The sequence below is a fragment of the Lolium perenne genome, chromosome 6, assembly GCF_019359855.2.
Source record: "Lolium perenne isolate Kyuss_39 chromosome 6, Kyuss_2.0, whole genome shotgun sequence".
In the NCBI taxonomy this organism is placed as follows: Eukaryota; Viridiplantae; Streptophyta; class Magnoliopsida; order Poales; family Poaceae; genus Lolium; species Lolium perenne.
In genome coordinates, this window is record NC_067249.2 from 99433288 (window position 1) to 99505376 (window position 72089).

Here is a 72089-nt window from a genome sequence, read left to right on the forward strand (position 1 = left end):
TCTTGTAAATAAATAAATTCAAGAAGCACAAAGTGACAAGCATAAGAAGGTAAAACAAGAGTAACTTCAAAATTTTCAGCGTATAGAGAGGTGTTTTAGTACCATGCAAATTTCTACAACCATATTTTCCTCTCTCATAATAATTTTCAGTAGCTTCATGAACAAACTCAACAATATAACTATCACATGCAGCATACTTTTCATGATCCATAGACATATAATTTTTATCAAGTTCAAAAATAGTGGGATTAAAACTTTCAAACTCACTTTTATCAATAATATAACAAGATGATTGATCAATCTCAAGAGATATGGGACTCCTAAATAAAGTCAATACTTGTCCAATCCCATTTTCATTAGTAGTACAATTAATATTATCAAGTAACATAGGACCATCATCTAGAGCTTTATCATAAACATTTGCTAAGCAAAATTCTTTAGTACCATGCATTTCGACATCAGGCACAAACAAAGCATTATCATAAGATTTATCAAAGTAGCATGGATTATCATAAATAACAGTAGCATAATTATTCTCACAAGTTTTACTCATAGGGAATATTTCAAGAGAATCCACAGGAACATAACATTCAACCTCTTTCGGTAAGCATGGAGGACAATCAAATAGTGTAAGAGATAAAGAGTTACTCTCATTAGAAGGTTGGCATGGGTAGCTAATCCATTCTTCCTCCTTTTGTTCGTCACTCTCCTCTTCTTTTTCATCCAATGAGCTTTCAGGTTCGTTAATTTCCTCCTCTTTTTCATCCAATGAGCTTTCAGGTTCATCAATTTCTTCTTCCACAGGTTCCTGCAAATTGTGAGTGCATTCTTGTGCATTAATGAGTCTCTCTTTATAATCAATGATATAAGGATTATCAGTGTAACTTTCATTGCAAAAATTAAGGATAGAAGAGACAAAATCTTTAAGGTCCTTACAAACAACACAAGTTTCATAATTCTCAACCATGAAGGATTCTATCTCAGAGGCTCCCATAAATATGACAAATTGTTCTACCTCTTCAAACCCAAAATGAATATAGCTATTCCGATTATAGTTCTTAATTAAAAATTCCTCACTAAAGCCACATTGAAATTTAAGATGTTTAGGGTCCTGTTGAGAGCAACAGTTTATATCATGGCGTTTAAGCAAGATTTTAGCAATTGTATTCAATTTTTCTATCACAGCACTCATTACTTTACCAGTTCTTGATTCTCTATAATTATTATAATATTCTATAAGCTCCAAGTAGGTTATGGGTTCTCCCATAACAGCAGTTTTTTAATTTTTAGGTTTTTCAAATTTTTATGGATTTTTGGGTATAAAATAAAACAAGACAAAAACAAACTAAGCAAAGTAATACTAGACAGAAATAAACTAAGCACAAATAAACTAAACAAAAGTAAACTAAGCAAAACAAAATAAAACAAAATAAAAACAGAAAGAGAGGTAGAGTGTACTCCCCAGGTGAACTTATGAGTAGAGCTATGCCTCCCCGGCAACGGCGCCAGAAAATAGTCTTGATAACCCACAAGTATAGGGGATCGCAGCAGTCTTCGCGGGTAGTAAAACCCAAATTTATTGATTCGACACAAGGGGAGGTAAAGAATACTTATAAGCCTAAACAACTGAGTTGTCAATTCAGCTGCACCTGGAAAAGCACTAGTAACAGGGGTGATGTGAAAGTAGCAGTAATATGAGAGCAATAGTAACAGTAACACAGCAGCAGTAACACAGGAGCAATGGCACCGGAAAATAGTTGATACTACTTCCAATGACATATAGAACGAGTATATAATGATGAGAGATGGACCGGGGTTCCCAGCGATCTACACTAGTGGTAACTCTCCAATAACAAGTGACAAGTGTTGGGTGAACAAATTACAGTTGGGCAATTGATAGGATTGATAAAGCATTAAGACAGAACATCAATTCATTAATCATGTAGGCATGTTTTCCATATATAGTCGTACGTGCTCGCAATGAGAAACTTGCACAACATCTTTTGTCCTACCAGCCGGTGGCAGCCGGGCCTCAAGGGAATCTACTGGATATTAAGGTACTCCTTTTAATAGAGCACCGGAGCAAAGCATTAACACTCCGTGAAAACATGTGATCCTCACATCACTACCATCCCCTCCGGTTGTCCCGATTTCTGTCACTTCGGGGCCTTTGGTTCCGGACAGCGACATGTGCATACAACTCGTAGATACAATCTAAGCAATAAGTATAGAGCTTAAATCTAAGATCATGCCACTCGGGCCCTAGTGACAAGCATTAAGCATATCCAGATTGCAGCAACAATAACTTCACTAACTTTATAGATAGACTAATAATAATGTATCATCCATCGGATCCCAACAAACACAACACCGATTGCATCAGATGGATCTCAATCATGTAAGGCAGCTCATGAGATCATTGTATTGAAGTACATGGGATAGAGAGTACCAACTATCTACTGCTAGAACCCGTAGTCCATGGGGGAACTACTCACGGAGCATGATGGAGGCGGTGGCGTTGATGGAGATGGCTTCCGGGGGCACTTCCCCGTCCGGCAGGAGTGCCGGAACAGAGACTTCGTCCCCGAATTGGAGTTTCGCGATGGCGGCGGCGCCCCTGGAGTCTTTCTGGAGTTTCGTCAATCGGTATCGCGTTTTTAGGTCGAAAGGGCTTATATAGGCGAAGAGGCGGCGCAGGAGGGCGCCTGGGTCCTCCTCCCCATAGGCCGGCGCGGCCAGGGTGGAGCCCGCGCGGCCTTGGCGTGTGGTGGCCCCCTGGCCCGCCTCCGACTCTTCTTCGGTGTTCTGGAGCCTCCCGGGAAAAATAAGATCTATGGCGTTGATTTCGTCCAATTCCGAGAATATTGCCCGAACAGCCTTTCTGGAACCAAAAACAGCAGAAAACAGGAACTGGCACTGTGGCATCTTGTTAATAGGTTAGTTCTGGAAAACGCATAAAAACATTATAAAGTGCGAGCAAAACATGTAAGTATTGTCATAAAACAAGCATGGAACATCAGAAATTATGGATACGTTGGAGACGTATCAGCATCCCCAAGCTTAGTTCCTACTCGTCCTCGAGTAGGTAAACGATAAAAAGAATAATTTCTGTAGTGACATGCTACTTACATAACCTTGATCATACTATTATAAAGCATATGAGATGAATGAAGTGACTCAAGGCAATGATTTATAGTTGCTAACAAATAGATAAAATATAGCAAAACTTTTCATGAAGAGTACTTTCAAGACAAGCATCAAAAGTCTTGCACAAGAGTTAACTCATAAAGTAATAGATTCAAAGTAAAGGCATCAAAGCAACACAAAGGAAGATATAAGTTTCAGCAGTTGCTTTCAACTTTCAACATACATATCTCATGGATAATTGTCAACATAAAGTAATATGATGAATGCAAATAAGCAAGTATGTAAGAATCAATGCACAGTTGACACAAGTGTTTGCTTCTATGATGGAAGGAAGTCGGTAAACTGACTCAACATAAAGGTAAAAGAATGGCCCTTCGCAGAGGGAAGCATTGATTGCTATATTTGTGCTAGAGCTTTGGTTTTGAAAACATAAAGAGAGCATAAAAGTAAAGTTTTGAGAGGTGTTTGTTGTTGTCAACGAATGGTAGTGGGCACTCTAACCCCCTTGCCAGACAAACCTTCAAAGAGCGGCTCCCATTTTATTTTATTTTTGGGTGGCACTCCTTCCAACCTTTCTTTCACAAACCATGGCTAACCGAATCCTCGGGTGCCTGCCAACAATCTCATACCATGAAGGAGTGCCTTTTTATTTTATTTTTATTATGATGACACTCCTCCCCACCTTTGCTTTCTCAAGCCATGGCTAACCGAATCCTTCGGGTGCCGTCCAACAATCACATACCATGGAGGAGTGTCTATTTTTTGTTAATTAATTTGGGACTGGGAATCCCATTGCCAGCTCTTTTTGCAAACTTATTGGATAAGCGGATGAAGCCACTAGTCCGTTGGTGAAAGTTGCCCAACAAGATTGAAAGATAAACACCACATACTTCCTCATGAGCTATAAAACATTGACACAAATCAGAGGTAATAAATTTTGAATTGTTTAAAGGTAGCACTCAAGCAATTTACTTTGGAATGGCGGAGAAATACCATGTAGTAGGTAGGTATGGTGGACACAAATGGCATAGTGGTTGGCTCAAGGATTTTGGATGCATGAGAAGTATTCCCTCTCAGTACAAGGCTTAGGCTAGCAAGGTTGTTTGAAGCAAACACAAGTATGAACCGGTACAGCAAAACTTACATAAGGACATATTGCAAACATTATAATACTCTACACTGTCTTCCTTGTTGCTCAAACACTTTTACCAGAATATATCTAGACCTTAAGAGAGACCAATCATGCAAACCAATTTTAACAAGCTCTAAAGTAGTTCTCCACTAATAGGTTTAAACTACATGAAAAAACTTAATCATGATCTACTTGAGAGGTCAAAACAATTGCCAAGTGTCAAATTATCCAAGACATTATGAGGCATTTTGTGTTTCCAACCAAATAACAATAAGTATTGTGGCTTCCAACTTTTATCATTGAACATTAAAAGTAAAACGAAGAACAAGTGTTCATATGAAAAAGAGGAGCGTGTCTCTCTCCCAAACAAGATTGCTAGGATCCATCTTTATTCAAACACAAACAAAACGAAAATAAACACACAGACGCTCCAAGTAAAGCACATATGATGTGACCGAATAAAAATATAGTTTCAATAGAAGTGACCTGATAAGTTGATGAAGAAGGGGATGCCTTGGGCATCCCCAATCTTAGATGCTTGATTCTTCTTGAAATATGCAGGGATGAACCACGGGGGCATCCCCAAGCTTAGACTTTTCACTCTTCTTGATCATATATCATCCTCCTCTCTTGACCCTTGAAAACTTCCTTCACACCAAACTTCTCATAAACTTCATTAGAGGGGTTAGTACTCAAAAAACTTGAATCCACCTTGGTCCTGTAGTGACACATTGCAAAACTCAATAAAACATTAGCTACATCTCTCCACGTCTAGAAAGCCTTGCTTAAAGTCCACAAGAGACAATGCAAAAAACAGAGACAGAATCTGCCAAAACAGAACAACCAGTAAAGACGAATTTTAAAGAGGTACTTCCGTTACTCAAATCAGAAAACTCAAAACTAATGAAAGTTGCGTACATATCTGAGGAACACACACGTAAATTGGCATAATTTTCTGAGTTACATACAGAGAAAACAGCCCAGATTTGTGACAGATAGAAATCTGTTTCTGCGCAGAAATCCAAATCTGGTATCAACCTTCGATTAGAGGCTTCACTTGGCACAACATTGCAATAAAATAAAGATAAGGAGAGGTTGCTACAGTAGTAACAACTTCCAAAACACAACAAAACAGTAGCAAAATAAACACATGGGTTATCTCCCAAGAAGTTCTTTCTTTATAGCCATTAAGATGGGCTCAGCAGTTTTAATGATGCACTCGCAAGAAATAAGAGTTGAAGCAAAAGAGAGCATCAAAAAGCAAATTCAAAACACATTTAAGCCTAACATGCTTCCTATGCATAGGAATCTTGTAAATAAATAAATTCAAGAAGCACAAAGTGACAAGCATAAGAAGGTAAAACAAGAGTAACTTCAAAATTTTCAGCGTATAGAGAGGTGTTTTAGTACCATGCAAATTTCTACAACCATATTTTCCTCTCTCATAATAATTTTCAGTAGCTTCATGAACAAACTCAACAATATAACTATCACATGCAGCATACTTTTCATGATCCATAGACATATAATTTTTATCAAGTTCAGAAATAGTGGGATTAAAACTTTCAAACTCACTTTTATCAATAATATAACAAGATGATTGATCAATCTCAAGAGATATGGGACTCCTAAATAAAGTCAATACTTGTCCAATCCCATTTTCATTAGTAGTACAATTAATATTATCAAGTAACATAGGACCATCATCTAGAGCTTTATCATAAACATTTGCTAAGCAAAATTCTTTAGTACCATGCATTTCGACATCAGGCACAAACAAAGCATTATCATAAGATTTATCAAAGTAGCATGGATTATCATAAATAACAGTAGCATAATTATTCTCACAAGTTTTACTCATAGGGAATATTTCAAGAGAATCCACAGGAACATAACATTCAACCTCTTTCGGTAAGCATGGAGGATAATCAAATAGTGTAAGAGATAAAGAGTTACTCTCATTAGAAGGTTGGCATGGGTAGCTAATCCATTCTTCCTCCTTTTGTTCGTCACTCTCCTCTTCTTTTTCATCCAATGAGCTTTCAGGTTCGTCAATTTCCTCCTCTTTTTCATCCAATGAGCTTTCAGGTTCATCAATTTTTTCTTCCACAGGTTCCTGCAAATTGTGAGTGCATTCTTGTGCATTAATGAGTCTCTCTTTATAATCAATGATATAAGGATTATCAGTGTAACTTTCATTGCAAAAATTAAGGATAGAAGAGACATAATCTTTAAGGTCCTTACAAACAACACAAGTTTCATAATTCTCAACCATGAAGGATTCTATCTCAGAGGCTCCCATAAATATGACAAATTGTTCTACCTCTTCAAACCCAAAATGAATATAGCTATTCCGATTATAGTTCTTAATTAAAAATTCCTCACTAAAGCCACATTGAAATTTAAGATGTTTAGGGTCCTGTTGAGAGCAACAGTTTATATCATGGCGTTTAAGCAAGATTTTAGCAATTGTATTCATTTTTTCTATCACAGCACTCATTACTTTACCAGTTCTTGATTCTCTATAATTATTATAATATTCTATAAGCTCCAAGTAGGTTATGGGTTCTCCCATAACAGCAGTTTTTTAATTTTTAGGTTTTTCAAATTTTTATGGATTTTTGGGTATAAAATAAAACAAGACAAAAACAAACTAAGCAAAGTAATACTAGACATAAATAAACTAAGCACAAATAAACTAAACAAAAGTAAACTAAGCAAAACAAAATAAAACAAAATAAAATCAGAAAGAGAGGTAGAGTGTACTCCCCAGGTGAACTTATGAGTAGAGCTATGCCTCCCCGGCAACGGCGCCAGAAAATAGTCTTGATAACCCACAAGTATAGGGGATCGCAGCAGTCTTCGCGGGTAGTAAAACCCAAATTTATTGATTCGACACAAGGGGAGGTAAAGAATACTTATAAGCCTTAACAACTGAGTTGTCAATTCAGCTGCACCTGGAAAAGCACTAGTAACAGGGGTGATGTGAAAGTAGAAGTAATATGAGAGCAATAGTAACAGTAACACAGCAGCAGTAACACAGGAGCAATGGCACCGGAAAATAGTTGATACTACTTCCAATGACATATAGAATGAGTATATAATGATGAGAGATGGACCGGGGTTCCCAGCGATCTACACTAGTGGTAACTCTCCAATAACAAGTGACAAGTGTTGGGTGAACAAATTACAGTTGGGCAATTGATAGGATTGATAAAGCATTAAGACAGAACATCAATTCATTAATCATGTAGGCATGTTTTCCATATATAGTCGTACGTGCTCACAATGAGAAACTTGCACAACATCTTTTGTCCTACCAGCCGGTGGCAGCCGGGCCTCAAGGGAATCTACTGGATATTAAGGTACTCCTTTTAATAGAGCACCGGAGCAAAGCATTAACACTCCGTGAAAACATGTGATCCTCACATCACTACCATCCCCTCCGGTTGTCCCGATTTCTGTCACTTCGGGGCCTTTGGTTCCGGACAGCGACATGTGCATACAACTCGTAGATACAATCTAAGCAATAAGTATAGAGCTTAAATCTAAGATCATGCCACTCGGGCCCTAGTGACAAGCATTAAGCATAACAAGATTGCAGCAACAATAACTTCACAAACTTTATAGATAGACTAATCATAATGTATCATCCATCGGATCCCAACAAACACAACACCGATTACATCAGATGGATCTCAATCTTGTAAGGTAGCTCATGAGATCATTGTATTGAAGTACATGGGATAGAGAGTACCAACTAGCTACTGCTAGAACCCGTAGTCCATGGGGGAACTACTCACGGAGCATGATGGAGGCGGTGGCGTTGATGGAGATGGCTTCCGGGGGCACTTCCCCGTCCCGGCAGGGTGCCGGAACAGAGACTTCTGTCCCTCGAATTGGAGTTTCGCGATGGCGGCGGCGCCCCTGGAGTCTTTCTGGAGTTTCGTCAATCGGTATCGCGTTTTTAGGTCGAAAGGGCTTATATAGGCGAAGAGGCGGCGCAGGAGGGCGCCTGGGGCCTCCTCCCCATAGGCCGGCGCGGCCAGGGTGGAGCCCGCGCGGCCCTGGCGTGTGGTGGCCCCCTGGCCCGCCTCCGACTCTTCTTCGGTGTTCTGGAGCCTCCCGGGAAAAATAAGATATTTGTCGTTGATTTCGTCCAATTCCGAGAATATTGCCCGAACAGCCTTTCTGGAACCAAAAACAGCAGAAAACAGGAACTGGCACTGTGGTATCTTGTTAATAGGTTAGTTCCGGAAAACGCATAAAAACATTATAAAGTGCGAGCAAAACATGTAAGTATTGTCATAAAACAAGCATGGAACATCAGAAATTATGGATACGTTGGAGACGTATCACCCACCAACTCCTATGAACTGGAGCATGTACCTGATGTGCCTTCTGTAGAACCTGATGCACCTGTAAGTAGTGGTGATGATTCCGCTGAATCTGATCAAGAAGGATCTGCATCTCGAGGACAAGATGCCAGCTGTCATTCACCTGAACCCGAGCTGGAGTCAGCAACGGTAGCTTATATGGCACGGACTGTCCTTCAAGCTCTAAAGATCCAGTTGGGTGGTTCACAGGACCAGCTACTCCAAGCCATTGTCACTACAAAAGACCAGCCAGCATGCTTCGTCATCTCCTGCATACTGTTTGACAAGCTGAAGCACTGCAACTGGCGCATTGTTCAATCCCATCAGCATGGAGAGAGGAGCTATGTTTATGTCAAGATGATTCATGCTGATTTGGTAAGGTTCCATGATAAGATGTATGGGTGGGGTGAGTCAAGAGCCACATTTTGCAGCATTCACACTATCTTTGCTCTTGAGCCAGACCCCATGGATGCTTACCCAGTGGTGCAGCTGTCCTGACTTGATATATGTTTTATGATCAGTATGCTGCTGTCATGGAACTGTGATGTGGAGCTACCTTTCTTATGGTTTCTAGGCTTTTGGTTTCAACATGTATTATGGAGCTTACCTTAGGACTTTCGCATGCGTTTGGCTATTGACCTGTAATGTTTGTGGTTGGTTGTCTAATCTACTTGGCACAATCACATTGCAAAGGAAAATGTTCCTTTTCTCTTTAATTGTTATTATGATTTATGTGTTATAACCAGGCAAGAATATGCAATCTTGGTTCTCTGACCGATATATATTTACATACAACTTTTGTTCACATAATAACACTTACACGGGAAAAGAGTAGCTTTCTCTGTTGGACAAACACCAAACCACAAAAGGGTAACAACACAATATCCAAACTAGGTACGGCACCTGTTGAGCATACATGACTTTTGGCGTAAAATCACGTTAACCAACACTAGCATCATCATGTTCTTTGCAAGGTGCTATGCTTATCAGTCTAATCCCAATACACCACCTACTTCAGGTGGCACGATGATGTCAAGTGCAGGCTCACCAGTACCAACTCTCTTGCATCAGTCTCCATTGAAGGTACGCCATCGCTGCAAAGAGACACCATTAGCAATGCAAGCTGAAGGTGTTCTTATCCTCATATCAGGATCACATAATACAGGTGTCAAGCTACATGCACTAGCCAACACAATCAAAAGTCCGAACTAGGATCGCTAGGAAAAAAACATGAAGATCTTTTTTTCGAATCCCACGCTGAACATCTTTTTCACTAATTAGGTAAGCTCCTGCTGACAAACATATTACAGCAACTCCAGCAGTGGCTCTATATTTTGGCGTTGTGGGCTGATGCTACGCATGGAGCTGGCAATAGCTTCACCGGAAGCTGCAAACTGTGGCGGCCAAATGCAGGGCTGAAACAGCGTATTTTCAGAGGCGCTATAAATGCAGCGCCAAAAACAGAATATAATGAAAAATAGAGTGCACTAAAACAGAAGATCAAACAAAGACTAGAAATAGAGATAAAATAGGATAAAATTAGCTTGATAGATACTCCGTAGTTCATATTTTTACAAAGTAGTGCGATAAAACTAAACTAAAACTCGACATCTGACGAGTCCGGTGTCGTGCCCGACACCGGATCCGACGAGAAGAGGTCAATCCAACAGGGGTCGTCCTCGCCAATGGTGGTCGGCCCGGCGAGCTGCGCTTCGATGAAGGCCCGCTTCGTCGCCTTCTCCGCCCTCCGTCGTGCGCGGTCCTCCTTCTTCGCCGCCCGCCTCGTCGCCTTCTCCGCCCTCCGTCTGCGGAAGTGCTCGTTCTCGGCGGCAACGTCCTCGGGGAAGCGGGCCGCCCACTCGCGCGCCGCGCGCTCGTCCCGCTCGGCGATGCGCAAACGGCGCTCCATCTCGCGGCGGCGGCGCTGTTCCTCCTGTCTAACGATGTACGGCGGCGACGCGAGATCCTCGGCCTGCTGGCGCGTGCACACGTCATGGAAATTCATCGACGATTGCGGGCGCCCGAGCCGCCACGCCACGGCGTCGTACGCGCGCGCGGCCTCGTGCGCGGTCTCGTAGGTGCCGAGGCCGATGCGCTCGCCGCCGTCACGTATCTCCGCGTAATACGTACCTTTGGGGCGCGCGCGGATGCCGTGGTACCCCGTGCCCGAGACGAGGCAGTACCGCGAGCTCGACGCGAGACAAGGCATGGCGGCGGCGGCGGAAGCCGAGCCGCGGCGGCGATATTAGGCGCAGATGGGCAAATTTCAGCAACCCGTGTCCATCTTTTTTTTTGGCAGGATTACGCCATGTACCACCTTCCAATAAGAAAATAGTACTGTTCAGTCTTCCCCTATTGGGCCCAATATTTCACTTTGGGTTGCCAACGGCCATCTACATGGTAATTGCTATCGGCCTACTTGCTCCGGCTGTCGAAGCCCAATAACTACAAATGGGCCTTTCTGCTCATGCAATTTCGACCCTTTTCTAATGAAACACAGATCCTATGAATGGCAAAAAAAAAACGCAGAGATTATACATAAAAGTTGTTTTTATTTATTTTGAATTATTGAGTTCCAATTTTTGAAACTGCTGATGCCCAATATGAAAATCCTTGATCGCTCCATACCCACATGGATAACGGTATTTTTAATAATTCATAAAGTGGATTTGAAATTTAAAACATATCCTAATAATTCTATGATTTAATCTATCAACTTGCAAGATCTTGGAGAGAAAAAGCTTGTATTAGTCTGCAGAATCCTCAACGTTTCAAAGGAGGCAGTGGATCAAAAAAAAAAGGAAGTAGCCAGAAATTAGGGGTCAAAAATAACTCCAAGAAATGAAACTTTTATTGTTCGTAGAGGATGACATGCGGGACCCATGAGCCAGCAGCTTACTCAAAGTTTCAAAGGCGGCATGAGATCGAAAGAAAAAGGCAAGTGACTAAATATCAGGAGCCAAAAATAATCCAAGAAATGAAACTTATTGTACATAGAGGATGACATGCGGGTCCCATTTTGCAGCAGCGGTTTCAGTGTTTCAAATGCGGTTTGAGATCAAAAGAAAAAGAAAGTAGCCAGAAATTAGGGGGTAAAAAAACTCCAAAAAAGAAAGTTGATTGTACATAGAGGATGACATGCGGGTCCCATGAGTCAGAAGCTTACTCAACGTTTCTAAGGCGGAAGGGGATCAAAAGAAAAAGGAAATAGCCAAAAATCAGAGGGTGAAAAAAAAACAAAGAAAATGAACTTTTATAGTACATAGAGGATGACATGCGGGTCCCATGAGCCAGCAGGTTCCTCAACGTTTCAAACATGGCATGAGATCGAAAGAAAAAGGCAAGTGACCAAATATGAGGAGCCAAAAATAACTCAAGAAAAGAAATTTTATAGTACATAGAGGATGACATGCGGTTCCCATGAGCCAGCAGGTTCCTCAACGTTTTCAAAGGCCGCTGGGGATCAAAAGAAAAAGGCAAATAGCCAGAAATTAGGCGTAAACAATAAATCCAACAAAGGAAAGGTTTATTGTTCATAGATGCTGACATGTGGGACCCATGAGCCAGCAGCGTCAAGGCAAGTGACCAAAAATCAGGTGTAAAAAAATCCAAGAAAAGAAACTTTATTGTACATAAAGGATGACATGTGGGTCCCATGAGCCAGCACCTTACTCAACGTTTCAGAGGCGGCTTGAGATCGAAAGAAAAAGAAAAGTGACCAAATATCAGGAGCTAAAAATAATCCAAGAAATGAAACTTTTATTGTACATAGAGGTTGACATATGGGTCCCACTAATACAAGCTCTTTCGCTCGAAGATCTTGCAAGTTGATTGTACACAGAGGATGACATGCGGCCCCATGTGTCAGCAGCTTACTCAATGTTTCCAAGGCGGCAGTGGATCAAAATAAAAGGAAATAGCCAAAATCAGAGGGTGAAAAATAAATCCAACAAAGGAGAGGTTTATTGTCCATGGAGGCTGACATCTGGGACCCACGAGCCAGCAGCGTCCTCTACGTTTAGAAGGCGACTGGGGATCGAAAGAAAAAAAGGCAAATAGCAGAAATTAGGGGTACAAAATAACTCCAAGAAAGGAAATGTTTATTGTTCATAGAGGCTGACATGTGGGACCCATGATCCAGCAAAGTCTTGAACGTTTCAAAGGCGGCAGGGGATCAAAAGAAAAAGGAAGTAGCCAGAAATTAGGGGTAAAAAATAACTCCAAGAAAGGAAACTTTTATTGTTCATAGAGGATGACATGCGGGACCCATGCTCCAGCAGCTTCCTCAACGTTTCAAAGGCGGCATGAGATCGAAAGAAAAAGGCAAGTGACCAAATATCAGGACCCAAAAATAATCGAAGAAAGAAATTTTATTGTACATAGAGGATGACATGCGGGACCCATTTAGCAGCAGCGGCCTCAATGTTTCCAAGTTGGCAAGGGATCAAAAGAAAAAGGAAGTAGCCAGAAATTAGGGGGTCAAAACAAAATCCAAGAAAAGATATTTTTCAATTGGGCTGCATCTTGCCATCTGGGCCTTCGAACTATCGTGCTGGACGCCTTTTGACTCGTACAATTTCAGCCCACTACAAAACATGAAAGTCCTATGTTTCGCAAAAACAAAAAATAAGGAGATTCAACATATAAGTTTGTTAATGTAAAAATAAAGATTTAATTTATCCGTTTGCAAAGCTCAGAGCGAAATAATCAAGATATCACATGTTTCTTGTACGGGGAGGCTGACATCGGGGACCCATGAGCCAGCAGCGTTGTCAACGTTTTAAAGGCGGTAGGGGATGGAAACAAAAAATAAACCAAAAATCTGTTGTTCAAAAATCCAAGAAAATAAACATTTATCGTTCTGAGAGGATGACATGCGGGACCCATGAGGCAGCAGCATCCTCAACGATTCCAAGGCGGCAGGGGATCAAAAGAAAAAAAGAAATATCCAGAAATTAATTAGGGGTTCAAAATAAATCCATCAAAGGAAAGTTTTATTGTTCATAGAGGATGACATGTGGGACCGACCTGCCAACAGCGTTCTCATCGTTTCAAAGGGGGCAGGAGATCAAAAGAAAAAGGCAAGTAGCCAGAAATTAGGGGTAAAAAATAACTCCAAGAAAGGAAACTTTTATTGTTCGTAGAGGATGACATGCGGGACCCATGAGCCAGCAGCTTACTTAAAGTTTCAAAGGCGGCATGAGATCGAAAGAAAAAGGCAAGTGACAAAATATCAGGAGCCAAAGATAATCCAAGAAAAGAAACTTTATTTACATAGAGGATGACATGCGGGTCCCATTTTGCAGCAGCGGTCCCAACGTTTCAAATGCGGCTTGAGATCAAAACAAAAAGAAAGTAGCCAGAAATTAGGGGGTCAAAAAAATCCAAGAAAATAAAGTTGATGGACATAGAGGATGACATGCGGGTCCCATGAGCTAGCAGCTTACTCAACGTTTCCAAGGCGGCAGGGGATCAAAAGAAAAAGGAAATAGCCAAAAATCAGAGGGTGAAAAAAAACAAAGAAAATGAACTTTTATAGTACATAGAGGATGACATGCGGGTCCCATGAGCCAGCAGGTTCCTCAACGTTTCAAACGTGGCATGAGATCGAAAGAAAAAGGCAAGTGACCAAATATGAGGAGCCAAAAATAATTCAAGAAAAGAAAGTTTTATAGTACATAGAGGATGACATGCGGGTCCCATGATCCTGCAGGTTCCTCAACGTTTCAAACGTGGCATGAGATCGAAAGAAAAAGGCAAGTGACCAAATATCAGGAGCCAAAAATAATTCAAGAAAAGAAACTTGATTGTACATAGAGGATGACATGCGGGTCCCATTTAGCAGCAGCGGTCTCACCGTTTGAGAGGCTGCGCGGGATCGAAAGAAAAAGGCAAGTGACCAAATATCAGGAGCCAAAAATAATTCAAGAAAAGAAATTTTATTGTACGTAGAGGATGACATGCGGGTCCCATTTTGCAGCAGCGGTCTCAACGTTTCCAAGGCGGCACAGAACCAAAAGAAAAATGAAGTAGCCAGAAATCAGGGGGTGAAAAAAATCCAAGAAGAAAGATTTCAATTGGGCTGCATCTGGACATCTGGGCCTTCGAACTATCCTGCTTGGCCTTTTGACTCGTACAATTTCAGCCCACTCCAAAACAGGAAAGTTCCGAATTTTATAAAAAAAACAGGAAAGTCCTATGCTTCGCAAAGACAAAAAAACAAGGAGATTCAACATACAAGTTTTTTTTATGTAAAAATAAAGATTTAATTATCCGTTTGATATAGCTTAGAGCGCAATACACTGTTTATTGTCTGCAAAATAATCAAGATATCATATGTTTCTTGTACGGGGAGGCTGACATCGGGGACCCATGAGCCAACAGCGTCGTCAACGTTTTAAAGGCGGCAGGGGATGGAAAGAAAAAATAAACCAAAAATATGTTGGTACAAAATCAGAGAAAAGAAATATTTTCGTTCTAAGAGGATGACATGTGGTACCCATGAGGCAGCAGCATCCTCAGCGTTTATGGTTCATAGAGGCTGACATGTGGGACCCGTGAGCCAGCAGCGTCCTCAACGTTTTAAAGGCGGCAGGAGATCGAAAGAAAAAATTAGCCAAAAATCATTTGGTAAACAAAATCCAAGAAAAGAAACATTTACCGTTCTGAGAGGATGACATGCGGGACCCATGAGGCAGCAGCATCCTCAACGATTCCAAGGCGGCAGGGGATCAAAGGAAAAAAAAGGGAAATATCCCGAAATTAATTAGGGGTTCAAAATAAATCCATCAAAGGAAACTTTTATTGTTCACAGAGGATGACATGTGGGACCGACCTGCCAACAGCATCCTCATCGTTTTAAAGGGGGCAGGAGATCAAAAGAAAAAGGCAAATAGCCAGAAATTAGGGGTCAAAAATAACTCCAAGAAAGGAAACTTTTATTGTTCGTAGAGGATGACATGCGGGACCCATGAGCCAGCAGCTTACTCGACGTTTCAAAGGAGGCATGAGATCGAAAGAAAAAGGCAAGTGGCAAAATATCAGGAGCCAAAGATAATCCAAGAAAAGAAACTTTATTGTACATAGAGGATGACATGCGGGTCCCAATTTGCAGCAGCGGTCTCAACGTTTCAAATGCGGCTTGAGATCAAAAGAAAAAGAAAGTTGATTGTACATAGAGGATGACATGTGGGCCCCATGAGTCATCAGCTTACTCAACATTTCCAAGGCGGCAGGGGATCAAAAGAAAAAGGAAATAGCCAAAAATCAGAGGGTGAAAAAAAACCCAAGAAAATAAACTTTTATAGCACATAGAGGATGACATGCGGGTCCCATGAGCCAGCAGGTTCCTTAACGTTTCAAACGTGGCATGAGATCGAAAGAAAAATGCAAGTGACAAAATATCAGGAGCCAAAAATAATTCAAGAAAAGAAACTTGAGTGTACATAGAGGATGACATGCGGGTCCCATTTAGCAGCAGCGGTATCACCATTTGAGAGGCTGCACGGGATCGAAAGAAAAAGGCAAGTGACCAAATATCAGGAGCCAAAAAGAATCCAAGAAAAGAAATTTTATTGTACATAGAGGATGACATGCGGGTCCCATGAGCCTGCAGGGTCCTCAACGTGGCATGAGATCGAAAGAAAAATGCAAGTGACCAAATATCAAGAGCCAAAAATAATTCAAGAAAAGAAACTTGATTGTACATAGAGGATGACATGCGGGTCCCATTTAGCGGCAGCGGTATCACCGTTTGAGAGGCTGCACGGGATCGAAAGAAAAAGGCAAGTGACCAAATATGAGGTTCCAAAAAAAATCCTAGAAAAGAAAGTTTTATAGTACATAGAGGATGACATGCGGGTCCCATTTAGCAGCAGCGGTCTCACCGTTTGAGAGGCAGCAGGGGATCGAAAGAAAAAGGTAAGTGACCAAATATGAGGTGCCAAAAAAAATCCAAGAAAATAAAGTTTTATAGTATATAGAGGATGACATGCGGGTCCCATTTAGCAGCAGCGGTATCACCGTTTGAGAGGCGGCAGGGGATCGAAAGAAAAAGGCAAGTGACCAAATTTGAGGTGCCAAAAAAAAACTCCAAGAAAAGAAAGTTGATTGCTCATAGAGGATGACATGCGGGTCCCAATTAGTAGCAGCGGTGTCAACGTTTCCGAGGCGGCAAGGGATCAAAAGAAAAAGGAAGTAGCCAGAAATCAGGGGGTCAAAAAAATCCAAGAATAGAAAGAATTTTGGTTCATAGAGGATGACATGCGGGACCCATGATCCTGCATCGTAAACGGCTCGATCGGAGAGCGTTGAACGAGATGGCGCGATCGAGAAAAAAAACAATGCCAGAGAGGCTGCCATCTGGGCCCTACATCCCTCGGTGGTGCGGATTTGCGTTGACTCGGCCGGCGAACCCGAGAATTCGAGATGCACCACGTCCCGGGCCACCATACTCAACGTTTTGGCTGTTTTCGTCGGGCTAGGTGGCCTCAAAAACGAGAAAAAAAACGTTTTGACATGCACAACGGACAGACCAAAAATCGTCGGCCATGGTACACCAGCAACCACGGCGCGACTTCAACTTCGTCGGCCATGGCAACTTTTCTTGTAGTGTACCCAAGATAGAAGACCTGTTTGATCAGTTGACCGGAGCCAAAGTGTTCTCTAAGATAGATCTTAGGACTGGTTATCATCAGCTGAAGATTCGCGCCACCGATATTCCAAAGACTGCCTTTACCACCAGATATGGGTTGTATGAGTACAACGTCATGTCGTTTGGATTAACCAATGCCCCCGCTTATTTCATGAACCTCATGAATAAGATCTTCATGAACGTTTTGGACAAGTTTGTCGTTGTCTTCATCGACGACATTCTTATATACTCCAAGTCTGAAGAGGAACATGAACAACATTTGGAGACTGTCCTTGAAACCCTTAGACACCACCAGTTGTATGCCAAGTTCAGCAAGTGTGAGTTTTGGTTGGAGGAAGTAGGATTCCTGGGACACATCTTGTCTACAGGAGGAATTGCCGTAGATCCCGCCAAGATCAAAACTGTTACAGAATGGCAAGCCCCAACCACCCAAACCGAGGTCCGCGCTTTTCTTGGATTAGCCGGATATTACCGCAGATTTGTAGAAGGCTTCTCGAGCATCGCTCGACCAATGGCACAACTGTTGAAGAAGGACAAGAAGTTCGAATGGACTGACAAATGTGAAGAGAGTTTCCAACAACTCAAGAGTAGACTGACCTCAGCCCCAATCCTGATCATGCCGGACATCACCAAGCCCTTTGACGTGTATTGCGACGCTTCCAAGATTGGTCTTGGATGTGTACTCATGCAAGAAGGCAAAGTGATATCTTACCTTTCAAGACAATTGAAGCAACATGAGCAGAATTACCCAACCCACGACTTAGAGCTTGCAGCCATCGTCCTAGCCTTAAAAGTTTGGCGTCATTACCTCATGGGTAACCGATGCGAGATCTACTCCGACCACAAGAGCCTGAAATATATCTTCACCCAGAAAGAGTTGAATATGAGACAACGCAGATGGATCTAATTGATCAAGGATTACGACATGGAGATTCACCACCACCCCGGCAAGGCCAATGTGGTAGCAGATTCTTTGAGTCGACTGCCGTGTCAGAACTCCATGATCGCAATCGAGCAACCCAGCCTGTTTCAGGAGTTTGAACAGTTTAGACTGGAACTTGTTAGTGAAGGATTCCTAGCCAGCATAGAGCTTCAACCCACCTTGATTAGTCAAATCAAGGAAGCCCAGAAAGGAAACGCTGGCATCAACGGAATCAAGAACCATATAGCCGCACGAAAGGCACCAGGATTCACCGTAGATGAAGCCGGAGTTCTTTGGTACAAAGGACGCCTTTGTGTGCCATCGGACTCAGAGTTGAAGCAAGTTATCCTGAAAGAAGCCCATGACACCCTTTACTCAATCCACCCCGGAGGTACCAAGATGTATCAAGACCTGCAGGAACAATTCTGGTGGCATGGAATGAAGAGAGAAATCGGCAGCTACATCGCCAAGTGTGACATCTGTCAACGAGTCAAGGCAGAACATCAACGACCCGCAGGACTGCTGCAACCACTGCAGATTCCAGAATGGAAGTGGGACTCCGTAGGAATGGACTTTATCACCGGTTTGCCCAAATCCAGAAAAGGCAATGATTCGATATGGGTAGTTGTCGATAGACTGACCAAAGTAGCCCATTTCATCGCCGTCAAGACCACCTACCAAGGCCCAAAGTTAGCTGAACTTTACATCTCCAGAATAGTCGCCCTGCACGGAACCCCGAAGTCGATAGTGTCAGATAGAGGATCACAATTCACCTCAAGATTCTGGCAGAAAGTGCACGAAGGACTAGGAACCCGTATGAATTTCAGCACCGCCTATCACCCTCAGACCGATGGACAGACCGAAAGAGTCAACCAGATACTGGAGGACATGGTGAGAGCATGTGTACTGGAATATGGATCCAAGTGGGAAGACTGCTTACCTTACGCAGAATTCTCTTACAACAACAGCTACCAAGCCAGCTTACAGATGGCCCCCTTTGAAGCCTTGTACGGAAGGAAATGTCGTACCCCTCTGAACTGGTCGGAAGTCGGAGAAAGCCAAGTCTTTGGACCAGATGTTCTTCGTGAAGCCGAAGAGAAAGTACACAAGATCCGCGAGTACCTCAAGACGGAGCAATCAAGACAGAAGAGCTACGCCGACAAGAGACGCCGAGAGATGACCTTCGAGATCGGAGATTTTGTCTATCTCAAAGTATCCCCCCTGAAAGGAATGCAGAGATTCCAGCTGAAAGGAAAGCTCGCACCCCGATATGTTGGACCCTTCAAAGTTCTGAGTCGCCGAGGCGAAGTATCTTATCAACTGGAGCTACCAGAAGAACTGTCAGCTGTGCACGACGTGTTTCACATCTCACTCATCCGGAAGTGCCTTGAAGTCCCTGAGAAGACTGAAGTGTTCAAAAACATCGATCAAAGATCGCTGGATATCAACAAGGACTTGACGTACCGCGAAGTGCCGATTCGCATCTTGGAGGAAGCTTACAGAACCACCCGTACCCGAAGCATCAAGTTTCTGAAGATACAGTGGAGCAACCATACCGAAGATGAAGCCACTTGGGACCGCGAAGACTTCATGAAGGAGTACCCAGATCTCTTTAGTACCTAATTTTCTTTTAGATCTCGGGACGAGATCTTTTGTAAGGGGGGAGGGTTTGTAACATCCCAATTTTCAATAAAAGAAAGAAGAAGAATTCCAGAGATCCAAAATTTAGAACCAACAAAAACCTTTATTTGCATATAGTGCCATGCATAGGACTTGTGCATTTTGAGTGATATGCCATGATGATTGTTATTATTCTTATGTGATAAACCCTAAAATCCTAAAGTGATCAAGTGAAGATCACAAACCAAATAAATCAAAAGGAGAAAGAAATCAAATAAGAACAAAACCCTAAAACCCTCACATATGGTTTATGCCATTTTTGCAAATCTTTACCCTAGACCATTTTGGTCTTCACCATTAGTTGTATAATGTTACTAAACACTCATTACAACTTTTGGAATCAAAGAAACACAAATCAAATCAAATTCAAACTCAAATTGTGATCACATATGATAATGGTCAAATCTGCCATTTATATTCTGGTCACTACTTTGAGCCCTTGCATTTCAAGTTTTTCAAACTAAACTTTCCCAATTCTTTGTACCTTATCCAAGAGCACATCAAGGTGAACAAATTTGGTAAAGACCACCATGCCAAATCATCTTGGATCAAAAACTATGCTCATGCAAAGTTGAGACTTTTTAATATGTGCAACAATCTCACTTTGTGCAAATTTGCAATTCTTTGATTTTTAAAATTCCAGCACCACACATGGTTGTCTCTGGTCATTTACAACTCAACCAAACCAACCACTCTCAATTTTTGCAACCATTTGAACTCAACAAAATTTGGCAAGAATTTGAATTGGGCAAATATGGAACAAATCAAAATCACTATTTGCATAGTGTTTGGCCTAACCCTATTTTCCCCATTTCACTCCACCCTGTCCCCTGGTCCCCTCTCTCTCTTGCTTGCATAGAAACCCTAGGAGGAACCCTAAGGTGGCAAGGACATGGCCATGTCACACCATGCCGCACACCCTCTCTTCTCCTTCCTCCTCCACACTGGCCCTGTTGCCCAAACCATCCACCTGGCCTCCCTACCACACCCTATGGCCGCCGTTGTCGAGGAAGACGCAGAAGCTCGCCGGAATTCGCGCGCCAGAAACGGCATCGGCATGCCAATGACGTCGCAGCAGTGCACGCGCGGACGCCACTGGCTACACGCCGCCTCGCCAACTCGAGCACGCCCTGGACCCCCCGCGAGCAGGTTGAGCCTCGCCGTGCCACCACAAGCCCGTCGGACACGCGCAAGACAACGACCCGTGCCCGCCGTCGCCGGAGACGACGAGCATATCCCGCGTCTGCCGCGCTACGCCCAGCGACCACCTGACCGCATCAGACGCCGCCCGAGCAAGCTGTCGCCGCCAAACGCACCGCCTGGACACGCAACAAAGTACCCCGCCATCCTCTAGCTTGCTAGCTCGCCGGAACCGCCGCGTCGATGTCGACCTTGCCACTGCCCCGCAGCACCTCCACGATTCTATAAATAGGGAGTTCCCTGGACCAAACCAAGCACACTATCTCACTCCCCACCCTTCACCTCTTCTCCTCGCACCATTAGCTAGCTCGATTGTCGCCGGAGTCGCCGTAATTGGAAGATCGGAGCCGCGGAAGCTCTGTGAACATCGCCTGTCAGTTCAGGCCGCCCCAAGCTCCGCCACTGCTACAGGCTGCCTCAGCGTTGTCAACAACCTCGCCCTGAACCTCGCCGCAGACCGCCGGAGCCCTGGTTAGCCGTCCTACCCCATAGGCTTGCCGGAGAAGCCACGACATCTCGTCGGTGACGACGATGCCTGTGCGCCGTTGATCTCTGTTTTAATCCAACGCCCCACAGCTCGCGTACCGTTTCGCGCGTTTAAGAGACGCTGACGGGTGGCCCCCACCTCGTCAGATGGCCCACGCGCACTGGATGCGTTGCTGTGCCAAGTTTCGCTATTTTAAATCATTTCGGCCCAACTCAGTTTCCCGCCGGCCCTTTAATTCAAATCTGAATTTTCCAAATCCATTTAAGTTCAATACTGGTCCTGACTTTGAAATTCAATAGAATCTGTTTGGCTTGGCCAAATTTAGAAAACTTTATATTGTTGGAAAGCTACTGAAAAGTTCTAACCAATGCCACTGGTCACACTGTGAGATCTGTTGTAGAACTAATGTGAAAAGAAATTAAGTCAGAGACTTTTGCACATTCAAATGAATCTTAAAAATCAACCAAAAATGATATTGAGTTGATTCCAACTCTAATAGCTCACATTTCACTTATACTAATTGTTTCTGCAAAAATATGGTGTGGTCACTTTGGATGATCATGCCTTAGTTTAAATATTGGACTATATGGCTAGTTTAATTAAGTGATATTGTCCAAAACTATTATGCAAATCATATGAAGTGTTTCACTTCATTTAAATCTTGTCCCAAGTACTTTCATATGAAGTTTGGACCCCTGGTCATATACTCTCACATGAAATACTTGGTGAATTTAAATCATGATTAGAATTGTTAAATAGTATGAGATATTCTACCTCATTTAAATCATTTTCTCAAATGATGATGATGAATGGTTGAATTAGGTCAACATGATTTCATGTATGATTGTTTGAGAAACTAAATATTTAGAAGATTCAATGAGAGGAAATTATTTCTCAAGAACCAAATTGAAAATATCATTTACATATGTAATGAGAGGAGATTATTTTTCCTAAGAAAAGAAACCAATGCACCTAATTTTATTAAGTGTGTGACTAGGATAGTTTGTGTGAATGTATGTGATGCTTAGGATGGCTATTGAATTTGTTGAGTGATTATACCTTGTATTCAAATTTAGACGCTAGCACCGGAGAATACCCGGAAGAGGAAGGTTGCTACCAAGAGGAGGAAGAGGAGAACTTTGACCACTACCAAGGCAAGCTAATATTCTTGCAAAGTGCAAAGCCCTTTGGGGCAAGGCACCATTAGTCTTACCTTTCTTACCACAAGCCTATCCCAAGCTTTTACCTTACGAGTTTTTACTTGTTTACTTAAAGTTTTACTTTTATAGTTAACTTTGGTCTAAGTCAAGAAGGTTACTAGAGTAGCAAAGTTAGTCTCAAAGCTAGCCAAGCAAGATAGCACCCCTCATGATTAGTGCTAGTGCTAAATACTAAAACTTGACTACTCTAGATGGGAACATGTGACTTGAAATGAATTTGAAACCTTGGAATGATGAGTCATTCCATTGAATGAATATGACTTGGAGAAGATGGTGATTTTTGATAAAATTTATATTTGTTTGAATGCGATACCTTTCCAATTTTGAGTACCCCCACAATACCTGATTATGGGTAGGGCTTAACTGGAAATTTATGCATCTTAGTACGGGTTCCCTCTGAACACACATCATATGGGTTATGCCGAGGCTGCCTCCGTTGTTGAGAAATGATGTGAATTGAGGTGAATTGTACGGCCAAGCCCTGTGCAGTTCCCAGGTTGACAGTTGGTCTTCACTGGGAGGCCAAGCTCATGGGGAGAGGTGCTCATACTAGGGTTTGTAAGTGAAAGGTTATGGTTGATGATCCGCGTACTGTGTTACGATGATTCGGGGTAATCCTGACGGATGAAATCAAATGTTGTGGTACAAGTGTGCAACCTCTGCAGAGTGTAAACCTATTCGAATAGCCGTGTCCACGGTTACGGACGGTTGGAAAGGCCATACAGTTTCCGGTGTCAGATTCTTGAAAATGTTGGTAAAGTGAATGGTGAATTGGTGACTTGATTTTGAATCACCACTTGAATTGTGGGAATGACACTAATGTTCCCACTTGAGTTAGTTAGCACTTGAATAAGTCTTTCTCAAATACGTGTGAACTAAAACTGGCTTTATGCAAATAAACTAGAGCTTAGCACCCCTTACTAGAATTGTTAGCACTTACACTAGTATTAGTTTGCGAGCACTTAAAGTACTCACGGCTTTGTCCCTGGCTATTCAAATGGCCAGCGTATGAAGATGAACAGAACTACCAAGGTGACGACCAGCAGGACGCCTACGACAACTAGGAGTCTTCCGACGTCAAGCGTTGACCTGTGGACTAGAGAGTCCATTTATCTTTATGCTTCCGCTATGAACTTGTGTTTGTTCGTTGATCAATAGATCAACTATTCGTGTAATATGGATCATGTGATTCAGGTTGTAAGACAATATGGGTTGTAATGAATGATGACTATGATACTTAACTATTATGCCTCGCAACAACAATATTCCTGGGATTGCGATGAATGACATAATAGGCATCTGGACATAAAAATCCGGGTGTTGACATGTTGCATGTCCGACCTTTGTAGCCTCGATACCCTGATCCACTGCTCCTAGCATAACTAGGTTTGGCATGTGTGCGTCGCGAGAGCCTTTATCTCTTATGATTAGCCATGCTTAGTTTGTTACGCTACTACTCCGGTCTTTGGACTGGAGCCTTACAATGAAACGAATCTAGCATGACAGGTTGATGTGGTAAGTGTAGACATATTGATAAACATGATTAAAGCCTTAGACGAGAGGACACATTGGGATGTGGTGGGTTGTTTCGTTTCTGCCGACCCTAGGAACCGAGTTCTCGCCTCTTGAACCAAGACCGAGGGTACAACCACACGAGGCCCTATTATGGTACCCTCTCGACTCACTAACTAGCTTAGTCGATTCCATGAGCAACATAGTTTGCGCGTTACCTGGTCATATGCATTGCATTTTTCTTGGGGGTAAAGGTACATAACAGGCAGGTAAGCATGGTCGTGGTGGCTGGGGGGTTGCGGCTTCTGGGGAAACCCCACCTCGGTACACATCGTCAAGGACCGACTTCGGTACTTGACCCGTTACGACGGAGCAATCCTTAGCGCGTGACTCATGGTCTAGGCGACAACAAGGTAAAGGTCGTGGTCGACCACTGATGCTGTCCAGGACTGGCGCGGGGTTGACGAGGGAGGAAATCCCTGTGGTGTAGCTTTCTGGTCCCCGGCAACGGCGCCAGAAAATAGCTTGATGTCTACTTCCCCCTCCTTTTCCTGTAGACAGTGTTGGGCCTCCAAGAGCAGAGGTTTGTAGAACAGCAGCAAGTTTTCCCTTAAGTGGATACCCAAGGTTTATCGAACTCAGGGAGGAAGAGGTCAAAGATATCCCTCTCATGCAACCCTGCAACCACAAAGCAAGAAGTCTCTTGTGTCCCCAACACACCTAATAGGTGCACTAGTTCGGCGAAGAGATAGTGAAATACAGGTGGTATGAATATATATGAGCAGTAGCAACGGTGCCAGAAAATAGATTGCTGGCGCGTAGTTGATGGTGGTGGTATTGCAGCAGTAGTAACACAGTGAAACAGTAAACAAGCAGTAGTAACGCAGCAGTAGTAAACAAGTAGCGATAGCAGTATTTAGGAACAAGGCCTAGGGATTACACTTTCACTAGTGGACACTCTCAACATTGATCACATAACAGAATAGATAAATGCATACTCTACACTTTTGTTGGATGATGAACGCGTTGCGTAGGATTACACGAACCCTCAATGCCGGAGTTAACAAGCTCCACAATTTGTTCATATTTAAGTAACCTTATAGTGTAAGATAGATCAATACAACTAAACCAAGTACTAACATAGCATGCACACTGTCACCTTCATGCATATGTAGGAGGAATAGATCACATCAATACTATCATAGCAATAGTTAACTTCATAATCTACAAGAGATCATGATCATAGCATAAACCAAGTACTAACACGGTGCACACACTGTCACCTTTACACACGTGCAGGAGGAATAGAACTACTTTAATAACATTGCTAGAGTAGCACATAGATAAATTGTGATACAAACTCATATGAATCTCAATCATGTAAAGCAGCTCATGAGATTATTGTATTGAGGTACATGGAAGAGAGATGAACCACATAGCTACCGGTACAGCCCCGAGCCTCGATGGGGAACTACTCCCTCCTCATGGGAGCAGCAGCGGTGATGAAGATGGCGGTGGAGATGGCAGCGGTGTCGATGGAGAAGCCTTCCGGGGGCACTTCCCCGCTCCGGCAGTGTGCCGGAACAGAGACTTCTGTCCCCCAGATCTTGGCCTCGCGATGGCGGCGGCTCTGGAAGGTTTCTGTGGTTTTCGTCGAACGTATCAGGGTTTTCGATCCAGGGGCATTATATAGGCGAAGAGGCGGCGCAGGAGGGTCGAAGGGGCGACGACACCATAGGGCGGCGCGGCCAGGGCCTGGGCCGCGCCGGCCTATGGTCTGGGGGCCCAGTGCCCCCTCTCGGTCCTTCCCGGGTGTTACGGATGCTTCCGGTGAAAATAGGAACTTGGGCGTTGATTTCGTTCGATTCCGAGAATATTTCGTTACTAGGATTTCTGAAACCAAAAACAGCGAGAAACAGAACCGGCACTTCGGCATCTTGTTAATAGGTTAGTTCCAGAAAATGCACGAATATGACATAAAGTGTGCATAAAACATGTAGATAACATCAATAATGTGGCATGGAAAATAAGAAATTATCGATACGTCGGAGACGTATCAGCATCCCCAAGCTTAGTTCTGCTCGTCCCGAGCAGGTAAAACGATAACAAAGATAATTTCTGGAGTGACATGCCATCATAAACTTGATCATACTATTTGTAAAGCATATGTAGTGAATGCAGCAATCCAAGACAATGGTAATGACATGAGTAAACAACTGAATCATAAAGCAAAGACTTTTCATGAATAGTACTTCGAGACAAGCATCAATAAGTCTTGCATAAAAGTTAACTCATAAAGCAATAATTCATAGTAAAAGCATTGAAGCAACACAAAGGAAGATTAAGTTTCAGCGGTTGCTTTCAACTCATAACATGTGTATCTCATGGATATTGTCAACATAGAGTAGTATAATAAGTGCAATAAGCAAGTATGTAGGAATCAATGCATAGTTCACACAAGTGTTTGCTTCTTGAGGTGGAGAGAAATAGGTGAACTGACTCAACATTGAAAGTAAAAGAATGGTCCTCCATAGAGGAAAAGCATCGATTGCTATATTTGTGCTAGAGCTTTGATTTTGAAAACATGAAACAATTTTGTCAACGGTAGTAATAAAGCATATGTATCATGTAGATTATATCTTACAAGTTGCAAGCCTCATGCATAGTATACTAATAGTGCCCGCACCTTGTCCTAATTAGCTTGGACTACCGGATCATCACAATGCACATGTTTTAACCAAGTGTCACAAAGGGGTACCTCTATGCCGCCTGTACAAAGGTCTAAGGAGAAAGCTCGCATTGGATTTCTCGCTATTGATTATTCTCAACTTAGACATCCATACCGGGACAACATAGACAACAGATAATGGACTCCTCTTTTATGCATAAGCATGTAACAATAATTAATAATTTTCTCATATGAGATTGAGGATATATGTCCAAAACTGAAACTTCCACCATGGATCATGGCTTTAGTTAGCGGCCCAATGTTCTTCTCTAACAATATGCATGCTTAACCATAAGGTGGTAGATCGCTCTTACTTCAGACAAGACGGACATGCATAGCAACTCACATGAAATTCAACAAAAGAGTAGTTGATGGCGTCCCCAGTAAACATGGTTATCGCACAACAAGCAACTTAATAAGAGATAAAGTGCATAATTACATATTCAATACCACAATAGTTTTTAAGCTATTTGTCCCATGAGCTATATATTGCAAAGGTGAATGATGGAATTTTTAAAGGTAGCACTCAAGCAATTTACTTTGGAATGGCGGAAAATACCATGTAGTAGGTAGGTATGGTGGACACAAATGGCATAGTGGTTGGCTCAAGTATTTTGGATGCATGAGAAGTATTCCCTCTCGATACAAGGTTTAGGCTAGCAAGGCTTATTTGAAACAAACACAAGGATGAACCGGTGCAGCAAAACTCACATAAAAGACATATTGAAAACATTATAAGACTCTACACCGTCTTCCTTGTTGTTCAAACTCAATACTAGAAATTATCTAGACCTTAGAGAAACCAAATATGCAAACCAAATTTTAGCATGCTCTATGTATTTCTTCATTAATGGGTGCAAAGTATATGATGCAAGAGCTTAAATATGAGCACAACAATTGCCAAGTATCACATTACCCAAGACATTTATAGCAATTACTACATGTATCATTTTCCAATTCCAACCATATAACAATTTAACGAAGAAGAAACTTCGCCATGAATACTAAAAGCTAAGAACACATGTGTTCATATGAACCAGCGGAGCGTGTCTCTCTCCCACACAAGCATGATGTAATCCAATTTATTCAAACACAAACAAAAATAGAAACAAACAAACAGACGCTCCAAGTAAAGCACATAAGATGTGACTGAATAAAAATATAGTTTCAAGAGAAGGAACCTGATAATGTTGTCGATGAAGAAGGGGATGCCTTGGGCATCCCCAAGCTTAGACGCTTGAGTCTTCTTGATATATGCAGGGGTGAACCACCGGGGCTTCCCCAAGCTTAGAGCTTTCACTCTCCTTGATCATGTTGCATCATACTCCTCTCTTGATCCTTGAAAACTTCCTCCACACCAAACTCGAAACAACTCATTAGAGGGTTAGTGCACAATAAAAATTAACATATTCAGAGGTGACACAATCATTCTTAACACTTCTGGACATTGCATAATGCTACTGGACATTAATGGATCAAAGAAATTCATCCAACATAGCAAAAGAGGCAATGCGAAATAAAAGGCAGAATCTGTCAAAACAGAACAGTTCGTATTGACGAATTTAAAAATGGCACCAGACTTGCTCAAATGAAAATGCTCAAATTGAATGAAAGTTGCGTACATATCTGAGGATCATGCACGTAAATTGGCTTAATTTTCTGAGCTACCTACAGGGAGGTAGACCCAGATTCGTGACAGCAAAGAAATCTGGAACTGCGCAGTAATCCAAATCTAGTACTTACTTTTCTATCAAAGACTTTACTTGGCACAACAAAACACTAAACTAAGATAAGGAGAGGTTGCTACAGTAGTAAACAACTTCCAAGACACAAATATAAAACAAAGTACTGTAGCAAAATAAACACATGGGTTATCTCCCAAGAAGTTCTTTCTTTATAGCCATTAAGATGGGCTCAGCAGTTTTAATGATGCACTCGCAAGAAATAATATTTGAAGCAAAAGAGAGCATCAAGAGGCAAATTCAAAACACATTTAAGTCTAACATGCTTCCTATGCATAGGAATCTTGTAAATAAACAAGTTCATGAAGAGCAAAGTAACAAGCATAGGAAGATAAAACAAGTATAGCTTCAAAAATTTCAGCACATAGAGAGGTATTTTAGTAACATGAAAATTTCTACAACCATATTTTCCTCTCTCATAATAACTTTCAGTAGCATCATGAGCAAACTCAACAATATAACTATCACATAAAGCATTCTTATCATGAGTCTCATGCATAAAATTATTACTCTCCACATAAGCATAATCAATTTTATTAGTAGTTGTAGTGGGAGCAAATTCAACAAAGTAGCTATCATCAAATATAGGAGGCATATTGTAATCATAATCAAATTCACTCTCCATAGTAGGTGGAACCAAAAGACCACTATCATTATAATCATCATAAATAGGAGGCAAAGTATCATCAAAGAAAATTTTCTCCTCAATGCTTGGTGGACTAAAAAAATCATGCTCATCAAAACCAGCTTCCCCAAGCTTAGAATTTTCCATATCATTAGCAACAATGGTATTCAAAGTGTTCATACTAACATGTTCCATGGGTTTTTTAATTTTCGGATCAAACCATCCATGTCTTAACTCAGGAAATAGAATAAAAAGCTCATTGTTGTCCATTATGCCAAACTAGTGTAAACAAGAAACAAAAAGATGCAATTGCAGGATCTAAAGGAAATAGCTTTGAGTACTTACGGCGCCGGAAAATAGCTTAGTAGCCGAGATCTGGAGTGTGAGTACCTTTTACCTTTCCTCCCCGGCAACGGCGCCAGAAAATACTTGATGCTGTCCAGGACTGGCGCGGGGTTGACGAGGGAGGAAATCCCTGTGGTGTAGCTTTCTGGTCCCCGGCAACGGCGCCAGAAAATAGCTTGATGTCTACATCCCCCTCCTTTTCCTGTAGACAGTGTTGGGCCTCCAAGAGCAGAGGTTTGTAGAACAGCAGCAAGTTTTCCCTTAAGTGGATACCCAAGGTTTATCGAACTCAGGGAGGAAGAGGTCAAAGATATCCCTCTCATGCAACCCTGCAACCACAAAGCAAGAAGTCTCTTGTGTCCCCAACACACCTAATAGGTGCACTAGTTCGGCGAAGAGATAGTGAAATACAGGTGGTATGAATATGTATGAGCAGTAGCAACGGTGCCAGAAAATAGATTGCTGGCGCGTAGTTGATGGTGGTGGTATTGGAGCAGTAGTAACACAGTGAAACAGTAAACAAGCAGTAGTAACGCAGCAGTAGTAAACAAGTAGCGATAGCAGTATTTAGGAACAAGGCCTAGGGATTACACTTTCACTAGTGGACACTCTCAACATTGATCACATAACATAATAGATAAATGCATACTCTACACTTTTGTTGGATGATGAACGCATTGCGTAGGATTACACGAACCCTCAATGCCGGAGTTAACAAGCTCCACAATTTGTTCATATTTAAGTAACCTTATAGTGTAAGATAGATCAATACAACTAAACCAAGTACTAACATAGCATGCACACTGTCACCTTCATGCATATGTAGGAGGAATAGATCACATCAATACTATCATAGCAATAGTTAACTTCATAATCTACAAGAGATCATGATCATAGCATAAACCAAGTACTAACACGGTGCACACACTGTCACCTTTACACACGTGCAGGAGGAATAGAACTACTTTAATAACATTGCTAGAGTAGCACATAGATAAATTGTGATACAAACTCATATGAATCTCAATCATGTAAAGCAGCTCATGAGATTATTGTATTGAGGTACATGGAAGAGAGATGAACCACATAGCTACCGGTACAGCCCCGAGCCTCGATGGGGAACTACTCCCTCCTCATGGGAGCAGCAGCGGTGATGAAGATGGCGGTGGAGATGGCAGCGGTGTCGATGGAGAAGCCTTCCGGGGGCACTTCCCCGCTCCGGCAGTGTGCCGGAACAGAGACTCCTGTCCCCCAGATCTTGGCCTCGCGATGGCGGCGGCTCTGGAAGGTTTCTGTGGTTTTCGTCGAACGTATCAGGGTTTTCGATCCAGGGGCATTATATAGGCGAAGAGGCGGCGCAGGAGGGTCGAAGGGGCGACGACACCATAGGGCGGCGCGGCCAGGGCCTGGGCCGCGCCGGCCTATGGTCTGGGGGCCCAGTGCCCCCCCCTCTGGTCCTTCCCGGGTGTTCTGGATGCTTCCGGTGAAAATAGGAACTTGGGCGTTGATTTCGTCCGATTCCGAGAATATTTCGTTACTAGGATTTCTGAAACCAAAAACAGCAGAAAATAGGAACTGGCACTTCGGCATCTTGTTAATAGGTTAGTTCCAGAAAATGCACGAATATGACATAAAGTGTGCATAAAACATGTAGATAACATCAATAATGTGGCATGGAACATAAGAAATTATCGATACGTCGGAGACGTATCAACCACCCTCTGCCGGCTTTCCAAGGAAGAAAGCTCAAACGTTGGCACTAAGAGTCGGTTGGCACATGTGGGTAAAGTTGTGCACCCCTGCAGGGTTAAATCTTTTCGAAAAGCCATGTCCACAGTTACTGATGACTTGGGAATGGATTCTGTGATCATAGACAACGTGAACCTAATCGTAAAACTTGGCAAACAATGTGTGTTTACGGATACCTTCTCCGGGTATTGAGGGGGTGATCCGAGGATAGTGGTTCGAGATGATGAAGATTGGTGGATACAAGATGATGATCATTAGAGATAGAGATGTCGCTCTCTTATCCCCTTTCAAAGGTTCTGAGTAGTCAAGATTCTCTTCTCTCTTATCTAACAAAGGAAAATTGGCTTTACGCAAAAGAAGATCCACAGAAAGTCTGCATACCCGCTTTGCTAAAAGGTTGAACTAAGTCTTGCTGAGTCCCTGTACTCAGCTTTCCATGCTTTTGTTTCAGATGAAGTTGCTATAGCCGAAGGTGGTTTCTACGTTAATATCGACGGTTAGTTTGGAGTTCCCAGGCAGCAGCCTGCGACTTATGGGCTGGGACGTCATTTTATGTTATGGCCTCTTAAGCCCTTTGCTATCTTGTTATTTAGAATAACATATTTTTCTTCCGTTGCTTGTTGAATGTTGGGTCAGTGACCTCTGCGTGTAATAGCTTGGATCTTACTCTGTTAAGAGTTGTAATATATTCTTTTGAGTCGTAGAGTCACTGTTGTGTTACCGATTCTCTCACTGTAGTCTCTCGAGCTCAAGGTTAGGCTTATGTCAGACGAAGATCTGGTATTTGTCTAACCCTGATCCCGGGGGTGCCACAGGTTTTGGTATCAGAGCAGGACTGCCTGTAGGAAACTCTTGTTTACTTGTCGATGTTGAGTCTAGTGGTTGCGAAAACTATTTGAAAGCTAAAGATTATTTGCAAAACTCTAAATCGGATTCTTTTTAATCCTTACCTGGTGTCATCTTACCTGGTTTTGATTGGAAAAAGGTTTCTCTTCTTTCCTATCAATTCAAATCTCTAGGATACACGGGTTTGGGTTATTTTTCTCAAGTACTCCGTATCTGGTTGCTTGTCTCAGAGTTTTCAGAATGCCTCAGTTCATCTGAAGCATTGTTCCTTTATTCTTGCTTCGGGTGCTTAGCATCCAATTGTTTGCCTTTATTCGACATGGTGGTGGTATGTCATCTTTGCATTCCATCTTCATGGTTTGTGAGTCGGTTAGTAGTGTGTATATTTTGTATGCTTGTTTAACTACTATGATCGATACGACGATATATCTTCATATCACATGTCTTGTTCTCTAGCATGCTCATTGCATTCAGTACATGCTTTCCTCCTGTTGAATCCTCCTGATGAATATGTGTCTCATGGGTTTTTTTTCTCCTCAGTATGTCAGGCGGTACTAGAAGTGGTGCTGGCCGTGCTCGTGGCCATGGAAATAACCATGGAGATGGACACGAGGAGAATGCTGACCTTCCTCATCCTCCTTCTATGGTCCAACTTATGGCCATGTATGAAGCCAATCGTGCAGACAACATTAGGCTCCTTGAAAGGATTGAGCGGAACACAGCTCAGCGTCATGAGGGACAAGTGGGGATCCGAAGCTTCATCCGCCTCACCCCACCAGTGTTCACTTATTCAACTGAGCCACTTGATGCTGACTACTGGCTCCGCACCATCGAGCGCAAGCTTGAGGTTGCCCACGCTGCTCAAGCAGATTGGGTGAACTTTGCCACCTACCATCTTGAAGGAGCTCCTGGTTCATGGTGGGAAAACTTCCTGCTGATGCAGCCTGCCGATCATGACGTAACTTGGCCAGAGTTCAAAGTTGCTTTCCGTGCATATCATATCCCAGAGGGTGTGATGGATGAGAAAAGAGAAGAGTTTCTGAAGCTGACGCAGGACAGTGGTTCTATCTGTGACTACCAGGGTCACTTCTATCGTCTTGCCTGATATGCTCCTGAAGAAACTTCCACTGATGCCAAGAAGCAAGCCTTGTTCCGCAAGGGACTGGATCCTGAACTTCGTCGAAATCTTCATCTCCTGGACTTCCCAACCTGCCAAGATCTTGTCAACAAGGCTATGAAGGCAGAAAGAGGAAAGGTGGACTATGAGGAAAGTCGCAAGCGTCCTCGAGATACTTCTCAGTCTTCTGGATCAGGAAATCAGCGCCGCCGTGTTTTCATTCCATACAGTGTTGTGCCTCGTGCTCCTTATGCACCAAAGTCTTCTGGTTATGCTCTTCGTCCACAAGCTCCAAGTGCTACTGCAGGCAATGCTGGTGGAACAAATTATCGGCCCGCTATGGGTATTCCAGGTAGTGGTGCGTGCTTCACTTGTGGTCAACCTGGTCACTACATGAAAGAGTGCCCCCACAATACTTCTGTTCGTGGTGCTCCACCACCAAATAAGTTTACTAAGCCTCAAGTTGCTGGTCAGGGTCGTCTGACCCATGTCACTGCTGAAGAAGCTGAAGCAGATCCAAGCGTCATAATGGGTACGCTTGGAATCAACTCCATTATAGCTACAGTTCTGTTTGATTCTGGAGCACCGCATTCATTCATATCCCAAGAATTTGCTCAATTGCATGTGATTCCTTTTGAAGCTATGCCTACCCCTCTTATGGTTCATTCCCCTGGTTCTAGTTGGTATACCGCTATGGTCAGTCGTGGGAATATAATCGAGATTTGATATCTTATTTTTCCAATTCCCCTCATTGTCCTCAATTCAACCGACATCGATATCATTTTGGCCATGGATTGGATAGCTAAATATCAGGCCGTCATTGATTGTGCAGCCAAGTCTCTCACTCTAACCGATCTTTCCGGAAGCAACATTCTGTATTGGTCTCCGTCAGCAACCCCTCCATCAGCAGTACATATTCCAGATGCGGAGTTGTATGCTCTTGACGTCTTACCTCCGCTTGAAATTTCTGATGTTCCCGTGGTTTGTGACTTCCCTGATCTCTTTCCGGAAGAGTTACCTGGCATGCCACCTGATCGAAGCGTGGATTTTGTCATCGAACTGTTTCCTGGAACTCCTCCTGTTTCTCGACGTCCTTATCGTATGCCTTGAGAAGAGTTGGTTGAAATAAAAAAGCAGTTAGAAGAGTTAGAAGGGAAAAGATACATCCAACCTAGTACTTCATCTTAGGGATGTCCCGCACTCTTTTTCAAGAAGAGGGATACCAATGTTCTGCGTCTGGTTGTTGATTACCGGCCGCTCAACGCAGTAACTAATAACCCACAAGTATAGGGGATCGCGGCAGTCTTCGCGGGAAGTAAAACCCAATTTATTGATTCGACACAAGGGGAGACAAAGAATACTTGAAAGCCTTAACAGCAGAGTTGTCAATTCAGCTGCACCTGGAAACAGACTTGCTCGCAAGAGTTTATCGATAATGTGAGTTTTATAGCAGTAGCAGTAGTGAAATAACAGCAGCAGAGTAACAAAGACAGCAGTAGTGATTTTAGTAAACAGCAGGATTAAAATACTGTAGGCACAGGGATGGATGACGGGCGTTGCATGGATGAGAGAAACTCATGTAACAGTCAAAGCAGGGCATTTGCAGATAATAATAAAGCGGTGTCCAAGTACAAAGAAATCCATAGGCATGTGTTCCATATATAGTCGTACGTGCTCGCAATGAGAAACTTGCACAACATCTTTTGTCCTACCAGCCGGTGGCAGCCGGGCCTCTAGGGAATCTACTGGATATTAAGGTACTCCTTTTAATAGAGTACCGGAGCGAAGCATTAACACTCCGTGAACACATGTGATCCTCACATCACCGCCATCCCTCCGGTTGTCCCGATTTCTGTCACTTCGGGGCCTTTAGTTCCGGACAGCGACATGTGTATACAACTTGCAGGTAAGATCATAAAACAATGCATATCATGATGAAATAATAACATGTTCAGATCTGAGATCATGGCACTCGGGCCCTAGTGACAAACATTAAGCATAACAAGTTGCAACAATATCATCAAAGTACCAATTACGGACACTAGGCACTATGCCCTAACAATCTTATGCTATTACATGACCAATCTCATCCAATCCCTACCATCCCCTTCAGCCTACAGCGGGGGAATTACTCACACATGGATGGGGGAAACATGGCTGGTCGATGGAGAGGCGTCGGTGATGATGATGGCGATGATCTCCTCCAATTCCCCGTCCCGGCGGAGTGCCTGATGTCTACGGGTTCTTCTATTCTTGTAGACAGTGTTGGGCCTCCAAGAGCAGAGGTTTGTAGAACAGTAGCAAGTTTCCCCTAAGTGGATCACCCAAGGTTTATCGAACTCAGGGAGGAAGAGGTCAAAGATATCCCTCTCAAGCAACCCTGCAACCACAAAGCAAGAAGTCTCTTGTGTCCCCAACACACCTAATACACTTGTCAGATGTATAGGTGCACTAGTTCGGCGAAGAGATAGTGAAATACAGGTGGTATGAATATATATGAGCAGTAGTAACGGCACCAGAAAATAGCTTGATGCTACAACTGGCGTGTGATTGATGGTGGTAATATGGCAGGCAGTACAGATGCAGTAAAACAGTAAACAAGCAGCGACGATTGCAGTATTTAGGAACAAGGCCTAGGGATTATACTTTCACTAGTGGACACTCTCAACATTGATCACATAACAGAATAAATAGATAAATGCTCTACTCTACACACTCTTGTTGGATGATGAACACCACTAATTGCGTAGGATTACACGAACCCTCAATGCCGGAGTTAACAAGCTCCACAATATTCGATATTCATGTTTAAATAACCTTAGAGTGCATGATAGATCATTGCAATTACACCAAGTACTAACATAGCATGCACACTGTCACCATCACACTATGAAGGAGGCATAGATCACATCAATACTATCATAGCTATAATTAACTTCATAATCTACAAGAGATTACAATCATAACCTACGCCAAGTACTACACGATGCACACACTGTCACCATTACACCATGCAGGAGGAATAGAGTACTTTAATAACATCACTAGAGTAACATAGATGAATAGTGATACAAAACTCATATGAATCTCAATCATGTAAGGCAGCTCATGAGATCATTGTATTGAAGTACATAGGAGAGAGATTAACCACATAGCTACCGGTACAGCCCTTAGCCTCGATGGAGAACTACTCCCTCCTCATGGGAGACAGCAGCGGTGATGAAGATGGCGGTGGAGATGGCAGCGGTGTCGATGGAGAAGCCTTCCGGGGGCACTTCCCCATCCCGGCGGCGTGCCGGAACAGAGACTCCTGTCCCCCAGATCTTGGCTTCGCGATGGCGGCGGCTCTGGAAGGTTTCTCGTACCGTGGCTTTTTTCGTATCGAAGATTTAGGTCAGGGACCTTTATATAGGTGAAGAGGCGGAGTCGGAGGGTTGACGAGGCGGCGACACAGTAGGGGGGTGCGGCCCACCCCCTGGCCGCGCCGGCCTATCATCTGGGGCCCACAGGGCCCTCCTCTGGTGGCTCTCGGGTGTTCTGGAAGCTTCATGTGATTATAAGATGCTGGGCGTTGATTTCGTCCAATTCCGAGAATATTTCCTTACTAGGATTTCTGAAACCAAAAACAGCAGAAAACAGGAACTGGCACTTCGGCATCTCGTCAATAGGTTAGTTCCGGAAAACGCATAAAATCATCATAAAGTATGTATAAAACATGTGGGTATTGTCATAAAACAAGCATGGAACATAAGAAATTATCGATATGTCGGAGACGTATCAGCATCCCCAAGCTTAGTTCCTACTCGTCCTCGAGTAGGTAAACGATAACAAAGATAATTTCTGAAGTGACATGCTACCAACATGATCTTAATCATACTATTGTAAAGCATATGAGATGAATGCAGCGATTCAAAGCAATGGTAAAGACAATGATTAAACAACTAAATCATATAGCAAAGACTTTTCATGAATAGTACTTTCAAGACAAGCATCAATAAGTCTTGCATAAGAGTTAACTCATAAAGCAATAGATTCAAAGTAAAGGCATTGAAACAACACAAAGGAAGATTAAGTTTCAGCGGTTGCTTTCAACTTATAACATGTATATCTCATGGATAGTGTCAACATAAAGTAATATAATAAGTGCAATAAGCAAGTTTGTAAGAATCAATGCACAGTTAACACAAGTGTTTGTTTCTTAAGATGGAGAGAAATGGGTAAACTGACTCAACATAAAAGTAGAAGAAAGGCCCTTCACAGAGGGAAGCATCGATTGCTATATTTGTGCTAGAGCTTTGGTTTTGAAAACAAGAAACAATTTTGTCAACGGTAGTAATAAAGCATATGCATAATGTAAATTATATCCTACTGTAGGGATTCGTTGCATAGAAAACAAAAAAATTCCTACCGCGAGAACGCAATCCAAGCCAAGATGCAATCTAGAAGATGGGAGCAACGAGGGGATGAACGAGACTAACCCTTGAAGATTTCCAAATCCTATAAGAGTAGGCTCTTATTGCTGCGGTAGACGATCACTTGCCGCTTGCAAAAGCGCGTAGAAGATCTTGATCACGGTGCCACGATCGGGCAGCACCTCCGTACTCGGTCACACGTTCGGTGTTGATGACGACGTCCTTCTCCCCGTTCCAGTGGGCAGCGGAAGTAGTAGATCCTCCTCGGAATCCCAGCAGCACGACGGCGTGGTGGCGGTGCCGATGGAGATCTCCGGCGGAGCTTCGCTAAGCATATGCGGGAGAAGTAGTGGAGGAGGGGTGCTAGGGTTTGGGGAGAGGGGGTGCCATGGGCGCTGGCCTCAAGGGGGGCAGGGGTGGTGCGGCCAAGCCATGGGCTGCCCCCTCCCTCTCCTCCTCATTATATAGGTGGAACCCCAAGGGTTTGCCCAAAGTCTTCGAATAAGACCCCAACAGAAAAACTGCCTTATGGACGAAACCTAGAGGGACAGGGACTCTCCCCTTCCCCCTTTTCTTGGCCGGCCAAGGAGGTGGAATCCACCATGGACTCCACCCTCCCACTTGGTTGGCTGGTTAGGATTTGTGGAGTCCCTCCGGGACTCCTCCTTCCATAGTGATTTATTTCCGGATAATTCTAGAAACCACCTTCCATAAATTCACCAGATCATTTCCAAACTTGGAAAGTGACTTCCTATATATGAATCTTATTCTCCGGACCATTCCAGAACTCCTCGTGATGTCCTGGATCCCATCCGAGACTCCGAACAAAACTTCGAACTCCATTCCATATTCCATATCTACTTAAACGACATCAAACCTTAAGTGTGTCACCCTACGGTTCGAGAACTATGTAGACATGGTTGAGAACTCTCTCCGACCAATAACCAATAGCGGGATCTGGAGATCCATAATGGCTCCCACATATTCAACGATGACTTTAGTGATCGAATGAACCATTCACATACGATACCAATTCCCTTTGTCACGCGATATTTTACTTGTCCGAGGTTTGATCATCGGTATCTCTATACCTCGTTCAACCTCGTCTCATGACAAGTACTCTTTACTCGTACCGTGGTATGTGGTCTCTTATGAACCATTCATATGCTTGCAAGCTATTAGACGACATTCCACCGAGAGGGCCCAGAGTATATCTATCCGTCATCGGGATGGACAAATCCCACTGTTGATCCATATGCCTCAACTCATACTTTCTGGATACTTAATCCCACATTTATAACCACCCATTTACGCAGTGGTGTTTGATGTAATCAAAGTACCTTTCCGGTATAAGTGATTTACATGATCTCATGGTCATAAGGACTAGGTAACTATGTATCGAAAGCTTATAGCAAATAACTTAATGACATGATCTTATGCTACGCTTAATTGGGTGTGTCCATTACATCATTCATATAATGACATAACCTTGTTATTAATAACATCCAATGTTCATGATCACGAAAACCATGATCATCTATTAATCAACAAGCTAGTTATACAAGAGGCTTACTAGGGACTCCTTGTTGTTCACATAACACACATGTATTAATGTTTCGGTTAATAAAATTATAGCATGGTATGTAAACATTATCATAAACACAAAGATATATTATAATAACCATTTTATTATTGCCTCTTGGGCATATCTCCAACAGTCTCCCACTTGCACTAGAGTCAATAATCTAGTTTACATCTGTAAAGATATAACACCTTGGCCTTCCGGTGCTTTATCATGTTTTGCTCACGGGAGAGGTTTTAGTCAACGAATCTGACATGCTCAGAACCGTATGTATTTTGTAATTCATTTGCGTCTCAACGCATCACTCATTTCCAAATGAGTCGGCATTAAATATGTTTGGTCTTCTGGTGGAACCTTAATTCCGCGATCTGAAATATGTCACTAATATTGTCATACACAATATAGCTTCAAAGTTCTGACACTATCGGAACTACACCAAGTTCTCAAATAACCTTTTGACTTAACATCCTTTGTCATTGTCAAAACAATGACATACTTTGCCTTCTTTCATAGAATCCGTCACAATATTTAGAACTCTTCTAAATCTAGCATAGACAACTTCTATCTCATTGTGCTACCTTTTAAACAACACTTAGCCTAATTGAGATTGAAATTTATTTTATATGCGACCAAACTAATATCGGTGCAACACATTACATCGATTTGTTTGTCATTACACCATATAAAATTATATATATATCCTTGGATCTTCTAAAGTACTCAAGGATATTCCTATTGTTTGTCCAATAATCATCACATGAATTATTCTGGTACATGCTCCTAACTCTTTAGAGCACAAGACATCTGATTTTGTACATATTCTTCGTGATCTAAAATCACTCATGTGTTTTTACTCATCGAGTGTCAAATACACTCAAGTCTTGTTAAACCTTTACATGAAAAGAACACCTTCTTAATATTTCTATGTACTTTGACTTAAACTTATTATGTATTCCAATCTATCTTCATAGATCTTGACACTAAATATGTTTCAGTCCATATCCTTTCATTGAAGTTAATTCTCAATGAAATCTTTTAATCAAGTATATAATTACATCATTTATAACCAACTATATGTCATCTACATAAAGTATTATAAATATGTCTCAGCGCTCCCACTTAATTTCTTGCAAATGGAAGCCTCTTCATCGTCTCTGATGAAATCAAAAACTCTTTGAAGATTTCATCTGGTGAAGATTCCAACTCCGCGATACTTACTTCATCCAATTGAAGTTCGTATACCTATCTAGTATTCCACGGACTAGCAAAACTTTTGGTTGTATCTTGTATACACCTTTAATACACACTTCTGTTAAGTAATGTATCTTGCCATCCTACTAGCATATCTCATAAAAGAAATATGTAGTGATTACTAGAATAATCCACATAGACTATAAGCATTGCTACGGAAGATCTAATCTTATCGTAGTCAACTCTTTGAACTTTGTCGTAAACAACTTTTCGACAAGTCGAGCTTCTTCAATGATATTTCATCCAAGTCCATCAATTTTATAGATCCATTTACTTCCAAAAAGTATTCATCTATCTTGGATTTCATAGCTTATAGCCATTTTAACAGAGTCAGGGCCCATCATAACTTCTTTGTTTGTAGTTGGTTTATCATTATTCAAAATCAATCCTTTGTCCACAAATCATTTATTTGATCACAAAGTAAACCATTCCTACAAGGTTCAATATGTACTTCGATCTCCATGGCTAAAACATTTTGTAGTCATGGGAGTCATGATCGTTGTGGCCGCTTCTGGAACCAATTCCAATGCTGCGCTACTCTGATCATTATACTCAAGTTCATAAACCTTATCAAGTTCTATTGTCCTCCCACTCAAATACTTCGCTAGAAACAATTTCTTGGAAATAAGAAACATTGACAAACACTTTTGTCTTTGTCTCCATAGTGGGAAGAATTCCCAATCAATTCTCTGGGATAACCAACAAAGACATTCATCCGATTTTGGTTGTAAACTTTTTACTTATGCTATGCATAGCAAAATTTAAGAAAAGACTATTAGGATTCATACCCAATGCCATAACTCGTATGGTGTCATTTCAACGGATCATGATGATGCTCTATTAAGTGTAAAAGCGGTAGTCACTAAAGCATAATCCACAAAAAATATAATGGCATCAATATTTTATCTCATCATTGATCCAACAAGGTTTGTATACATCTCTCGGATACTGTATCATCATTATGATACTCCAAGAAATGTGAGTTGTAGAACAATTTCATGACTCTCTTAGATGTTCGCTAAAACTCGTAATTCAAATATTTTCCCAATGATCCAATCATAGATATTTGATTTTTCTATTACGATGATTTCCACTTCATGCTGAAATTTATTTGAATCCATTCAAATGTTTCAAACTTCTTCCTTATCGAATATATCCACATATCTATCTATACCTAATAATAAAGGGAGAAGCGTTTCCGTGGTATTCGTCCGTTTGGTCCGTCCTATTCTTTCGTCCGTTCGTCGATGTGCTTTCCTATTTCGCTTTTGGTATGTCTCACGAAGGCTCCCGTCGAAGCAAACAACCCGACCCGATCCGGTCTGAGTCCAGGCCGATGAGGCCTGCGCAACGCTATTGATCGCTGACCTGTCATGGGCGAGCCTGAGCTACATCGACGTGAGCGAGCCAAACTAATTAAGTTTCCAGACCAGACAGAGTCCTTCGCTTCCTGCCTTCTCAGAGTCTATATATGGGAGCGATCAACTGTAGTGCATCAAATCGATCCAAAGGTTACGATCCAAATCCAAATCTTGCGATTCAATGGTGACGAGAAGAGGTAGTAGGCATGGGTGGGCGCTCCGCTCCTCACCGGCGGGAATCACGGCGTCCGGTGACGCCGTCGGGATGGAGGTCTATGTGGGCACCATGCAAGATATCGTCACCACGTTGTGCGCCGACATGGTCGGGCACCGATCTCCTCCGGCACACACTATTGGAGCTCCTCCCATGCCATCCTGCCTCGATCTCCTACGATGTGGGTCGACAGGCGGGTGCAAGGCGCGCGTGGGCGTCTGCCCAACGGGATGCTGCGCCTCGATCATCTCCTCCAACATCTGTTAGGAATAAACCACACCGTCGACCAGCGTGTGTGCGTCAAGGTCGAGTCCGGACTGCGGTGTGTGGTCGTGTGTCAATGTTCATGGCCGTGGTGTGTGTGTGTGTTCTGGCTCAGTTCGGAGGCCGGTGTGTCGCCGCCATCCGAGCCGTTCGCGAGAGTAGCGCTGGACCAGCATGTATGAACGGTTGGAGCCGGCCGCGTCTAGCGCGTAGAGCGCGCCGTGCATGGGTGCGGGTGGATCATGGAAGTGCGTTCGTGGGCGCATGGGCGAGTGGAGTGTGTGCGTGCGTGCTCTGTATAAATACCCCCGTGTACTGATCGTTGGGAGGCAGTAGTATGATCCAGCTAAAATAAGAGAGAAGGACTTAAAGTTGCTTCGTCTCCTTTCTCGTATCATCTTCTACCTCGGTCCTAGAGAGAGAGAGTGACGGAGGGGCTGCTCGGCATTTGCCGCCGGAGGCAGCCCAACAATTGAATTGGTATCAGAGAGCCTCAAGGCGATGGTGGCCGTGGCGCTCGGTAAGTCCAGGGCGAGTGCAGCGGATGTGGCAGTGGCGCTGTGACGCCGTTCGTGCGGCGGGCGCAGCGGCAGCAGAGGCGCGGCACGACGACCATGGTGCGGCGGCCATGGAGGTGCAGTCGCGTGTTGAGGTGCGCAGTGGCGTCGGACAGAGGCGGAGGCTCAGACTCATGACCGTGTGCGATGTGTTCACCGGCGCCCAGGTTTTACGGTTGAGCAGGTGGCTCCCGTACGAGATGATCAAATCGCCATGACGTACATGCGCGGAAAGATCGGGAAGAAGACGGCGTTTATCGCCGGAGGCAGCCCCAACAACATCAACCTTGTACCGCGCGACGGACAGGCGGCTGCAAGCTCCTCCACTGTCTGATCTAACTTGCTGTAATTCAAGAAGGATGGATGAGGTGGCCTCTGAATCTAACTGTCAGATATTGGGAATTTGTGGAGCACCAGATGTCCTGATAGATCAGAGTTGATGGGAATCTCAAAAGAAATCGAAGAGCTTATAGTCAAGGATTACTTTCTTTCGTACAGCGGCAAGCGGGCAAATGTTTGCGCACATCTGTGTGCAAAGCCACCTCTGCTAACTGACCAGAGGGTGTGGCGTTTGGCTACTCGCCAACTCAGTATTCAAAAAATTATGGTTATCCTTAGCTAGCTCTGTTTGGTGCTTATAAAAGTTTCATGGTTCAGTTTGCTGGCCAAGTACTCCAGGTACCCATACTTCCTTTTTGTGTGTAAACTGATCGTGTGTATACGGCGCGGCAGAAGTACTAAGCATTGCTGGTGATCTTTAAGAGTAATCTGCTGACTGAATTTAACATGCTATTTTGTAATGACGTTGAGAAAGGATACTTGCTATTTAAAAGATTTTTTTGCAAAGCAGAAGTTAATAGATATATAGGATGGTTACTAGCACTGATCCGATCACTGTATTTTACCCCGTGGACTATTCGGTCACCTACTCATTGCATATTGCATATTATTCAGGGTAAGAGAATAGCTATTTCCCAATAGAAATTCACACTTTCAAATAAATAAAACTGATAACAAAGTTACAAAACTTCAGCTATTTATTTATTCACTCCTCAAATTTTTTTTTGTTATTTTTAAAATTAATCCGTTGCAACGCACGGGTATTTTTCCTAGTACCTAATAATAAAAGCAAAAGGGTTTCTCCCTCGGTCGTCCGTCAAACATAAAACTGCCCTTAAAGTTGATCAAAATTACCCACCATGCCACCAGTAAGTTATACCGGTTTGATTTTTTTTCCGTGTCCATCGTTTTCTACATCATCGCCGCTCCTATTTTCTTCGTCCGCCTCGCGCGCAGACCCCAGCCCCCGCACTGCTCCTCCCAGGATCTGGTCGATCTCAAGCCTCGCAACAAGAGCGCTGACATGGTCCATGAGACCAGCGTGCAACGCGACCGGATATGTAAGGAGGAACGCCTGTGGCAGTCTCCGTAGGGCACTCGCGTAACCCTAGCCGTCACCACCATCGCGGACGTCGTTGGCGACGTGGCTAGAGCCCTCAACGATCTGCACTACCTGGCTGAATACTTCCGCGCCGCCGTCCGATCGATGGCCCCCCACCCAAGGAACTGCGCGCAACCGTCTTCTCGCATTCCGGCTGCCGTCGTTTGCGCGTGAGGCTGATTCGTTATCGTATCTTCATGTTGGTGCGCGCGAGGAAGCTTCGTCCGGCTCGAGGCATAGTGCAGCAAGGGCCTCGCAGTAGACCTGGCCCGACATGAGGCGCGGCGATCATCGGCAGCCCAAGTGGATCATCCTAGTCGAGCAGGTCGCCTCGGCGGCGATTGAGGATGGCACGGAGGCGTCGTGGTTCGTGGCAGCTCTGCATGTGGCCTGGTTTTACAAGCCCGCAGGGGTGGAGGCATGGAGTAGTTGGCGTGCTACGGCCTAGAGCCCTAGACACCTGTCGCGTCTTCTCGCCGGCCAGGTTCTGCATCTATAGAGATGAACATGCTTAGCGAGAGAGTCTGATCGACCGACAGAAACGGGAGACAGAGAAGAAATTCGTGTGGGCTGGCCTCTCTCATGCCTGACATCGGAGGTGGTCAGGAGGTTCGAAGAGCAGGCACTCAAAAAGACATGCATGGACAAGGGTTAATCATAGACTCGATCGGCTTACCTCAATTAAAGTCTGCAGCGATTGATCGGTTTACTTCTACATGCTTTTGGTCCTTGATCATCGATAATTTAGTTGCAGTGCATAACAGCCATGAGGGAAATCATGTGCTGTAGGATCTGGAACGTTTGTCCCGCTGAGATTCTGCTCATTCATGCCGCAGAGCAGACCCTTCCATCGCATCAAATATATGGAAGCCACGTCCTTGCATCATGCTGCACGGATCCTTCATGTAGAGCTTGAGAAGCTGGGTTAGTAAAAAATTCGGGGTTGATGTGAATCCAAGAGCGCCGATCGACTTGCGAATCGTAGCAGAACGGAAAGGAATTAAAAATCACAGAAAAACGGAAAGGCATCGTGGCTTTCCATGGTGCCTAATTGACAGGAGCACAACAAGAGCATGAATTAAACGGAGACGGGATCACAGGGTTGACCTCTAATTCTGCCCCAGGAAGCAAAAATAACGTAAGAGAGTCTAAAGAAGGCATGCCGAGGCCTCGCGAACGAAAAGTACTAATTCAGCATGCCGAGACAGTTGTGTGATGTACAAAGACATGCCGAGAACGAAAAGTCGAATTATGCACGCCGAGACATGAATAAGTTGCGTCATGTACATATTCAGCTTTACTGTTCTACATATTGGGTTGTATTTGTTAGTTTTTAATGGATAAATTATACCAAGTTCAATTACCAAATATGTTTACACACTTTAATATGTGTCATTGTAATAAAAAAAATTCTATTGCAACTCACGGTATTTGTGCTATCCTCCTCAAAATAAGCTTTCGCCCCGCTATATTAATACAGCAACCAACCGATACAACAAGCACGCTGGGGCTGCAGCACAACCAACCCCAAAAGGAACAAAAGATAAAGCAAAAAAATGAAAGAAATGCCAACATCGGCAGCTCGACAAAAACGAAGATTACTCGCAACCGCTACGCCCTCCGGAGAATTCCACACACTCCTAGCCCATCGAAGCGCCGTATATCAAGCAAAACCTTCAACAAGGAAAGCGACGACGACGCCGTTGCTGCCCGGACTAATCCTAGGGTTTCCCCTGATACGCGGAAGAGATTGGGGTGGAGGGACAGCCGACGCCCTTCAAGATGGCACGGTGACACCCGAAAGGCGTCACCGCGTCGGTGTCATGCATGTCGACAAGGATTTCACCCGCCCACCAGACCCGCAACCCGGACGATTCGACGTGCTCCACCTAACTTGCCGCCCACCAGCACACGCCACCATGGTCTTGAAGCCATCCTCGCCATCTCGTTGTAGTCACCGGAACAGGGCCTGGAAGGAGAGAAGAAAGGCAGCAGGGTCGGGGATAGCAGCACCTCAGCCGCGCGGGAGGGAACTACCTCCACCGCCTTCGTTGTAGCCATCCGGATGTGACATCGAGGGCAAACCAGACCCACCTGGCCCGGCTGGGCCCTCACAGGCCCGCAAAGTCCTCACCGCCACACTGCAGCAGGCCGACCAGAGTACCGCCACCACCCAGCCACCACCGCTGCGCCTACTCCGCATCTATGGAGCACTACCGGCGCGCCATAGGCAGACGGCCCGCCCAGCCTAGATAGGCCCCAATCTAGGCCCAGATCTGGGCCGACCGAGCGCCGCCCAAGCACCTCCGCCTGCGCCGCCCCGCCGCCGCTCCTCCTCCCACCCGACGTGCGGGAATCACTCCACCACGCAGAACCGCTGCCGGCCGAGGAGCACCACCCGGCTGCACCTACCCTGCGCAGGCGCCGCGCCGAGAGGGGAAGTCAAGGGACCACCGCCGCCAGCACCGTCCGGGCCGCTCCCGGCGACGACGGGGTCTGGAAAGGAGGAGGGGCGCGGGACGAGGTAGGTGGCGGCGTGGCCCGGTCGCCCGTGGGGGACGACACAGGTCGCGAGAGAGTTTCGCGTTTTTTTCACAGAGGTCGGTATTTGTGCTATCTATATCTATACCTCTCTACCTAATAATAGTAAAAGCGAAAGAGTTTCTTGTTCATTCATTCTTTTATTAGTCAAAAATGGTTCGCTCGCACGCACACAAAGGTTGCAAATTTTTGTTTAAATTCTTTCTTTATGCATCAACAACATGCAGCAAGTGAAAGCAGAGAAACTTAGGGTTTTGTGGTAGTTCCGCAAAAAATACATCACTTTTAGTGGACTTGTTCATGAAATAGAACCTATAATTACTAGGTCAGTAATCTTGCTCTTTCGCAGCAACGCGCGGGCATTGTGCTAGTATATACTCAATTTATTGTTGGAAGTTTTCATGAAGTAGAAGAATCTCCCGCACACAACTATGCCCAGTGAACCACATGTATCATCATGTATGTTTTCACTAAGTTAGTTGCCCGTTCAACTCTTGGCCAATGAACGGTATTTTAATCATTCTTTTTAGAAAAGATTTGCAAGCGCCAAATGATTCAAAAATCAAATGACTCCAAAAATCCATTTGCATGGAGTTCCTTCATGCGTTCCTTTCTAACATGACCTAAATGGCGGTTCCACAAATAAGTGGAATTCAAATCATTTGCCTTATGGCATTTTAGCATCAGTGTTATGTATGTGTGTTTCACCATTAAGATTTATAATAACTTATCCATCGTATATGGAGTAATGTCATAATTTGAACAACTCATTGTTTTCATTTGACAAGAGCAAAATAACAATTATTAAGTTCTTTATTATAAGTTCTAAGGGCTAGATAGAATGCTAATGACGAACATAATAACACTTTATTTTGTTCCAGTCGTGCATTCCTATCATATTCCTTGTCAGTCACTTAGGCCATTGTATTCTTGTATTGGGTTGTTTTGTATGACACTTCATACCAACTAATATGGTACAAATACCCAAGAATTTCATTGTGTGACCTAACTAGGAATATAACCATAACATGTATATCATTTATATACACCTGAGCTACACATTCTAGTCTTTTCTTTCTTTTTGCCAATAATCTTTTGTAGTTTCTCTTTTAGCTTTCCTCATTATTCAGAAAAACACATCAACTTCAATAACTTCTCGGTTTGTTGGTCAAATACCAATAACCTTGAGGTTCTTACTTTAAAGTTGATCATCATATGACAAGTGTTCCGGATTTCACTATTAGTAACCTTGTAATATGATGAACAATTTCACTCATAATTTTATCCATTGTATCATGATGACTTTCTGAGACCATGTCTGTACATGCTAGGCTCATAAAGTTTTAACCTTGGTATTCGCATGTGCCAATCTGGCTTGCACCCGTTGTATGCACACGTAGAATCTATAACACCCGATCATCACGTGATGCTTTGATACGACGAGTCTTAGCAATGGTGCATACTAAGGATGATAACTTCATGGATATGCGAATATTGTTAGTGCCCCAATAGTTGGAGGATTGGGATGCCTTGCGTCTTCAACCTTCGTACATTCCCATAAAACTTATGAGTTTATGTAGTCTCAAGAAATTATATTCTATCATGTTCCAATAAGGTCTTAGATATCACATATATCTCATACCTTGATTATTTCTGAAAACTAAATTTTCAGCTCCTTACTTTTCAAACAGATTTGAACTGGGAGGTCACGAAGGAAGTAAGGGGGCATGTTAAGTTGATAATTTTGAACATTGTAGCATCCTTTTGACGGTTGGGCTTATTCTGTTTACGTTCTCGGTTTGGTTCGGGCCCCTCTCGATCTTTTGCGTATAAGGGAAGGGGGAAGGAGTCTAAATCTATGGACATTAATGAACCACCATTGATGGACGTTGCACATGACACGCAAAATTCGACTCGACGGTCCGGTGCTAATAGAAGTCGCTTACTCTCCGTCTAGCGAAGGTGCCAGGGCAGGGCTTTTTTTAGTAATAGTGGGCGGGTCTCATGAGATTTCATCTATGCCGGCCGTCGGAATCAAACGAGGCAGCACAAATGGGGGTTAGTGCCGCATAAAATAGTGCTAGCCCCGTGTCCCGTCCCTGTGCTTTGAGCCGTCCCGTCCTCGTGCATTCAAGTTGGAAGTGGGAATTGGTTTCGGGTTCCGCATGCGATACTAAGAAGAGTTCTTATTCAATCACATTCCTATCTATATCACTTATTAATATGGGGGTGTGCCTGCCTGTTGGCGTCCACGCGAACTTGCCTCTTCCTTAGCAAGTCAGTGGGAGAACGCCATCGGTCAAGAGAAATGGAATCCGTTGTTAAGTGGATACCGGACCCGGTAGAATTGGCATCACTTCCTTCACTCCACAGAGGACTCGGGATAAGATCGTTCCCAAGCAGAAGGAAAAGTCATACTTGTCCCTTAGCGGACTCACTCTTGTCTTGCTTCATCCCGGGGAATCACTTAATAAAAAATGCTAACAGTACTTTAGCAGATGTAGAGGTTCTCGAACTGCGAAACCAAAAGTCACGATAGAATGGTTTCTATCCGGACCACGAATCCGGAAAGCGCTGGTTTGATCCCAGCTCGTGAGAAGGGTGGTATGCTAGCAGAAAATAGAAAATGCTAAAGAGAAGGGTATTTTCTGGGAGTACGTGGCAACCGGCTCAAGACTCGAAAATGAGCTTAGCTTCTAAATGGAAGAGGTGTAAACGCCCAGGAAAAGATCTCTAGTTAACAAAACCAATCCTAGACCTAGCAGATAAAGCGGGTAAGAAGCATACTATGCACCCTTGATCCTTTCCCCTCGCTCTGAACCAGGACTCGATTCTATGTCCAAACATCACATGCCAGCAGATGTAGTCACCATCATAGGTACTCAAGATATTGTGTTTGGAGAGGTAGATAGATAGGACGTAGTCTTGCTCGATCAGGACCCTAGCTTTATTGCGAGCCAAAACAGCCTGAAAGAAGAAAAATGGAAAAGGATGAAAAATGCAATAGGATTCCTGATCCAATAAGAAATCCCAATTCGGTTTCACGGAGACAAGATAACTTTATGTACTAATTGAAACCATAGCTCTTTGAATCAACAATATGAGGTTTACCTAAAAGTTTGCAATAGGACTTAATCAATTCTTGATTCTTTAAGAATACGGTACCAATCCGTAAAGTTTCTTATCAGATTTTAACAGTATTTCTATCTCAATTACAAGACTAGCGCATAGTAGTAAACGGATGCCAATACTACAAAATTAATTCAAAATACTACTCAGACTATGTTTATGATAATTAGTTCATGTTTTAATCTAATTACTAATGAACTCCCACTTAATACAACATCCCTCATAGTTGTTAAGTGGTACACGATCCAAATCCACTACACCAAAACCGATCATCACGTGAGATGATGTAGCTTTAATGGTGAACATCAACATATTGATCATATCATCCATATGACTCGTGTTCAACCTTTCGGTTTCCGTTGTCCCGAGGCCATGTCTGTACATGCTAGGCTCGTCAAGCAAACCCAAGTATTCCGCGTGTGCAACATGGCTTACACCCGTTGTATATGAACGTTGAATCTATCACATCCGATCATCACAAGATGCTTCATTTGAAACGACGAACTTTGGCAATGGTGCATACAAGGGGAGAACACTTTATTACCTTGATATTAATGTGAGGGATCATCTTATAATGCTACCGTCGCGTTCTAAGCAAAATAAGTTGCATAAAGGATTAACATCACATGCAATTCATATGTGATATGATATGGCCCTTTTATCTTTGCGCCTTTGATCTTCATCTCCAAAGCACGGACATGATCTCCATCATCAACGGGCATGATCTCCATCATCGTCGGCGTAGCGTCAAGGTCCATGGCGCCGTCTTCATGGTTGTTCACCTCATGTAGCAACTATTACAACTACTTTGAAATACTACTCAACATGAAAATTAAAGACAACCATAAGGCTCCTGTCGGTTGCCACAATACAATAATGATCATCTCATACATATTCATCATCACATTATGGCCATATCACATCACCAAACGCTGCAAAAACAAGTTAGACGTCTCTAATTTGGTTTGCATATTTTACGTGGTTTAGGGTTTTCGAGTAAGATCTAATCTACCTACGAACATGAACCACAACGGTGATACTAGTGTTGTCAATAGAAGAGTAAATTGAATCTTCACTATAGTAGGAGAGACAGACACCCGCAAAGCCTCTTATGCAATACAAGTTGCATGTCGAACGAGGAACAAGTCTCATGAACGCGGTCATGTAAAGTTAGTCCGAGCCGCTTCATCCCACTATGCCACAAAGATGCAAAGTACTCAAACTAAAGACAACAAGAGCATCAACGCCCACAAAACCATTGTGTTCTACTCGTGCAACCATCTATGCATAGACACGGCTCTGATACCACTGTAGGGATTCGTTGCATAGAAAACAAAAAAATTTCCTACCGCGAGAACGCAATCCAAGCCAAGATGCAATCTAGAAGATGGGAGCAACGAGGGGATGAACGAGACTAACCCTTGAAGATTTCCAAAGCCTATAAGAGTAGGCTCTTATTGCTGTGGTAGATGATCACTTGCTGCTTGCAAAAGCACGTAGAAGATCTTGATCACGGTGCCACGATCGGGCAGCACCTCCGTACTCGGTCACATGTTCGGTGTTGATGACGACTTCCTTCTCCCCGTTCCAGCGGGCAGCGGAAGTAGTATATCCTCCTCGGAATCCCGGTAGCACGACGGCGTGGTGGCGGTGTCGATGGAGATCTCCGGCGGAGCTTCGCTAAGCATATGCGGGAGAAGTAGTGGAGGAGGGGTGCTAGGGTTTGGGGAGAGGGGGTGCCATGGGCGCCGGCCTCAAGGGGGGCAGGGGTGGTGCGGCCAAGCCATGGGCGGCCCCCTCCCTCTCCTCCTCATTATATAGGTGGAACCCCAAGGGTTTGCCCAAAGTCTTCGAATAAGACCCCAACAGAAAAACTGCCTTATGGACGAAACCTAGAGGGACAGGGACTCTCCCCTTCCCCCTTTTCTTGGCCGGCCAAGGAGGTGGAATCCACCATGGACTCCACCCTCCCACTTGGTTGGCTGGTTAGGGTTTGTGGAGTCCCCGAGGGACTCCTCCTTCCATAGTGATTTATTTCTGGATAATTCTAGTAACCACCTTCCATAAATTCACCGGATCATTTCCAAACTTGGAAAGTGACTTCCTATATATGAATCTTATTCTCCGGACCATTCCGGAACTCCTCGTGATGTCCTGGATCCCATCCGAGACTCCGAACAAAACGTCGAACTCCATTCCATATTCCATATCTACTTAAACAACATCAAACCTTAAGTGTGTCGCCCTACGGTTCGCGAACTATGTAGACATGGTTGAGAACTCTCTCCGACCAATAACCAATAGCGGGATCTGGAGATCCATAATGGCTCCCACATATTCAACGATGACTTTAGTGATCGAATGAACCATTCACATACGATACCAATTCCCTTTGTCACGCGATATTTTACTTGTCCGAGGTTTGATCATCGGTATCTCTATACCTCGTTCAACCTCGTCTCATGACAAGTACTCTTTACTCGTACCGTGGTATGTGGTCTCTTATGAACCATTCATATGCTTGCAAGATATTAGACGACATTCCACCGAGAGGGCCCAGAGTATATCTATCCGTCATCGGGATGGACAAATCCCACTATTGATCCATATGCCTCAACTCATACTTTCCGGATACTTAATCCCTCCTTTATAACCACCCATTTACGCAGTGGCGTTTGATGTAATCAAAGTACCTTTCCGGTATAAGTGATTTACATGATCTCACGGTCATAAGGACTAGGTAACTATGTATCGAAAGCTTATAGCAAATAACTTAATGACGTGATCTTATGCTACGCTTAATTGGGTGTGTCCATTACATCATTCATATAATGACATAACCTTGTTATTAATAACATCCAATGTTCATGATCACGAAACCATGATCATCTATTAATCAACAATCTAGTTATACAAGAGGCTTACTTGGGACTCCTTGTTGTTCACATAACACACATGTATTAATGTTTCGGTTAATACAATTATAGCATGGTATGTAAACATTATCATAAACACAAAGATATATTATAATAACCATTTTATTATTGCCTCTTGGGCATATCTCCAACACCTACAAGTTGCAAGCATCATGCATAGTGTACTAATAGTGCCCGCACCTTTTCCTAATTAGCTCGGATTACCTGGATTATCACCGCAATACATATGTTTTAACCAAGTGTCACAAAGGGGTACCTCTATGCCGCCTGTACAAAGGTCTAAGGAGAAAGCTCGCATTAGATTTCTCGCTTTTGATTATTCTCAACTTAGACATCCATACCGGGACAACATAGACAACAGATAATGGACTCCTCTTTAATGCTTAAGCATTCAACAACACTTAATTTTCTCATATGAGATTGAGGATATTTGTCCAAAACTGAAACTTCCACCATGGATCATGGCTTTAGTTAGCGGCCCAATATACTTCTCTAACAGTATGCATGCTCAAACCATTCAACTCATGGTAAATCGCCCTTACTTCAGACAAGACGGACATGCATAGCAACTCACATGATATTCAACAAAGAGTAGTTGATGGCGTCCCCAGGAACATGGTTATCGCACAACAAGCAACTTATAAGAAATAAAATGCATAAGTACATATTCATTACCACAATAGTTTTTAGGCTATTTGTCCCATGAGCTATATATTGCAAAGATAGATGATAGAAATTTAAAGGTAGCACTCAAGCAATTTACTTTGGAATGGCAGAGAAATACCATGTAGTAGGTAGGTATGGTGGACACAAGTGGCATAGTGTTTGGCTCAAGGATTTGGATGCACGAGAAGTATTCCCTCTCAATACAAGGTTTAGGCTAGCAAGGCTATTTGAAACAAACACAAGTATGAACTAGTACAGCAAAACTTACATAAGAACATATTGCAAGCATTATAAGACTCTACATTGTCTTCCTTGTTGTTCAAACACTTTACTAGAAAATATCTAGACCTTAGAGAGACCAATCATGCAAACCAAATTTAAGCAAGCTCTATGTATTTCTTAACTAATAGGTGCAAAGTATATGATGCAAGAGCTTAATCATGAGCACAACAATTGCCAAGTATCACATTGTTCAAGACATCATACCAATTACTACATGTAGCATTTCCCGTTTCCAACCATATAACAATTAACGAAGCAGTTTCAACCTTCGCCATGAACATTAAAAGCTAAGAACACATGTGTTCGTACGAACCAGCGGAGCGTGTCTCTCTCCCACACAAGCATTTATTCAAACAAAAACAAAAACAAAAACAAACAGATGCTCCAAGTAAAGTACATAAGATGTGACCGAATAAAAATATAGTTTCAAGAGAAGTGACCTGATAATGTTGTCGATGAAGAAGGGGATGCCTTGGGCATCCCCAAGCTTAGATGCTTGAGTCTTCTTGAAATATGCAGGGATGAACCACCGGGGCATCCCCAAGCTTAGACTTTTCACTCTTCTTGATCGTAGTATATCATCCTCCTCTCTTGACCCTTGAAAACTTCCTTCACACCAAACTCGAAACAAACTCATTAGAGGGTTAGTGCATAATCAAAAACTCACATGTTCAGAGGTGACACAATCATTCTTAACACTTCTGGACATTGCCCAAAGCTTCTGAAAGTTAATGGAACAAAGAAATCCATTCAACATAGCAAAAGAAGCAATGCGAAATAAAAGGCAGAATCTGTCAAAACAGAATAGTCCGTAAAGACGAATTTTAAAGAGGCACCAGACTTGCTCAAATAAAAATTCTCAAATTGAATGAAAGTTGCGTACATATCTGAGGATCACTCACATAAATTGGCATAATTTTCTGAGTTACCTACAGAGAATTAGGCCCAGATTCGTGACAGAAAGAAATCTGTTTCTGTGCAGTAATCCAAATCTAGTATGAACCTTACTATCAAAGACTTTACTTGGCACAACAATGCAATAAAATAAAGATAAGGAGATGTTGCTACAGTAGTAACAACTTCCAAGACACAAATATAAAACAAAAGTACAGAAGTAAAATAAACACATGGGTTATCTCCCAAGAAGTTCTTTCTTTATAGCCATTAAGATGGGCTCAGCAGTTTTAATGATGCACTCGCAAGAAATAGTATTTGAAGAAAAAAAAGAGAGAATCCAGAGGAAAATTCAAAACACATATAAGTCTAACATGCTTCCTATGTATAGGAATCTTGTAAATAAACAAGTTCATGAAGAGCAAAGTAACAAGCATAGGAAGATAGAACAAGTGTAGCTTCAAAAATTTCAGCACATAGAGAGGTATTTTAGTAACATGAAAATTTCTACAACCATATTTTCCTCTCTCATAAAGATTTTCAGTAGTATCATGAGCAAACTCAACAATATAATTATCACATGAAGCATTCTTATCATGAGTCTCATGCATAAAATTATTACTCTCCACAGTAGCATAATCAGTTTTATTAGTAATAGTGGGAGCAAATTCAACAAAGTAGCTATCATTATTATTCTCATCATCAAAAATAGGAGGCATATTGTAATCATAATCAAATTTATCCTCCATAACAGGCGGTACCAAAAGACTACTATCATTATAATCATCATAAATAGGAGGCAAAGTATCATCAAAGTAAGTTTTCTCCTCAATGCTTGGGGGACTAAAAAGATCATGCTCATCAAAACCAGCTTCCCCAAGCTTAAAATTTTCCATATCATTAGCAACAAGCGTGTTCAAAGTGTTCATACTAATATGTTCCATGGGTTCTTTAATTTTCGGATCCATGTCTTAACTCAGGAAATAGAATAAAAAGCTCCATGTTGCTTTCCATTATGCCAAACTAGTGTAAAACAAGAAACAAAAAGATGCAATTGCAGGATCTAAAGGAAATAGCTTCGAGTACTTACAACGGTGCCGGAAAATAGCTTAGTTGCCGAGATCCGGAGTGTGAGTACCTTTTACCTTTCCTCCCCGGCAACGGCGCCAGAAAAGTGCTTGACTGCCCAGGACTGGCGCGTAGTTGACGTGGGAGGAAATGGTGTAGCTTTCCTTCGTTCCCCGACAACGGCGCCAGAAAAGTGCTTGATGTCTACGGGTGCTTCTATTCTTGTAGACAGTGTTGGGCCTCCAAGAGCAGAGGTTTGTAGAACAGCAGCAAGTTTCTCTTAAGTGGATCACCGAAGGTTTATCGAACTCAGGGAGGAAGAGGTCAAAGATATCCCTCTCAAGCAACCCTGCAACCACAAAGCAAGAAGTCTCTTGTGTCCCCAACACACCTAATACACTTGTCAGATGTATAGGTGCACTAGTTCGGCGAAGAGATAGTGAAATACAGGTGGTATGAATATATATAAGCAGTAGTAACGGCACCAGAAAATAGCTTGATGCTACAACTGGCGTGTGATTGATGGTGGTAATATGGCAGGCAGTACAGATGCAGTAAAATAGTAAACAAGCAGCGATGATTGCAGTATTTAGGAACAAGGCCTAGGGATTATACTTTCACTAGTGGACACTCTCAACATTGATCACATAACAGAATAAATAGATAAATGCTCTACTCTACACTCTCTTGTTGGATGATGAACACCACTAATTGCGTAGGATTACACGAACCCTCAATGCCGGAGTTAACAAGCTCCACAATATTCGATATTCATATTTAAATAACCTTAGAGTGCATGATCACTACTAGGAAAAGGCTTATTGCCGGCGCACCAAAATTGCTTATTGCCGGCGCACTAGCGCCCGCCGTTGGGAACAGGCCGGTGATAATGGCTTACCGCCGGCGCACCTGCTGGTTCACCGGCAGAAACTCGATTTATCCCCGGCGCACCTGCCTTGTTCGCCGGCGGTAAGTTATACCAGAAAACAAAAAAATTTAAATCTAGATCTAGATCTAGATCTAGATCTCGTGAGCTGCGGTTGTGGTGCCGTTTTTGCGTCATTCTAGTAGGCTGAGGTTGTTGTTCTTGTTGCTGCGCCGGTGTAGGAGGTGGAGGAGTGGGAGGCCGGAGGAGGTGGTGGTGGCCATGCGGAGGAGGCCGGAGGAGGTTGAGGCCGGTGGAGGAGGCCGGAGGAGGTGGACGACACCGGAGAGGAGGTTGAGGCTGTTGGAGGTGGCCGGAGGAGGCCATGCGGAGGAGGCCGGAGGAGGAGGCATGCGGAGGAGGCCGGAGGAGGCCATGCGAAGGAGGCCGGAGGAGGTCGACGGTGCAGCAGTTGGTGGAGTCCGTCGGAGGTGGAGGAGGAGGAAAAGAGAAGGAAGAGGGGAAAGTGAGGAAAGTGAGGAGGAGGTCGACGGTTTGCATTATATATAGGAGATGTTACCGCCGGCGCACCAAGTAGGGTGGTGCGCCGGGGGTATTTTTCTTTTTTTTTTCACCCAAATCTTAAACCTCAAAAAAGTCCTGTTTCTGTTTTCCAATTGACGAATCCATTTTTTCTCCAAACGGCCGTAGGCAGTTGAATTCGAATAGGAAATTTCGCGTAGATCGATTTTGATATAAAAAAGTTTTTCATCGGAGGTCGTATGCAATCAGAAATCCCGTTTTACCGAAAGATGACGCCATTTTGCATAATACATCAAAATTCAAATTTTCAAATTTTTACTAAAACTAGATCACATATTACATGGGCATTTCAAAGGATTTTATTTTTTGAATTTTCTATCATTTTCTATTATTTTTTCGAAAACTGAAAAGGCGATTCCCGGGGGGGGTGGAGAGAAAAATCTAGGCAGCTTACCCCCGGCGCACCTCTATGGTGGTGCGCTGGTGGTAAATTGTCTACCACCGGCGCACCACCATAGAGGTGCGCCGGGGGTAAGGTGCCCAGATTTTTACTGTTTAGCCAGATCTCTTCGAATTTTATCCCCGGCGCACTAATTTTTTTTGTGCGCCGGCAGTATAGGTCCATCGCCGGCGCGGTGCTTATTTGGTGCGCCGGCAACATGTTCCACCGGCGCATGCCTATGGTGGTGCGCCGGCACCACTTGCGTGCAGCTATAGCCCTTTTCCTAGTAGTGGATAGATCATTGCAATTACACCAAGTACTAACATAGCATGCACACTGTCACCATTACACTATGAAGGAGGCATAGATCACATCAATACTATCATAGCAATAATTAACTTCATAATCTACAAGAGATTACAATCATAACCTACGCCAAGTACTACACGATGCACACACTGTCACCATTACACCGTGCAGGGGGAATAGAGTACTTTAATAACATCACTAGAGTAACATAGATGAATAGTGATACAAAACTCATATGAATCTCAATCATGTAAGGCAGCTCATGAGATCATTGTATTGAAGTACATAGGAGAGAGATTAACCACATAGCTACCGGTACAACCCTTAGCCTCGATGGAGAACTACTCCCTCCTCATGGGAGACAGCAGCGGTGATGAAGATGGCGGTGGAGATGGCAGCGGTGTCGATGGAGAAGCCTTCCGGGGGCACTTCCCCGTCCCGGCGGCGTGCCGGAACAGAGACTCCTGTCCCCCAGATCTTGGCTTCGCGATGGCGGCGGCTCTGGAAGGTTTCTCATACCGTGGTATTTTTCGTATCAAAGATTTAGGTCATGGACCTTTATATGGGCGAAGAGGCGGAGTCGGAGGGCTGACGAGGCGGCGACACAGTAGGGGGGCGTGGCCCACCCCATGGCCGTGCCGGCCTATCATCTGGGGCCCATAGGGCCCTCCTCTGGTGGCTCTCGGGTGTTCTGGAAGCTTCGTGTGATTCTAAGATGCTGGGCGTTGATTTCGTCCAATTCCGAGAATATTTCCTTACTAGGATTTCTAAAACCAAAACAGCAGAAAATAGGAACTGGCACTTCGGCATCTCGTCAATAGGTTAGTTCCGGAAAACGCATAAAATCATCATAAAGTATGTATAAAACATGTAGGTATTGTCATAAAACAAGCATGGAACATAAGAAATTATCGATACGTCGGAGACGTATCAGTGCCAGAACGGAGTTTCTGGTCCCCGAGACGGAGTTTCGTGATGTGGCGGCGTACTGGAGGGTTTCTGGCGACTTCGACTTCTCTCTCGCGTTTTTTAGATCGAACCCCTTAAGTAGTCCAGAGGGGGGCGTCGGAGGCCAGCCGAGGGGGCCACACACTAGGGCGGCGCGCCCCCCCTGGGCCGCGCCGGCCTGGTGTGTGGGGCCCTCGGGCCTCCACCTGGCTCGTCCTTCTGGCTCCCTGAGTCTTCTGGTAAAATAGGCCCGTTGATATAAATTCCGAGGATTTTCCCGAAAGTTGAATTTCTGCACAAAAACAAGACACCAGAGCAATTCTGCTGAAAACAGCGTTAGTCCGTGTTAGTTGTATCCAAAATACACAAATTAGAGGCAAAACAATAGCAAAAGTGTTCGGGAAAGTAGATACGTTTTGGACGTATCAACTCCCCCCAAGCTTAGCTTATTGCTTGTCCTCAAGCAATTCAGTTAACAACTGAGTGCGATAAAAGAACTTTCACGAACACATTTGCTCATATGATGTAAATATTCTCATGATATGGCTAACACTTAGGCGGTTCATAATAAGGTACATGCAAATAAGATCATCTAACAGCTATGTCAATCATGGAAAGGTACCAACAATTAATAATAAGCATCATGAATCATGTCTATAAGCAGGATTGCAATGTTCATAAAAGAGTATGATAAAGTGGTATCTCGCTTGCCCGAATTTGAACAGCAAAACATAAATGCCCAGGCACCTCTGAGGTTCATAGAAAGACTAGAAATAGAGATCGTCAAAGATAAAAGCATCAAAGTTATACCATAGTCAATCATATTTTGGGACAAGCATATTATACTCAGAATGACAGTTGTGCTCTCAAGAAAGTGCTCAAAGAAAGGATGGAGACACAACATAAAAGTAAAAGATTCACCCTTCACAGAGGGAGGGAGGGATTAACATGTGCTAGAGCTTTTCATTTTTAAAACAGGAGTAAAATTATTTTGAGAGGTGTTTGTTGTTGTCAACGAATGGTAATGGGTACACAAACTACCTTGCCAACCAGACTTTCAAGAGCGGCTCCCATGAAGGACGTTATTTCTACCAGCAAGGTAGATCATCCCTCTTCTCTTTTGTTTACACATGTACTTTAGTTTTATTATGGGCGACACTCCCCCCAACCTTTGCTTACACAAGCCATGGCTAACCGAATCCTCGGGTGCCTTCCATTAATCTCATACCATGGAGGAGTGTCTATTTGCAAAATTAAGTTGCTTACTGATGAATCAGAGCAAAACATGTGAAGAGAATTATTAATGAAGTTATTAGTTGGGGCTGGGCACCCCGTTGCCAGCTCTTATTATGAAAGTCCGTTAAAAGCAAATGACAAGGTCGAAAGGTAAACACCACATACTTCCTCGTGAGCTATAAAACATTAACACAAATTGAGAAGCATTTTGAAGGTTTAAAGGTAGCGCATGAGAATTTACTTGGAATGATTTGAAATGCCATGCATAGGTATTTATGGTGGACACTTTGGAACAACTTGGTTTTCAGGGGTTTGGAAGCACGAGCAGCGTTCCCGCTCAGTACAAGTGAAGGCTAGCAATATACTGGGGAGCGACAAATCAAGAGAGCAGTCACTGTCATAATCATGCTTGCGGCAAAATAAATTAACGGAGGCATAAAAGTGATACAAGAACTCTGAAGAAATGTAAATCATCGAGGCTTAATTGACTTTTGTTCAGTCATATGCATGCGTGAGCATGTTCCAAGTCGATTCAAATGAATTATTCAGAGGAGGATACCACAATGTCATACCTACTTATGAATAAAACAATGCAAGCAAACATCCATGACATGCTACTCATATTAATAAATTGGAGCTAAACATGAGAGATCATGAACTACTAGACTTTCTTAAATGACATATACCTCACATGAACCAACTAAGCATGCTCACATGGATGAGTATATGTACAAAAATGAAAACAAATAGAGTTCATACCAGCCTCTCACCACATTCGAGTTGTCGTAGATCGTCATTATTGCCTTTCACTTGAGTAGCTTGGATAATATGAAATGAAAACCACGCTCCAGCCACCGAAGACCATTGAACTCATAATGAACTTTACAAAACCAAAGAAGAACAGCAAATATTTTTGGTGTTTTCGAATTTGGGAACAAGAACAAAAGGAAACAAGCAAACAAAGCAAAATCTTTTTGGATTTTCTTATAGCAAACCAACGATAGCAAATAAAGCAAAATAAATGCAAGAAACCAAAATAAACAAATGGTGAAGAGAAACAACAGAAATATTTTTGGTCTTTTTGTGTTTTAGGAAAGAAACAAAGCAAAAATAAGAACATGGAAACTAGAAGAGTCACATAAACACAAAGCAGCAGGAATTCGTCAAACTTGACAGCAGTACAGTAATCGATTTTAAAGAAATTCTTCCACTGCTCAAATAGAAAAGTGTTCAACTAATGAAAGTTAGATAACAACCTGGGGAACAAGCACAAAAATTGGCTTCGCAAAATATCGTTCTGGCTATTTTTGAGAATTGTTTTGGTAACAGTCCAGAATCTGTTTTTAGGCAGCACTTCCCCAAATATCATCTCCCTCTCATTAGAAAACCACTCAAAGAAACCAAACAAGTATATACAAGTATCCAGCAACCATAATATGCAAAGAATGAGTGATGCCGGTATACCTCCCCCCAAGCTTAGGCTTTTGGCCTAAGTGGAGTTCAATCCCATGGTGCCCATGAAGTAGCACGTCCGTAGTACGACGAAGATGGATCATATTGCGGGTATGTGCTAGAAGAAGCACCCAGATACGTGACGGTGTAGTCGTAGGAGGGCTCGGCATCCTCGGAGTCATGCTGCTGGTGGAAGCCTTGTATCTTCATTTTCTCCTCCACCTCCTCCTTAGAGCGCGACCATGGTTTCCTGTCAATACTAAACAAATCTGGTTGGGGCAAAGGGATTTCCCTCTCATCCCCGTCAGCAAACAACATTCGATAGACCAAATTATCTGAACTAGAATCGGCGGTAACAAATTGATGGCTCTTCATAGCAGCAATATCAAGCCTCATAGGAGTTAATGGCACATCAGTAGGATCAAGAGGAAGTTCTAGATGTGCTAAAATGCGTGATGCAATAATTCCTCCAAAAATAGGCCCCTTGTTAGTCAAACGGCGAGCAATAAGAGAACCAAGATGATAAGGTGTCTCTCCAGTAAGTGCAGCAATTAATAAAGCAAGATGGTAGCTAGAAATATTGCTAGTGTTCTCCCTACCAAGAATGCTAGTAGCAATGTAATAGGCAAAATACTTAATGGCGGGGAGTTGGATGTTTCTTATCTTGCCACGCTGAATGGAGCGGCAATCATCATTGGTGATCTCTCGATAGAGCTCCAACAAGATGCTGGGGTTGTCCTCAATCTTCCTTGCTGTACCTACAGGGGCAATACCCAATGCAACACAAAATTCTTCCAATTTCATAGTAATAGGATTACCATAGATCTTGAATGCAACTGTCAGGCGATAGTGCTTATTGTCGAACTTGAAGCTCTCAACAAAGATTTTGGTGAGCATGAAGTATTGCTCCCTTTCATCTCCAATATAGGAGGTTAAGCCCGCCTTATTAACAAGGGTCAACAAAATCATCCAGCAACCCTGCATTACTCAAAAAGTCATAACATGGGAAAGATGAAGCTTTAGGGGCTCCATTGTCTTCTTCGGGCTCGAAGCTTGGCGCGATGATATCCTCATTGTAGGATCGCCTAAATCGGGTGGCGGTCCTAGAGGGCCTTCCCGTGCTGGTCGTCTCTCTCTCAAACACTTCTCCAAAGTTGAAATTATCCATCTTCCTTTTCTGAAATTTTTCAACAAACATTATAAAATTTGATTTGATGACATATAATTGAGGGGAACTACTATAGGAACTTGCTAGAGTACTAATCATGCATCAAAACTAGTTTATACAACTTAGAACAAGCATGCCAGCTCACTAAACATGTTACCTACAGCAGCAAAATATTCAAGATATACTCAACCAAACAAAATTCTACTTGGATAATCGGAGGAGTCACATACCGGAGAGCAAATGTGCCAAATTTCAGACAGAAATCTGGGCTGAGCAAAGAGATCGAGAAATCTTGAGCTCTTGAGCAGAAACATGAGTGAGAGGAAACTGGTGCTGGTTTTTTCGGGAGAGAGAAGAGTGTGGGAGGAAGAGATAAGGAAGTGGGGCAAGGGGGAGCCCACACACCAGGGTGGCGCGCCCCCCTTCCAAGCCGCGCCGGCCTGTGGGGTGCCACCCTGGGGTGCCCCACTGGTCATCCCCAGGTGCTCCCAGGTGCGTCTTCGAAAAATAGGACCAACGGTATAATTTTTGTGAATTTTTGAAAACTTTGAAAAATGCACATTTCTGGGTATTAAGTTTATTATTACTGGACAGGAATTTTTTTTGAAATCTCTAACCAACTAAGGAACTTTGCAAATCAAAAGTGCTACAGCAAGTAGAACAAGTGAAGGAATAAAGAAATGTTGTTTACCTCCTCTATGCATATAAAAAGTATTTGTTAACAAGGTTGATCAAGTCTTGCCACCAAATAAATTTTACATAGCATAAGAAGAAATAAACTTCAAATCAATCATGTTACCTTGAATTGTATTGATATGGATCCAATCATAAGATTTTGATATCCTTCTTTAGGCTCATATATAGGACAATCAATAGTTCCAACTTTGATAGTTCTCACATTAGAAATGGTATTAACTCCACATATATACTTTATCAATCCTCTTGGGAAAATAGACTGTATGCTCCTTATCATCAACATTGAAAGTAACTTTTCCTTTATTGCAATCAATAACAGCCCCTGCGGTGTTAAGAAAAGGGAATAATAGACATATTATCATCTTCAGGCATTTCCAACACAACAAAATCAGTTAATATCAAGCAGTTATTAGTAACTTGAACAGGAACACCCTCACATATACCAACAGGAATAGCAGTAGATTTATCGGCCATTTGCAAAGATATATCAGTAGGTATCAACTTATCTAAATAAAGTCTCTTATAGAGAGAAAAAGGAATAACACTAACACCGGCTCCCAAATCACATAGAGCAGTTCTAACATAATTATTCTTAATGGAACAAGGAATAGTAGGTATACCTGGGTCGCCCAACTTCTTTGGAACTTTGCCATTGAAAGAGTAATTAGCAAGCATAGTGGAAATCTCCTCATTAGGGATTTTCCTTTTGTTAGTGACAATATCTTTCATATACTTTGAAGAAGGAGGCAATTTAATAGCATCAGTCAAAGGGATTTGCAAGAATAAAGGTTTCATCCAATCGCAAAATTTATTATAGTGTTCTTCTTCCTTTGATTTTAGTTTCTTAGCAGGAAAAGGCATTTGCTTTTGAACCCAAGGTTCCCTTTCATTACCATGTTTCTTAGTAATAAAATATTCTTTGGTATACTTTTTATTTTTACCATGCTTTTCAGGTTCATCCTCAACCACTTCTTTATCAGAAACATCATTCTTATCATTATCATTATCATTATCATGTTCATTACCACTTTCAGTTTCAACATCAGAAATAGAAATACTATTAGGATCATTAACAGGTTCAGAGGATTCTACAACATTTTTATGTTTCTTCTTCTTTTTCTTAGAAGGGGCACTAGTTTCAATTCGTTGAGAATCTTGTTCAACTCTTTTGGGATGCCCTTCAGGATATAGAGGATCCTGGGTAGAGACACCGCCTCTAGTTGTTACTTTATAAGCATGTTTCTCTTTAGAATTATTTTTTAACAAGTCATTTTGCACTTTAGTGAGTTGATCAATTTGAGTTTGAACCATTTGAAAATGTTTAACAAGAATCTTAACATCATTGGAGGTTCTCTCCCCAATATCATGCAAATTGCTAATAGCTTGAGAATTTTCCATTAGATGATTCTCTACTCTCATATTAAAATTTTCTTGCTTAACAATATAATTATCGAACTCATCTAAGCATTGAGCAGGAGGTTTTGAATGCGGAATATCTTCCCTAGTAAAGCATTGAAGGGAGTTTACCTCAATCATGGATGAAGGGGGAATTATCTCACATAAATCTTCTATGGGAGGTATATTCTTCACATCTTCGGATTTAATACCTTTCTCCTTGAGAGACTTCTTGGCTTCCCTCATATCTTCATCATTCAATTTAATTAAACCCCTCTTCTTCAATATTGGTGTCGGAGTTGGTTCAGGTGTATTCCAATCATCATGATTACGGCCTATTTTAGCCAATAATTCTTCAGCTTCGTCTAGAGTTCTTTTCCTGAAAACACAACCAGCACAACTATCCAAATATGCTCTAGAATCAACGGTTAGTCCACTATAGAATATATCAAGTAAATCATGCTTTTCCAAATCATGTCTAGGTCGAGCCCTGATAAGAGAGCAAAATCTTGCCCATGCTTCAGGCAATTTCTCTCCATCTTCCTGGTCAAAGCTATAAATTTTCTGTAAAGCAGCATGTTGAGCACTAGCAGGAAAGTATTTCCGAAAGAAAACATCAAGCAAATCACCTGGACTTTTAATAGAACCAGGAGGCAAATTATTATACCAAGTTTTAGCATCATCCTTTAATGAGAAAGGAAATTTTTTAGCAACAAAATAAGTACGCATCTTGACATCATCAGAAAACAAGCTACTCATAGAAGAAAGTTCATTCATATGTTCTACAGCACTTTCCTTTTCAGTACCACAAAAGGGTGTTTTCTCAACAATAGCTATATGAGATAGATCAAGAGAAAAATCATAATCTTTATCCTTAATGCATATAGGAGATATGGCAAATTTAGGATCAGGAGATAGCTTATGTCTAACAGTATATTGTGCGAGAAACTTTTTAATTTTTCTTGCATCAGCAGTAGCATTGCATCTATTAATAAAATCATCATTAAGCTCCACATAATCCTCATCAGGATCATCACTAAAATAATCAAGTTCAGGTGAATTAACAGGTGTAGCAGCATTTTCATTAGGAGTTTCAGCATTTTCAATTTGTCTAGACCTAGCAATTGTAGCATCTAGAAAGGATCCCAATGAACCACTATCATCAAGCACAGCAGAAACATTATCAATATTATGAGAGTTTTCAGATTTAGCAGAAGTACCAGCAAGTGAAGCTTGTGACGGTGAAACAAGTTGACTTATCACAGATGGTGAATCAAGAGTAGCAGAGGTACTCAGAGTTGTACCTTTTCTTGTAGTGGATGGTAATATGGTGACTTTAGGATCGCGAGATTTACCCATGTTGGAGAATTTGCAGCGAACAATATCAATCCAAGTGAACCTCCAAATAAAGCTATGCTCCCCGGCAACAGCGCCAGAAAACAGTCTTGATAACCCACAAGTATAGGGGATCGCGGCAGTCTTCGCGGGAAGTAAAACCCAATTTATTGATTCGACACAAGGGGAGACAAAGAATACTTGAAAGCCTTAACAGCGGAGTTGTCAATTCAGCTGCACCTGGAAACAGACTTGCTCGCAAGAGTTTATCGAGTAATGTGATTTATAGCAAAGAGTAGTGAAATAACAGCAGCAGAGTAACAAAGACAGCAGTAGTGATTTTAGTAAACAGCAGGATTAAAATACTGTAGGCACAGGGATGGATGATGGGTGTTGCATGGATGAGAGAAACTCATGTAACAGTCAAAGCAGGGCGTTTGCAGATAATAATAAAGCGGTGTCCAAGTACAAAGCAATCCATAGGCATGTGTTCCATATATAGTCGTACGTGCTCGCAATGAGAAACTTGCACAACATCTTTTGTCCTACCAGCCGGTGGCAGCCGGGCCTCTAGGGAATCTACTGGATATTAAGGTACTCCTTTTAATAGAGTACCGGAGCAAAGCATTAACACTCCATGAACACATGTGATCCTCACATCACCGCCATCCCCTCCGGTTGTCCCGATTTTTGTCACTTCGGGGCCTTTGGTTCCGGACAGCGACATGTGTATACAACTTGCAGGTAAGATCATAAAACAATGCATATCATGATGAAATCATAACATGTTCAGATCTGAGATCATGGCACTCGGGCCCTAGCTAGTGACAAGCATTAAGCATAACAAGTTGCAACAATATCATCAAAGTACCAATTACGGACACTAGGGACTATGCTCTAACAATCTTATGCTATTACATGACCAATCTCATCCAATCCCTACCACCCCCTTCAGCCTACAGCGGGGGAATTACTCACACATGGATGGGGGAAACATGGCTGGTCGATGGAGAGGCGTCGGTGATGATGATGGCGATGATCTCTTCCAATTCCCCGTCCCGGCGGAGTGCCAGAATGGAGTTTCTGGTCCCCGAGACGGAGTTTTGCGATGTGGCGGCGTACTGGAGGGTTTCTGGCAACTTCGACTTCTCTCTCGCGTTTTTTAGATCGAACCCCTTAAGTAGTCCAGAGGGGGTGTCGGAGGCCAGCCGAGGGGGCCACACACTAGGACGGCGCCCCCCCCCCTGGGCCGCGCTGGCCTGGTGTGTGGGGCCCTCGGACCTCCACCTGGCTCGTCCTTCTGGCTCCCTGAGTCTTCTGGTAAAATAGGCCCGTTGATATAAATTCCGAGGATTTTCCCGAAAGTTGAATTTCTGCACAAAAACAAGACACCAGAGCAATTCTGCTGAAAACAGCGTTAGTCTGTGTTAGTTGTATCCAAAATACACAAATTAGAGGCAAAACAATAGCAAAAGTGTTCGGGAAAGTAGATACGTTTTGGACGTATCAGTAACCATCAAGACAAGTATCCTCTACCTCGAATCAATGATCTTTTCGATCAATTGAGTGGTGCCACAGTATTTTCCAAGATGGATTTGAGATCAGGCTACCATCAAATCAAAATCCGCACGGAGGACATTCCAAAAACGGCGTTCATAACTCGTTATGGTCTTTACGAGTACACCGTCATGTCATTTGGCCTCACTAATGCTCCAGCCACTTTTATGCGGCTCATGAACTCTGTGTTTATGGAGTATCTTGACAAATTCGTCATTATCTACATTGATGATATTCTGGTCTACTCCAAAACCGAAGAAGAACACAATGAACACTTGTGTTTGGTGCTGACAAAGCTTCGTGAACATCGTCTCTATGCCAAGTTTTCTAAATGTGAGTTCTAGCTACAAGAGCTCATCTTTCTTGGCCATGTCGTCTCTGCAAAAGGTGTTGCAGTCATTCCAGATAAAGTTCAATCTTTTCTTGACTGGAAGACTCCTAAGTCAGCCAAAGAAATTCGGAGTTTTCTTGGATTGGTGGGTTATTACCGTCGATACATCGAGAATTTTTCCAAGATTGCCAAACCAATGACTGATCTTCTGAAGAAAGACAAGAAGTTTGAGTGGTCAGAAAAGGCCGAAGAAAGTTTTCAAACACTGAAAATAAAGCTGACTACCGCTCATGTACTTGTCCTTCCAGACACAAGCAAAGACTTTGTCATCTTCTGTGATGCATCTCTTCAAGGGCTCGAATGTGTGTTGATGCAAGATGGCAATGTAGTGGCTTATGCCTCTTGATAGTTGAAGCCACATGAGCTCAATTATCCAACTCATGATCTAGAGCTTGCAGATGTGGTCCATGCTCTTAAGCAATGGCGACCTTACCTTTACGGTAATCGTTGCGAGTTATACTCGGATCATCAAAGCCTGAAGTATATCTTTACCCAGCCAGATCTGAATCTCAGGCAGACAAGATGGTTGGAAATCATCAAGGACTATGATTTGGGTCTTAACTATCAGCCCGGCAAGGCCAACGTCATTCCTGACGCGCTAAGTCGGAAGTCATATTGCAACAATCTGATGATCAAGCAATATCAACCCGCCCTTCATGAGGAATTTGCACGACTCAATCTTGAAGTTGTTCCTCAGGGGTACCTTGCTAACTTAGAGGTGAAACCCTCTCTCGAAGACCAGATCAAAGCCGCTCAGAACCGTGATTTGGGTATCACTAAGATCAAAGAGAACATTGCTAGCGGAGATGCTAAATGTTTCTCCGTCAACGATCAAGGTGTTGTCTACTTTGGTAACCGCTTGGTGGTGCCGAAGAAAAAGAATATGAGAGAGTTGATCCTCCGAGAAGCTCATGAGTCTCCTCTATCTATTCATCCTGGAAGTACCAAGATGTATCAGGATCTTCGCCAAAGGTTCTGGTGGACCCGGATGAAAAGAGAAATTGCTCACTTCGTAGCTAAATGCGACGTTTGTCGTCGTGTAAAATCTGAGCATCAAAGACCAGCTGGTACTCTTCAACCTCTATCTACCCCTGAATGGACATGGGATGAAATTGGTATGGATATCATTACCGGACTTCCCAAAACTCAGAAAGGAAGCAATGCTATATGGGTAATTGTTGATTTCCTATCCAAGGTTGCTCACTTCCTTCCTATCCGAGAAGACATTACTGCTAGCAAGTTAGCAGATCTGTATGTTTCTCGAATAGCCTCTCTTCATGGTGTTCTGAACAAGATTATCTCTGACCGAGGAAGCTTCTTTACTTCCAAGTTCTGGGCCAGTTTCCAACAAGCTATGGGAACTCATCTTTCCTTTAGCACGGCCTATCATCCTCAAACTGGTGGTCAAACCGAAAGGGTGAATCAAATCCTTGAAGACATGCTCAGAGCCTGTGTTATATCCTTCGGCAAGAATTGGGAAAAGTGCCTTCCATTTGTTGAATTCTCCTATAACAACAGTTTCCAATCTAGCCTGGGCATGGCACCTTTTGAAGCTCTTTATGGACGGAAATGTCGAACCCCTATGAATTGGTCAGAAGCCGGTGAAAGCCAGTTCTTTGGACCAGACATGATCAAGGAAGCAGAAGATCAAGTTGGCATTATCCGAGAACGTTTGAAAGCTGCTCAGTCTCGTCAAAAGAGAAATTATGATCGTCATCATCAAAAAGTTTGCTATGAAGTTGGCGAGCAATCTTATCTTCGAGTCACTCCTTTGAGAGGTGTCCATTGTTTCGGTATAAAAGGCAAACTAGCTACTCGCTATGTTGGTCCTTTTCGCATCCTTGAAAAACGAGGTACACTTGCCTATAAGTTGGAACTCCCTCCAACTTTTCCTGAAGTTCATGACATCTTTCATGTCTCCCAACTCAAATGTTGCTTCAAGGATCCCATCCGTGGTGTTGATCACGAGACACTTGATCTCCAAGAGGATCTGACCTATCGAGAGTATCCTATCCGTATCCTTGATGAAGTTGAGCGTCAAACTCGGCGTCAAACCATCAAATTCCTGAAAGTTCAATGGTCTCATCACTCCGAGTCAGAAGCAACCTGGGAACGAGAAGATCGTCTCTGATCTGAGTACCCTGCCTTCTTTTCTAAAACTTAGGAATCTCGGGGATGAGATTCTTGTAAGGGGGTAGAGTTGTAACAGAACCACTTTGCTAATCAAGTTATGTTGCTGGTTTGTTCATAAGCATGCATGAATTTGCATTTAAATTGAGAAAATTTGCACCAATATGTGTTGAAACAATGCTGCTAATGTTGTTGTTTGGTATAATAAAAATTTGGTGGAAAAAGCCCCTCAAAATTTTGGGTCAAAATACCCTAAAAGTGCCAAAATCCTTCCCTGTTTTAAAATTCTAGAAAAATCCCTAAAATCTAGGGGGTTTTTCGCAAAAACCCCATTTGTCATCTTCCCCATGAACACACGCAGGTAACTGAGTGGCGCCCGCGCGGCCGTCGATGGCGCCGGCGGCCTGGATGCCTCCCGCCACCCCCGAGCGCCGATAAAGGTCACCGGCGCCGCGAGGAGAAGCCCCGTTTTGCCACCTCCCTCCCTCTCCTCTTCTCTGCGCCGAACGGGAGCAAACCCTAGCTCCGGCCACTTCACCGTCGCTGCCGTTCTGCGCCGCCCCGAGCCCAGCCGACGCCGCCGTTCGCTCCACCTCATCGCCAGCAGCCCCCACACCGAAGGAATCGACGCCGGGAGCCCTGGAGCGCCCGGAATCGACCGTTCCCCAGCTTCCCCGAGCTCGCTGGCCGCCGCCATCCTTGCCGACTCTGGCCTCCCCTCGCCTCGCCGACACCACCACGAGCTCCACGGTGAGCTCCTGGTCCCCCTGGTGCCTGCCGCTCGCCCTGGGTCGCCGCCTATCGCTTCGGCGACGTGCGCCTGCAAGCTTTGCCGCCGGCCACCGCCACCGTGGTCGCTCCAGTGACCATTGGAGGCCGGCTCCGCCCTCGTTGGGTTCGCCCTGAGCCCGTGATACGTCTCCAACGTATCCATAATTTCTGATGTTCCATGCTTGTTTTATGACAATACCTACATGTTTTGCTCACACTTTAAAATGTTTTTATGCGTTTTCCGGAACTAACCTATTAACAAGATGCCGAAGTGTCAGTTCCTGTTTTCTGCTGTTTTTGGTTCCAGAAAGGCTGTTCGGGCAATATTCTCGGAATTCAACGAAATGAAGACCAAACATCATAATTCACCGAGACGGACCAGGACACCGAAGGGGAGTCAGAGGGGAGGCCTGGGCCCCCCACACCATAGGGCCGCGTGGGCTCAGGCCTGGCCGCGCCGGCCTATGGGGAGGGCGCCCTGGTGCCCCTCTTGCGCTGCCTCTTCGCCCATATAAGCCCTTTCGACCTAAAAACGCGATATCGATTGACGAAACTCCAGAAAGACTCCAGGGACGCCGCCGCCATCGCGAAACTCCAATTCGGGGGACAGAAGTCTGTGTTCCGGCACCCTGCCGGGACGGGGAATTGCCCCCGGAGTCATCTCCATCGACATCACCGCCATCTTCATCGCCATTGCTATCTCCCATGATGAGGAGGGAGTAGTTCTCCCCCGGGGCTGAGGGCTCTACCGTAGCTATGTGGTTCATCTCTC